Genomic DNA, 72,089 nt, shown 5'->3' on the forward strand with positions numbered 1-72,089 from the left:
TCCGAATAGGTGTTCGAGTGTTCGAACCGTAATGCGCAAGAAATGGTATGTAAACCCCGTATTTACATATCTGCCACTTTGCAGGAGAATCCGTATAGGTGTTCGAGTGTTCGAACCGTAATGCGCAAGAAATGGTACGGAAACCCCGTATTTACATATCTGCCACTGTGCAGGAGAATCCTTATAGGTGTTCGATTGTTCGAACCGTAATGCGCAAGAAATGGTATGTAAACCCCGTATTTACATATCTGCCACTGTGCAGGAGAATCCGTATAGGTGGGCGATTGTTCGAACCGTAATGCGCAAGAAATGGTATGTAAACCCCGTATTTACATATCTGCCACTGTGCAGGAGAATCCGCATAGGTGTTCGAGTGTTCGAACCGTAATGCGCAAGAAATGCTATGTAAACCCCATATTTAAATATCTGCCACTGTGCAGGAGAATCGGTATAGGTGTTCGAGTGTTCGAACCGTAATGCGCAAGAAATGGTACCGAAACCCCGTATTTACATATCTGCCACTGTGCAGGAGATTCCGTATAGGTGTTCGAGTGTTCGAACCGTAATGCGCAAGAAATGGTACCGAAACCCCGTATTTACATATCTGCCACTGTGCAGGAGAATCCGAATAGGTGTTCGAGTGTTCGAACCGTAATGCGCAAGAAATGGTACGGAAACCCCGTATTTACATATCTGCCACTGTGCAGGAGAATCCGTATAGGTGTTCGATTGTTCGAACCGTAATGCGCAAGAAATGGTATGTAAACCCCGTATTTACATATCTAGCACTGTGCAGGAGAATCCGTATAGGTGTTCGATTGTTCGAACCGTAATGCGCAAGAAATGGTAGGTAAACCCCGTATTTACATATCTGCCACTTCGCAGGAGAATCCGAATAGGTGTTCGAGTGTTCGAACCGTAATGCGCAAGAAATGGTATGTAAACCCCGTATTTACATATCTGCCACTGTGCAGGAGAATCCGTATAGGTGTTCGAGTGTTCGATCCGTAATGCGCAAGAAATGGTACGGAAACCCCGTATTTACATATCTGCCACTATGCAGGAGAATCCGTATAGGTGTTCGAGTGCTCGAACCGTAATGCGCAAGAAATGGCACCGAAACCCCGTATTTACATATCTGCCACTGTGTAGGAGAATCCGAACAGGTGTTCGAGTGTTCGAACCGTAATGCGCCAGAAATGGTACCGAAACCCCGTATTTACATATCTGCCACTTTGTAGGAGAATCCGCATAGGTGTTCGAATGTTCGAACCGTAATGTGCAAGAAATGGTATGGAAACCCCGTATTTACATATCTGCCACTGTGCAGGAGAATCCGTATAGGTGTTCGAGTGTTCGAATCGTAAATCGCAAGAAATGGTACCGAAACCCCGTATTTACATATCTGCCACTATGCAGGAGAATCCGAATAGGTGTTCGAGTGTTCGAACCGTAATGCGCAAGAAATGGTATGTAAACCCCGTATTTACATATCTGCCACTGTGCAGGAGAATCCGTATAGGTGTTCGAGTGTTCGAACCGTAATGCGCAAGAAATGGTACGGAAACCCCGTATTTACATATCTGCCACTGTGCAGGAGAATCCGTATAGGTGTTCGATTGTTCGAACCGTAATGCGCAAGAAATGGTATGTAAACCCCGTATTTACATATCTGCCACTGTGCAGGAGAATCCGTATAGGTGTTCGATTGTTCGAACCGTAATGCGCAAGAAAATGGTATGTAAACCCCGTATTTACATATCTGCCACTGTGCAGGAGAATCCGTATAGGTGTTCGAGTGTTCGAACCGTAATGCGCAAGAAATGCTATGTAAACCCCATATTTAAATATCTGCCACTATGCAGGAGAATCCGTATAGGTGTTCGAGTGTTCGAACCGTAATGCGCAAGAAATGGTACGGAAACCCCGTATTTACATATCTGCCACTGTGCAGGAGAATCCGTATAGGTGTTCGATTGTTCGGACCGTAATGCGCAAGAAATGGTATGTAAACCCCGTATTTACATATCTGCCACTGTGCAGGAGAATCCGTATAGGTGTTCGATTGTTCGAACCGTAACGCGCAAGAAATTGTAGGTAAACCCCGTATTTACATATCTGCCACTGTGCAGGAGAATCCGAATAGGTGTTCGAGTGTTCGAACCGTAATGCGCAAGAAATGGTATGTAAACCCCGTATTTACATATCTGCCACTGTGCAGGAGAATCCGTATAGGTGTTCGAGTGTTCGAACCGTAATGCGCAAGAAATGGTACGGAAACCCCGTATTTACATATCTGCCACTGTGCAGGAGAATCCGTATAGGTGTTCGAGTGTTCGAACCGTAATGCGCAAGAAATGGTACCGAAACCCCGTATTTACATATCTGCCACTGTGCAGGAGAATTCGTATAGGTGTTCGATTGTTCGAACCGTAATGCGCAAGAAATGGTATGTAAACCCCGTATTTACATATCTGCCACTGTGCAGGAGAATCCGTATAGGTGTTCGAGTGTTCGAACCGTAATGCGCAAGAAATGGTACGGAAACCCCGTATTTACATATCTGCCACTGTGCAGGAGAATCCGTATAGGTGTTCGATTGTTCGAACCGTAATGCGCAAGAAATGGTATGTAAACCCCGTATTTACATATCTGCCACTGTGCAGGAGAATCCGTATAGGTGTTCGATTGTTCGAACCGTAATGCGCAAGAAATGGTATGTAAACCCCGTATTTACATATCTGCCACTGTGCAGGAGAATCCGTATAGGTGTTCGAGTGTTCGAACCGTAATGCGCAAGAAATGCTATGTAAACCCCATATTTAAATATCTGCCACTGTGCAGGAGAATCCGTATAGGTGTTCGAGTGTTCGAACCGTAATGCGCAAGAAATGGTACCGAAACCCCGTATTTACATATCTGCCACTGTGCAGGAGAATCCGTATAGGTGTTCGAGTGTTCGAACCGTAATGCGCAAGAAATGGTACGGAAACCCCGTATTTACATATCTGCCACTGTGCAGGAGAATCCGAATAGGTGTTCGAGTGTTCGAACCGTAATGCGCAAGAAATGGTACCGAAACCCCGTATTTACATATCTGCCACTTTGTAGGAGAATCCGCATAGGTGTTCGAGTGTTCGAACCGTAATGTGCAAGAAATGGTATGGAAACCCCGTATTTACATATCTGCCACTGTGCAAGAGAATCCGTATAGGTGTTCGAGTGTTCGAATCGTAATGCGCAAGAAATGGTACCGAAACCCCGTATTTACATATCTGCCACTGTGCAGGAGAATCCGAATAGGTGTTCGAGTGTTCGAACCGTAATGCGCAAGAAATGGTATGTAAACCCCGTATTTACATATCTGCCACTTTGCAGGAGAATCCGTATAGGTGTTCGAGTGTTCGAACCGTAATGCGCAAGAAATGGTACGGAAACCCCGTATTTACATATCTGCCACTGTGCAGGAGAATCCTTATAGGTGTTCGATTGTTCGAACCGTAATGCGCAAGAAATGGTATGTAAACCCCGTATTTACATATCTGCCACTGTGCAGGAGAATCCGTATAGGTGGGCGATTGTTCGAACCGTAATGCGCAAGAAATGGTATGTAAACCCCGTATTTACATATCTGCCACTGTGCAGGAGAATCCGCATAGGTGTTCGAGTGTTCGAACCGTAATGCGCAAGAAATGCTATGTAAACCCCATATTTAAATATCTGCCACTGTGCAGGAGAATCGGTATAGGTGTTCGAGTGTTCGAACCGTAATGCGCAAGAAATGGTACCGAAACCCCGTATTTACATATCTGCCACTGTGCAGGAGATTCCGTATAGGTGTTCGAGTGTTCGAACCGTAATGCGCAAGAAATGGTACCGAAACCCCGTATTTACATATCTGCCACTGTGCAGGAGAATCCGAATAGGTGTTCGAGTGTTCGAACCGTAATGCGCAAGAAATGGTACGGAAACCCCGTATTTACATATCTGCCACTGTGCAGGAGAATCCGTATAGGTGTTCGATTGTTCGAACCGTAATGCGCAAGAAATGGTATGTAAACCCCGTATTTACATATCTAGCACTGTGCAGGAGAATCCGTATAGGTGTTCGATTGTTCGAACCGTAATGCGCAAGAAATGGTAGGTAAACCCCGTATTTACATATCTGCCACTTCGCAGGAGAATCCGAATAGGTGTTCGAGTGTTCGAACCGTAATGCGCAAGAAATGGTATGTAAACCCCGTATTTACATATCTGCCACTGTGCAGGAGAATCCGTATAGGTGTTCGAGTGTTCGATCCGTAATGCGCAAGAAATGGTACGGAAACCCCGTATTTACATATCTGCCACTATGCAGGAGAATCCGTATAGGTGTTCGAGTGCTCGAACCGTAATGCGCAAGAAATGGCACCGAAACCCCGTATTTACATATCTGCCACTGTGTAGGAGAATCCGAACAGGTGTTCGAGTGTTCGAACCGTAATGCGCCAGAAATGGTACCGAAACCCCGTATTTACATATCTGCCACTTTGTAGGAGAATCCGCATAGGTGTTCGAATGTTCGAACCGTAATGTGCAAGAAATGGTATGGAAACCCCGTATTTACATATCTGCCACTGTGCAGGAGAATCCGTATAGGTGTTCGAGTGTTCGAATCGTAAATCGCAAGAAATGGTACCGAAACCCCGTATTTACATATCGGCCACTATGCAGGAGAATCCGAATAGGTGTTCGAGTGTTCGAACCGTAATGCGCAAGAAATGGTATGTAAACCCCGTATTTACATATCTGCCACTGTGCAGGAGAATCCGTATAGGTGTTCGAGTGTTCGAACCGTAATGCGCAAGAAATGGTACGGAAACCCCGTATTTACATATCTGCCACTGTGCAGGAGAATCCGTATAGGTGTTCGATTGTTCGAACCGTAATGCGCAAGAAATGGTATGTAAACCCCGTATTTACATATCTGCCACTGTGCAGGAGAATCCGTATAGGTGTTCGATTGTTCGAACCGTAATGCGCAAGAAAATGGTATGTAAACCCCGTATTTACATATCTGCCACTGTGCAGGAGAATCCGTATAGGTGTTCGAGTGTTCGAACCGTAATGCGCAAGAAATGCTATGTAAACCCCATATTTAAATATCTGCCACTGTACAGGAGAATCCGTATAGGTGTTCGAGTGTTCGAACCGTAATGCGCAAGAAATGGTACGGAAACCCCGTATTTACATATCTGCCACTGTGCAGGAGAATCCGTATAGGTGTTCGATTGTTCGAACCGTAATGCGCAAGAAATGGTATGTAAACCCCGTATTTACATATCTGCCACTGTGCAGGAGAATCCGTATAGGTGTTCGATTGTTCGAACCGTAATGCGCAAGAAATGGTAGGTAAACCCTGTATTTACATATCTGCCACTGTGCAGGAGAATCCGAATAGGTGTTCGAGTGTTCGAACCGTAATGCGCAAGAAATGGTATGTAAACCCCGTATTTACATATCTGCCACTGTGCAGGAGAATCCGTATAGGTGTTCGAGTGTTCGAACCGTAATGCGCAAGAAATGGTACGGAAACCCCGTATTTACATATCTGCCACTGTGCAGGAGAATCCGTATAGGTGTTCGAGTGTTCGAACCGTAATGCGCAAGAAATGGTACCGAAACCCCGTATTTACATATCTGCCACTGTGCAGGAGAATCCGTATAGGTGTTCGATTGTTCGAACCGTAATGCGCAAGAAATGGTATGTAAACCCCGTATTTACATATCTGCCACTGTGCAGGAGAATCCGTATAGGTGTTCGAGTGTTCGAACCGTAATGCGCAAGAAATGGTACGGAAACCCCGTATTTACATATCTGCCACTGTGCAGGAGAATCCGTATAGGTGTTCGATTGTTAGAACCGTAATGCGCAAGAAATGGTATGTAAACCCCGTATTTACATATCTGCCACTGTGCAGGAGAATCCGTATAGGTGTTCGATTGTTCGAACCGTAATGCGCAAGAAATGGTATGTAAACCCCGTATTTACATATCTGCCACTGTGCAGGAGAATTCGTATAGGTGTTCGAGTGTTCGAACCGTAATGCGCAAGAAATGATATGTAAACCCCATATTTAAATATCTGCCACTGTGCAGGAGAATCCGTATAGGTGTTCGAGTGTTCGAACCGTAATGCGCAAGAAATGGTACCGAAACCCCGTATTTACATATCTGCCACTGTGCAGGAGAATCCGTATAGGTGTTCGAGTGTTCGAACCGTAATGCGCAAGAAATGGTACGGAAACCCCGTATTTACATATCTGCCACTGTGCAGGAGAATCCGAATAGGTGTTCGAGTGTTCGAACCGTAATGCGCAAGTAATGGTACCGAGACCCCGTATTTACATATCTGCCACTTTGTAGGAGAATCCGCATAGGTGTTCGAGTGTTCGAACCGTAATGTGCAAGAAATGGTATGGAAACCCCGTATTTACATATCTGCCACTGTGCAAGAGAATCCGTATAGGTGTTCGAGTGTTCGAATCGTAATGCGCAAGAAATGGTACCGAAACCCCGTATTTACATATCTGCCACTGTGCAGGAGAATCCGAATAGGTGTTCGAGTGTTCGAACCGTAATGCGCAAGAAATGGTATGTAAACCCCGTATTTACATATCTGCCACTGTGCAGGAGAATCCGTATAGGTGTTCGAGTGTTCGAACCGTAATGCGCAAGAAATGGTACGGAAACCCCGTATTTACATATCTGCCACTGTGCAGGAGAATCCGTATAGGTGTTCGATTGTTCGAACCGTAATGCGCAAGAAATGGTATGTAAACCCCGTATTTACATATCTGCCACTGTGCAGGAGAATCCGTATAGGTGTTCGATTGTTCGAACCGTAATGCGCAAGAAAATGGTATGTAAACCCCGTATTTACATATCTGCCACTGTGCAGGAGAATCCGTATAGGTGTTCGAGTGTTCGAACCGTAATGCGCAAGAAATGCTATGTAAACCCCATATTTAAATATCTGCCACTGTGCAGGAGAATTCGTATAGGTGTTCGAGTGTTCGAACCGTAATGCGCAAGAAATGGTACGGAAACGCCGTATTTACATATCTGCCACTGTGCAGGAGAATCCGTATAGGTGTTCGATTGTTCGAACCGTAATGCGCAAGAAATGGTATGTAAACCCCGTATTTACATATCTGCCACTGTGCAGGAGAATCCGTATAGGTGTTCGATTGTTCGAACCGTAATGCGCAAGAAATGGTAGGTAAACCCCGTATTTACATATCTGCCACTGTGCAGGAGAATCCGAATAGGTGTTCGAGTGTTCGAACCGTAATGCGCAAGAAATGGTATGTAAACCCCGTATTTACATATCTGCCACTGTGCAGGAGAATCCGTATAGGTGTTCGAGTGTTCGAACCGTAATGCGCAAGAAATGGTACGGAAACGCCGTATTTACATATCTGCCACTGTGCAGGAGAATCCGTATAGGTGTTCGAGTGTTCGAACCGTAATGCGCAAGAAATGGTACCGAAACCCCGTATTTACATATCTGCCACTGTGCAGGAGAATCCGTATAGGTGTTCGATTGTTCGAACCGTAATGCGCAAGAAAAGGTATGTAAACCCCGTATTTACATATCTGCCACTGTGCAGGAGAATCCGTATAGGTGTTCGAGTGTTCGAACCGTAATGCGCAAGAAATGGTACGGAAACCCCGTATTTACATATCTGCCACTGTGTAGGAGAATCCGTATAGGTGTTCGATTGTTCGAACCGTAATGCGCAAGAAATGGTATGTAAACCCCGTATTTAAATATCTGCCACTGTGCAGGAGAATCCGTATAGGTGTTCGATTGTTCGAACCATAATGCGCAAGAAATGGTATGTAAACCCCGTATTTACATATCTGCCACTGTGCAGGAGAATCCGTATAGGTGTTCGAGTGTTCGAACCGTAATGCGCAAGAAATGATATGTAAACCCCATATTTAAATATCCGCCACTGTGCAGGAGAATCCGTATAGGTGTTCGAGTGTTCGAACCGTAATGCGCAAGAAATGATACCGAAACCCCGTATTTACATATCTGCCACTGTGCAGGAGAATCCGTATAGGTGTTCGAGTGTTCGAACCGTAATGCGCAAGAAATGGTACGGAAACCCCGTATTTACATATCTGCCACTGGGCAGGAGAATCCGAATAGGTGTTCGAGTGTTCGAACCGTAATGCGCAAGAAATGGTACCGAAACCCCGTATTTACATATCTGCCACTTTGTAGGAGAATCCGCATAGGTGTTCGAGTGTTCGAACCGTAATGTGGAAGAAATGGTATGGAAACCCCGTATTTACATATCTGCCACTGTGCAAGAGAATCCGTATAGGTGTTCGAGTGTTCGAATCGTAATGCGCAAGAAATGGTACCGAAACCCCGTATTTACATATCTGCCACTGTGCAGGAGAATCCGAATAGGTGTTCGAGTGTTCGAACCGTAATGCGCAAGAAATGGTATGTAAACCCCGTATTTACATATCTACCACTTTGCAGGAGAATCCGTATAGGTGTTCGAGTGTTCGAACCGTAATGCGCAAGAAATGGTACGGAAACCCCGTATTTACATATCTGCCACTGTGCAGGAGAATCCTTATAGGTGTTCGATTGTTCGAACCGTAATGCGCAAGAAATGGTATGTAAACCCCGTGTTTACATATCTGCCACTGTGCAGGAGAATCCGTATAGGTGGTCGATTGTTCGAACCGTAATGCGCAAGAAATGGTATGTAAACCCCGTATTTACATATCTGCCACTCTGTAGGAGAATCCGTATAGGTGTTCGAGTGTTCGAACCGTAATGCGCAAGAAATGCTATGTAAACCCCATATTTAAATATCTGCCACTGTGCAGGAGAATCCGTATAGGTGTTCGAGTGTTCGAACCGTAATGCGCAAGAAATGGTACCGAAACCCCGTATTTACATATCTGCCACTGTGCAGGAGAATCCGTATAGGTGTTCGAGTGTTCGAACCGTAATGCGCAAGAAATGGTACCGAAACCCCGTATTTACATATCTGCCACTGTGCAGGAGAATCCGAATAGGTGTTCGAGTGTTCGAACCGTAATGCGCAAGAAATGGTACGGAAACCCCGTATTTACATATCTGCCACTGTGCAGGAGAAGCCGTATAGGTGTTCGATTGTTCGAACCGTAATGCGCAAGAAATGGTATGTAAACCCCGTATTTACATATCTAGCACTGTGCAGGAGAATCCGTATAGGTGTTCGATTGTTCGAACCGTAATGCGCAAGAAATGGTAGGTAAACCCCGTATTTACATATCTGCCACTTCGCAGGAGAATCCGAATAGGTGTTCGAGTGTTCGAACCGTAATGCGCAAGAAATGGTATGTAAACCCCGTATTTACAAATCTGCCACTGTGCAGGAGAATCCGTATAGGTGTTCGAGTGTTCGATCCGTAATGCGCAAGAAATGGTACGGAAACCCCGTATTTACATATCTGCCACTATGCAGGAGAATCCGTATAGGTGTTCGAGTGTTCGAACCGTAATGCGCAAGAAATGGCACCGAAACCCCGTATTTACATATCTGCCACTGTGCAGGAGAATCCGAATAGGTGTTCGAGTGTTCAAACCGTAATGCGCCAGAAATGGTACCGAAACCCCGTATTTACATATCTGCCACTTTGTAGGAGAATCCGCATAGGTGTTCAAATGTTCGAACCGTAATGTGCAAGAAATGGTATGGAAACCCCGTATTTACATATCTGCCACTGTGCAGGAGAATCCGTATAGGTGTTCGAGTGTTCGAATCGTAAATCGCAAGAAATGGTACCGAAACCCCGTATTTACATATCTGCCACTATGCAGGAGAATCCGAATAGGTGTTCGAGTGTTCGAACCGTAATGCGCAAGAAATGGTATGTAAACCCCGTATTTACATATCTGCCACTGTGCAGGAGAATCCGTATAGGTGTTCGAGTCTTCGAACCGTAATGCGCAAGAAATGGTACGGAAACCCCGTATTTACATATCTGCCACTGTGCAGGAGAATCCGTATAGGTGTTCGATTGTTCGAACCGTAATGCGCAAGAAATGGTATGTAAACCCCGTATTTACATAGCTGCCACTGTGCAGGAGAATCCGTATAGGTGTTCGATTGTTCGAACCGTAATGCGCAAGAAAATGGTATGTAAACCCCGTATTTACATATCTGCCACTGTGCAGGAGAATCCGTATAGGTGTTCGAGTGTTCGAACCGTAATGCGCAAGAAATGCTATGTAAACCCCATATTTAAATATCTGCCACTGTGCAGGAGAATCCGTATAGGTGTTCGAGTGTTCGAACCGTAATGCGCAAGAAATGGTACGGAAACCCCGTATTTACATATCTGCCACTGTGCAGGAGAATCCGTATAGGTGTTCGATTGTTCGAACCGTAATGCGCAAGAAATGGTATGTAAACCCCGTATTTACATATCTGCCACTGTGCAGGAGAATCCGTATAGGTGTTCGATTGTTCGAACCGTAATGCGCAAAAAATGGTAGGTAAACCCCGTATTTACATATCTGCCACTGTGCAGGAGAATCCGAATAGGTGTTCGAGTGTTCGAACCGTAATGCGCAAGAAATGGTATGTAAACCCCGTATTTACATATCTGCCACTGTGCAGGAGAATCCGTATAGGTGTTCGAGTGTTCGAACCGTAATGCGCAAGAAATGGTACGGAAACCCCGTATTTACATATCTGCCACTGTGCAGGAGAATCCGTATAGGTGTTCGAGTGTTCGAACCGTAATGCGCAAGAAATGGTACCGAAACCCCATATTTACATATCTGCCACTGTGCAGGAGAATCCGAATAGGTGTTCGAGTGTTCGAACCGTAATGCGCAAGAAATGGTACCGAAACCCCATATTTACATATCTGCCACTTTGTAGGAGAATCCGCATAGGTGTTCGAATGTTCGAACCGTAATGTGCAAGAAATGGTATGGAAACCGCATATTTACATATCTGCCACTGTGCAGGAAAATCCGTATAGGTGTTCGAGTGTTCGAATCGAAATGCGCAAGAAATGGTAACGAAACCCCGTATTTACATATCTGCCACTGTGCAGGAGAATCCGTATAGGTGTTCGAGTGTTCGAACCGTAATGCGCAAGAAATGATATGTAAATCCCATATTTAAATATCCGCCACTGTGCAGGAGAATCCGTATAGGTGTTCGAGTGTTCGAACCGTAATGCGCAAGAAATGGTACCGAAACCCCGTATTTACATATCTGCCACTGTGCAGGAGAATCCGTATAGGTGTTCGAGTGTTCGAACCGTAATGCGCAAGAAATGGTACGGAAACCCCGTATTTACATATCTGCCACTGTGCAGGAGAATCCGAATAGGTGTTCGAGTGTTCGAACCGTAATGCGCAAGAAATGGTACCGAAACCCCGTATTTACATATCTGCCACTTTGTAGGAGAATCCGCATAGGTGTTCGAGTGTTCGAACCGTAATGTGCAAGAAATGGTATGGAAACCCCGTATTTACATATCTGCCACTGTGCAAGAGAATCCGTATAGGTGTTCGAGTGTTCGAATCGTAATGCGCAAGAAATGGTACCGAAACCCCGTATTTACATATCTGCCACTGTGCAGGAGAATCCGAATAGGTGTTCGAGTGTTCGAACCGTAATGCGCAAGAAATGGTATGTAAACCCCGTATTTACATATCTGCCACTTTGCAGGAGAATCCGTATAGGTGTTCGAGTGTTCGAACCGTAATGCGCAAGAAATGGTACGGAAACCCCGTATTTACATATCTGCCACTGTGCAGGAGAATCCTTATAGGTGTTCGATTGTTCGAACCGTAATGCGCAAGAAATGGTATGTAAACCCCGTATTTACATATCTGCCACTGTGCAGGAGAATCCGTATAGGTGGTCGATTGTTCGAACCGTAATGCGCAAGAAATGGTATGTAAACCCCGTATTTACATATCTGCCACTCTGCAGGAGAATCCGTATAGGTGTTCGAGTGTTCGAACCGTAATGCGCAAGAAATGCTATGTAAACCCCATATTTAAATATCTGCCACTGTGCAGGAGAATCCGTATAGGTGTTCGAGTGTTCGAACCGTAATGCGCAAGAAATGGTACCGAAACCCCGTATTTACATATCTGCCACTGTGCAGGAGAATCCGTATAGGTGTTCGAGTGTTCGAACCGTAATGCGCAAGAAATGTTACCGAAACCCCGTATTTACATATCTGCCACTGTGCAGGAGAATCCGAATAGGTGTTCGAGTGTTCGAACCGTAATGCGCAAGAAATGGTACGGAAACCCCGTATTTACATATCTGCCACTGTGCAGGAGAATCCGTATAGGTGTTCGATTGTTCGAACCGTAATGCGCAAGAAATGATATGTAAACCCCGTATTTACATATCTAGCACTGTCCAGGAGAATCCGTATAGGTGTTCGATTGTTCGAACCGTAATGCGCAAGAAATGGTAGGTAAACCCCGTATTTACATATCTGCCACTTCGCAGGAGAATCCGAATAGGTGTTCGAGTGTTCGAACCGTAATGCGCAAGAAATGGTATGTAAACCCCGTATTTACAAATCTGCCACTGTGCAGGAGAATCCGTATAGGTGTTCGAGTGTTCGATCCGTAATGCGCAAGAAATGGTACGGAAACCCCGTATTTACATATCTGCCACTATGCAGGAGAATCCGTATAGGTGTTCGAGTGTTCGAACCGTAATGCGCAAGAAATGGCACCGAAACCCCGTATTTACATATCTGCCACTGTGCAGGAGAATCCGAATAGCTGTTCGAGTGTTCAAACCGTAATGCGCCAGAAATGGTACCGAAACGCCGTATTTACATATCTGCCACTTTGTAGGAGAATCCGCATAGGTGTTCAAATGTTCGAACCGTAATGTGCAAGAAATGGTATGGAAACCCCGTATTTACATATCTGCCACTGTGCCGGAGAATCCGTATAGGTGTTCGAGTGTTCGAATCGTAAATCGCAAGAAATGGTACCGAAACCCCGTATTTACATATCTGCCACTATGCAGGAGAATCCGAATAGGTGTTCAAGTGTTCGAACCGTAATGCGCAAGAAATGGTATGTAAACCCCGTATTTACATATCTGCCACTTTGCAGGAGAATCCGTATAGGTGTTCGAGTGTTCGAACCGTAATGCGCAAGAAATGGTACGGAAACCCCGTATTTACATATCTGCCACTGTGCAGGAGAATCCGTATAGGTGTTCGATTGTTCGAACCGTAATGCGCAAGAAATGGTATGTAAACCCCGTATTTACATAGCTGCCACTGTGTAGGACAATCCGTATAGGTGTTCGATTGTTCGAACCGTAATGCGCAAGAAAATGGTATGTAAACCCCGTATTTACATATCTGCCACTGTGCAGGAGAATCCGTATAGGTGTTCGAGTGTTCGAACCGTAATGCGCAAGAAATGCTATGTAAACCCCATATTTAAATATCTGCCACTGTGCAGGAGAATCCGTATAGGTGTTCGAGTGTTCGAACCGTAATGCGCAAGAAATGGTACGGAAACCCCGTATTTACATATCTGCCACTGTGCAGGAGAATCCGTATAGGTGTTCGATTGTTCGAACCGTAATGCGCAAGAAATGGTATGTAAACCCCGTATTTACATATCTGCCACTGTGCAGGAGAATCCGTATAGGTGTTCGATTGTTCGAACCGTAATGCGCAAGAAATGGTAGGTAAACCCCGTATTTACATATCTGCCACTGTGCAGGAGAATCCGAATAGGTGTTCGAGTGTTCGAACCGTAATGCGCAAGAAATGGTATGTAAACCCCGTATTTACATATCTGCCACTGTGCAGGAGAATCCGTATAGGTGTTCGAGTGTTCGAACCGTAATGCGCAAGAAATGGTACGGAAACCCCGTATTTACATATCTGCCACTGTGCAGGAGAATCCGTATAGGTGTTCGAGTGTTCGAACCGTAATGCGCAAGAAATGGTACCGAAACCCCGTATTTACATATCTGCCACTGTGCAGGAGAATCCGAATAGGTGTTCGAGTGTTCGAACCGTAATGCGCAAGAAATGGTACCGAAACCCCGTATTTACATATCTGCCACTTTGTAGGAGAATCCGCATAGGTGTTCGAGTGTTCGAACCGTAATGTGCAAGAAATGGTATGGAAACCCCGTATTTACATATCTGCCACTGTGCAAGAGAATCCGTATAGGTGTTCGAGTGTTCGAATCGTAATGCGCAAGAAATGGTACCGAAACCCCGTATTTACATATCTGCCACTGTGCAGGAGAATCCGAATAGGTGTTCGAGTGTTCGAACCGTAATGCGCAAGAAATGGTATGTAAACCCCGTATTTACATATCTGCCACCGTGCAGGAGAATCCGTATTGGTGTTCGAGTGTTCGAACCGTAATGCGCAAGAAATGGTACCGAAACACCGTATTTACATATCTACCTCTGTGCAGGAGAATCTGTATAGGTGTTCGAGTGTTCGAACCGTAATGCGCAAGAAATGGTATGGAAACCCCGTATTTACATATCTGCCACTGTGCAGGAGAATCCGTATAGGTGTTCGAGTGTTCGAACCGTAATGCGCAAGAAATGGTACCGAAACCCCGTATTTACATATCTGCCACTGTGCAGGAGAATCCGAATAGGTGTTCGAGTGTTCGAACCGTAATGCGCAAGAAATGGTACCGAAACCCCGTATTTACATATCTGCCACTTTGTAGGAGAATCCGCATAGGTGTTCGAGTGTTCGAACCGTAATGTGCAAGAAATGGTATGGAAACCCCGTATTTACATATCTGCCACTGTGCAAGAGAATCCGTATAGGTGTTGGAGTGTTCGAATCGTAATGCGCAAGAAATGGTACCGAAACCCCGTATTTACATATCTGCCACTGTGCAGGGGAATCCGAATAGGTGTTCGAGTGTTCGAACTGTAATGCGCAAGAAATGGTATGTAAACCCCGTATTTACATATCTGCCACTGTGCAGGAGAATCCGTATTGGTGTTCGAGTGTTCGAACCGTAATGCGCAAGAAATGGTACCGAAACACCGTATTTACATATCTACCTCTGTGCAGGAGAATCTGTATAGGTGTTCGAGTGTTCGAACCGTAATGCGCAAGAAATGGTATGGAAACCCCGTATTTACATATCTGCCACTGTGCAGGAGAATCCGTATAGGTGTTCGAGTGTTCGAACCGTAATGCGCAGGAAATGGTACCGAAACCCCGTATTTACATATCTGCCACTGTGCAGGAGAATTCGTATAGGTGTTCGTGTGTTCGAACCGTAATGCGCAAGAAATGGTATGTAAACCCCATATTTAAATATCTGCCACTGTGCAGGAGAATCCGTATAGGTGTTCGAGTGTTCGAACCGTAATGCGCAAGAAATGGTACCGAAACCCCGTATTTACATATCTGCCACTGTGCAGGAGAATCCGAATAGGTGTTCGAGTGTTCGAACCGTAATGCGCAAGAAATGGTATGTAAACCCCATATTTACATATCTGCCACTGTGCAGGGGAATCCGTATTAGTGTTCGAGTGTTCGAACCGTAATGCGCAAGAAATGGTACGGAAACCCCGTATTTACATATCTGCCACTGTGCAGGAGAATCCGTATAGGTGTTCGATTGTTCGATCCGTAATGCGCAATAAATGGTATGTAAACCCCGTATTTACATATCTGCCACTGTGCAGGAGAATCCGTATAGGTGTTCGAGTGTTCGAACCGTAATGCGCAAGAAATGGTATGGAAACCCCGTATTTACATATCTGCCACTGTGCAGGAGAATACGTATAGGTGTTCGAGTGTTCGAACCGTAATGCGCGAGAAATGGTATGTAAACCCCGTATTTACATATCTGCCACTGTGCAGGAGAATCCGTATAGGTGTTCGAGTGTTCGAACCGTAATGCGCAAGAAATTGTACGGAAACCCCGTATTTACATATCTGCCACTGTGCAGGAGAATCTGTATTGGTGTTCGATTGTTCGAACCGTAATGCGCAAGAAATGGTATGTAAACCCCGTATTTACATATCTACCTCTGTGCAGGAGAATCCGTATAGGTGTTCGAGTGTTCGAACCGTAATGCGCAAGAAATGGTATGGAAACCCCGTATTTACATATCAGCCACTGTGCAGGAGAATCCGCATAGGTGTTCGAGTGTTTGAACCGTAATGCGCAAGAAATGGTACCGAAACCCCGTATTTATATATCTGCCACTGTGCAGGAGAATCTCTATAGGTGTTCGAGTGTTCGAACCGTAATGCGCAAGAAATGGTACGGAAACCCCGTATTTACATATCTGCCACTTTGTAGGAGAATCCGCATAGGTGTTCGAGTGTTCGAACCGTAATGTGCAAGAAATGGTATGGAAACCCCGTATTTACATATCTGCCACTGTGCAGGAGAATCCGTATAGGTGTTCGAGTGTTCCAATCGTAATGCGCAAGAAATGGTACCGAAACCCCGTATTTACATATCTGCCACTGTGCAGGAGAATCCGAATAGGTGTTCGAGTGTTCGAACCGTAATGCGCAAGAAATGGTACAGAAACCCCGTATTTACATATTTGCCACTGTGGAGGAGAATCCGTATAGGTGTTCGAGTGTTCGAACCGTAATGCGCAAGAAATGGTACGGAAACCCCGTATTTACATATCTGCCACTGTGCAGGAGAATCCGTATAGGTGTTCGATTGTTCGAACCGTAATGCGCAAGAAATGGTATGTAAACCCCGTATTTACATATCTGCCACTGTGCAGGAGAATCCGTATAGGTGTTCGATTGTTCGAACCGTAATGCGCAAGAAATGGTATGTATACCCCGTATTTACATATCTGCCACTGTGCAGGAGAATCCGTATAGGTGTTCGAGTGTTCGAACCGTAATGCGCAAGAAATGCTATGTAAACCCCATATTTAAATATCTGCCACTGTGCAGGAGAATCCGTATAGGTGTTCGAGTGTTCGAACCGTAATGCGCAAGAAATGGTACCGAAACCCCGTATTTACATATCTGCCACTGTGCAGGAGAATCCGAATAGGTGTTCGAGTGTTCGAACCGTAATGCGCAAGAAATGGTACCGAAACCCCGTATGTACATATCTGCCACTTTGTAGGAGAATCCGAATAGGTGTTTGAGTGTTCGAACCGTAATGTGCAAGAAATGGTATGGAAACCCCGTATTTACATATCTGCCACTATGCAAGAGAATCCGTATAGGTGTTCGAGTGTTCGAATCGTAATGCGCAAGAAATGGTACCGAAACCCCGTATTTACATATCTGCCACTGTGCAGGAGAATCCGAATAGGTGTTCGAGTGTTCGAACCGTAATGCGCAAGAAATGGTATGTAAACCCCGTATTTACATATCTGCCACTGTGCAGGAGAATCAATTGCATGCTTTGTTTGGCCTTCTAGCCACTGAAATCTAGTGGATTTTTAGTGGCTGGAACACTGTTTTGAGAGCCAAGATTAGAGGGGGGTGACCCCCTCTCTCCTTCTCTTGTTTGGTGGCCTTTTTGGCCTTCCAAAGAGATCCTACCTTGCATGCTTTGTAGTCACTTTCCAGGGTCAATTTGGTGAGGTTTAGGACTACCATATTTGATTTTCATAGTTGTTTATGCCATGCTAAATGTCTACCTTGCATGTGCTTAATAACTCCTTGCATGGCCCTCCAAAGTAACTCATTATTTTTGCATACCATGGTTACATATCAGTGGTTATTTGGACCTATTTTCACATGATTTATTCACTGATTTTTTCTAGTTTGGTGAGATTACATTTGCTTCATATACTTGCCTTGTAAACCATGATTGCTAGTCAAGATTGCATGCTATTTTGTCCACCATGCTAGCATCTTTTGGCCATGCTTTGAACTGGAAGTGTTCATGTTTTGGGACTGCCTTGGCCCTGTCTTTGTACTTCATGATCAAATAATGCATGCTTTGTATAGCTATAAGTCATTCCATGTGCCTAGTTTCGAGTTTCGGGGTTCATCTCATGCATCGGGTGACATTTTTCCATGTTTCGGGGTTGTTTAGCATCGTATTTCAGTGCTGGAATTTGTGAGTTTGCATGCTATCTTGCACCCCTTGCCATGTCTTGTTAGAGTTACATGTTATGCTTTAGGTTCAGTCTCGGTTTGCGTGCATGCATGCACGTATTTCGAGAGTCTCATTTTCACCTAATGGCTACTGATGTGAGTGTGGCTGAGGTCCATTCATGTTAGTGTAAGTCCATCCTACATTGTGTATGCCATGTTTCAATGCGTTGTGCATGTTATGTTGTTAGCATTGTGTGTGCTATATAGTTGCATTGCATGTTTGTATGTTTGCTTGCATGCTTAGGTCACACGTTCATCGTTGTGCATTGCCTCGCCTCTTGGTCAACCATGATTAAGGTTGGGTCCCTTGTATGTTTTGTGTATATTGCATTTGACATTGAAATGCATACTTGACTCTTCGGCCATCATGCATTGAAATGCGCAATTGGTGGCCCGAGGGTCAAAGGCCATGCTCCCTTGAGTCCATTGCATGACAGAGGGTGTGGCCATGCATACAGTTGTTTGAAAATTCCATGCCATACACTGCTTACCCTCTGCTGCTGTCAACTGCAGGTTTCCGCAGGAAGAATTGGCCGGCCAGCAGTTTTGTGTGCCGACCGGCAAAACATGTTTGGTCAAGAGCATAATATTTGGCTGATAATCCCATTTCCACGGCCGGTGGCATTTTGTTCTAGCCGGTGACACTCCAGAGCACTCAGGGAGTGATTCAAAGCAGTTCTGAAAATTTATGTGATCCTCAGAGGGGAAAGGCAGTGTAAACAGAGGCAACAGTGGCATGGTATGGATTTTCGGGCAAGACAAGTCAAGCATGCATCATTCACGCATCCCGAGACGGGGCTGTGGCCACCTTCTTCCTGCATTTAATTTGTTAATTAATTGGAAATTCTGTAATAATTAACTTAGTATTATTTATTCGGACTGTAATATTTATTTGGACCCTCCGAGCGAGGGCAATTGTGTAATAAGTGTGCGTGAGTGTGTGTATGTCTTCTAACCCCACGTCTTTCCTCCCTTTTATTTACCCGCTTATGATGGTAGACTAGGGCATATTTAGGGCATATTTAAATTAGCATACCTTATGCTATGCATGCGTGCATTCATACATTTGTCTTGCATGCACCAGGCTCGGCACATCATGCTAACTGCATTGTGTTTCAATTCCAAATTGAATACGTGTTAGTTTTAGCATTTCACATGCCATGTTTAGAATAGCCGAGCCCATTTCTAGTTGCATTTCGCATGTGTTGCATTAGCCATCTTAAACTAGGATCATGCATATGATTACTAACGAGTTTCTGTTTTAGCTTGGAGTACTCGGTAAGCATTTATGCTTTAGCATTCCGCATGCGTGTGAGTGTTGCCATAACAGTATGATTACCATGAGGCTAGCGGCTTATGTGATATAACTGCTTGAATGCCTGTGGGTGGAGGTCGAATTACCTAAATTGGAATAATGCATTAAAACTGTAAGTTTTAAGCCCACTAGATAGTGGCAAAACCATCTTTTCTAAAGCCCACTTGAGGGTGGCAAAATCTGCATTTCAGCCTACTTGCGAGTAGCAAACCATTTTCAAAACAAGCATGAAATGTTTTGTTCCAATTTAGGCGATTTGGTCTATACTTGTTTGTTGTGCGCATAATATAGTAATTCTAGGCTAATAACCAGAATAAGAACACATAACGTTTTCAAAAATGGATATCACGGTTAGTAGAGGCTGATCTTCAGATCGGGCGAGAGGGGGTGCTCATAGCTGACCTTTCCCAATCGTACCCAAGCTCCCGAGCCGAGGCAACTTTGGTGATAACGGACATGTGGCCTTTGGCACCGAGTCAGGGTTTCCTAAATTCCCCCATAAAAAATATTTAAGTGGCGACTCTGTATCTGGCAAAGCAGTCCATGTTTGGCACTTCTTTTCTAAAAATCTGTTTTCTCAAAACGATTTGCCAGATTTGGACTCTTTGGTTCAGATTAAGAACTGTGACTATCTGAGAGTCCTGAACTGTAGTAGACCCGCAAAAAAAAAAAAAAAAAACGAACAGAACGGGACTCATCCTCCTAGGGCATTCGGGGACGTCTATAGCTGGGGCAAGGGCAGATTTATTAATCTGATCGGCCAAATATCTAAGCTCGAAGCCGATCGATCTATGCCGCAGCCACTCCATGAACTATTGATATTCTGCTTTCGGAGTTCATACATTGGCTGGGGCTAGGGCAGATTTATTAATCTGATAGGCCAAATATCTAAGCCTGATGTCGATCAATCTGTATTGCAGCCACTCCATGAACTAATGATATTCGGCTTTCGGAGTTCATACATTGGCTGGGGCAAGGGCAGATTTATTAATCTGATCGGCTATTTGACGAGGATAAATTACTAAATTGCCTAGTTATCTAATCGGCAAGTGTACACAAATGTTTTATCCAAAGTAGCAAAAAGCAATACCATTCATCAATAGCAAAATTAAGCACAAATAATAGCAAAGTACAAAGAAAATTTTCATTAGTAAATTGGGCACAGACTGTAGCCATTTTACATATGAAAACTACTAAACAAAAAGCTACAAGTTTGCATGGAAATGCCTAGCAAAAACTTAAAAAATGTAGTCATTGTACACATAAAAACTACTAAACGAAAAACTACAACAATACATTGAAAATCCTTAAAAAAAATAACTAAAGAGTCGCCCTAATCAATCCTCGGAGTCAGACTTCAGGGGCTCAACGTCCACTTGCTTGTATGGAATCGGCATAGCCAATGTCACATTAGCAGCAGCAAGGGTTTTGAGCCAGCCGTGTTTGAATCCCCGATTTTCAAATTTGGAGACTTCTTCCACATAATCCGTGAGGGCTGCGCTTTACCCAGCCTCGTACGCCTTGGAAGCCTTACAGTCGGCTACTTCTTTTGCCTTCTTCGATTTTTCCAAGTCAGCCTCCAGTTTGCCAATTGCCTCTCGGGCTAACTTGAGCGCATCTTCACTTGCGTTTTCCCTCTCCTCGACTGACAATCTAAGCTGGTCTGAATTTATTGCCCTTTCCATCTCGGCCTCAGCCCTTGCACCTTCCATCTTCGCCCTCGCTGCTTCGAACTCGTCCCTGCTCCTCTGACCCTCAACTTCCGATTGTAAATGGCCAATTCATTTAATGGCGTCATGCTGGCGACGGCCTATCTCGGCTATCCTTCCGACCATTTGCAAAATAGGAAATTAAAACCAAAACAATATATGCATAAAAGGGAAAAACAAGATCAAGGTATATACCAGAAGAGCTGATTGAGTGGCTAATGGTATTGCCAACAAATCTGGCTCCGCCAGGAAAGCTGCTTTGTTAGCCGGCAAAGAGACTGACGAAGCCATGCTCAATGCCACGGCTGGATCTTTCATAGCCGACGTGTCAGAGAAGATCAGCAAGTTTTTTATCTTTGGTTGAATGACAAAAGGCATAACCACATCCGACTCCTCTAAGTGCAGCTGTTTGTCAGTCGGGTTTTCTTCAGAGCCAGCCTCGACGTCGGCAAGACGTTTCTCCGCCCTTCACTCAGCCTCCTGATCCGCCTGCACAACCGTCTCCGATTTGGCATTTCGGGTTTGAGCCATCTCCTCCTCGATAATAGGCAGGGAGGGCTCAGCTTCGGCGACAGGTGGCACTTCAGATCGAATGGCCTCTGCTCTCCACCTCGCGGCCATTCTTTTCACGTTTTCCTATTTGGCGAGTTGTGTGAGTGACAACCCGGCCATGTCTTCGGGGTACGTGCCAGGTAGGTCTTCTAAACTAGTAAAAATGTCCTCGAAGGGAAGGTTCCCTCGGCCCGAAGTGGACGAAGGGTTGGCTGAATTGAGGCCGGCTTCCTCAAAGGCCAACTTCAAAGCCTCGTCTACTTTGGCTTCGGACTGGTCTGAATCCTCAGCTACTTCCGCCCGCTCCAAATCGGATCCATTGAAACCAAATCGCCACAAGTTTTTGACGTTGGTTAAAACAAGAGCCGTAAGAAACTCTTCACTCCTCGAAATTGGGATGTTTTCTGCCGCCGAAAACGTCGTATACGTCGGCTCGTATCGAAGGAGAATGTGGGCCGCCCTCCCCTGTTTCTGAAGGCTTGGACGGCCGAAGTATTTAAGCACAACTTTAATTTTTGTAAGAACGACGTCGTTGGTTGAAATCAAAACTTTCTTCAAATCATTTCATGTGTAGGAAAAACCATGAGAAAACAAAAATAAAGCCTTGTAAATATAAGAAAAATAAATGCAAGGAGCTATATGGCCACCTGGTTCGCCCCTTCATGTAGGAACAGGATCTAGGCGGTCCTCGCCTTCGCCGAATTCCTAGTTACCTCGGACAAAGACCATGACATCATCGACTCGCTTGCCAAAGATGGAAAGCATAGTCACTAATTGATGGTTGGTGTCCTAGGCCCTAAGGAAATTGCGCCTATGCCCGCCAGAAGACTTGGCCAAGGCATAACAATGCTGAATAGCAGGTATGCCCAGGTTAATCCTAAGGCGATGGTTTACCTCTATAATCCCCATTACAATTCTAAAAAAGTTGACATTGGGTTGGGAAGGGATTAAACCCCAATGCCGAAGGGCAACCCTAAGAAATGGATGAAGGGAAAAATGGACTCCGCCCTCTGCAATTGATAAGAGAGGGAAGACAATTGTACTTTCATCAGCCCTCTCCATATCAAGGGTGCCGTTTGTCACATGTGATAGATGGACGTCATCAGGAATAGAAAAATGACGTCGAAAGCCAGAGACTCGATCCGCGAAGAGGAGGTCTTTCAAATGCTTTTCCATTTTCGTCAGCCTATAGGAGTATCCTAAACTAAAAACAAACCAGGAAAAGGGATTCAAAGCAGAGAGGAAGAGAACTTACAAGAGACGGAGTGGACAATGAATGATAAAAGGAAGTTGTAGAGGTGAGTCGGAAGGTAGTCCAAAAACTTCAAGCATCCAAAAATGTGTATGTATTCGAAAAGACGACAAAATTTTAAATCACAATAAATGGAAGCGTACGAAGGGGCGGGAAGTTGAAATAATGATTGAAAGACGTGTGCTCTGACATTCGCGTTGGAATGAGGTTAGCCGCCAAATTTCGGCTCTGACTTTTCAAGTTCGAAACCAAACACACCAGCTAACTGTCGTTAGTGGAGTGTTTGGGGGGCAATTGTGGGGGCCAAATATTGGGAGACATGAAGTGGCCGAATAATTAGACATGGAGAGTCGAAATATATACATCGCATTCGGCCCCGTTTTATACATACAAATCCTACCCTATTCGGCCAAATAACCAGTTGAATAAGGGGCCGAGTGAAGAGCAATTTGCAACCAAAGAAGCCGAGTAAATAGTTATACGGAAAATTGAAAGTGGAGCCAGCCCCGAGGCCCAAGGGAGAGAAGATATAAATAGAAGAACATCAGCCAGAGAGAGATATGTGAGAACTAGTACGCTTAACTTAAAATACAAGCAATCGAGCGAGTATATACTGACTTATCAGTCGAAGTGCTAATTCTGGCACTCCCGACCGGAGTGTTCATTCTTTTTTCGTTTACCAGCTGAGGATCTCGAGTGACCATTGGATCCAAAGAGTATTTCCAGAACCGTATCCCCACAAGAACTATACCTGGATGTTGGAGGGAGATCTGTAGACGCCGGTGTTGTCACCGATGGGGAGTCCCTGCCATTGATAGAGAGAGTGAGAGGGTGGGAAGATTTGTTGACGCCGGTCTATGAGAAAGATTGTGAGGGTCAGCGAGAGCGAAAGGAGAGAGGAGATGACAAGAGAGAATGAGGATTACCTAGACGCCGGAGGGGTATTGCCTATGCCAGTGTTGTCGCCGGATTGGTACTGCACACGCCAGTGTTGTCACCGCTGAGAGAGAGAGACAGAGAGAGACAGAGAGACTAGGGCTGGGTTGGGCATGGGAATGAATTTAGGTCCCGTTTGTTTTGGGGTGTAATGGATGGGAGGGGATTAGGATGAAGGTTGGATTATTTAGTGTTGTGTTGGTTTGTAGAGTTGGGGAAGGGATTAGGATGGAGGAGGGGATTAAGATGAAGGTTAGAAGGGGGATTGGGATGGAGGAGGTGGAAGTGGAGGTGGAGGTGGTACTAGAAAAATAGTGAGGGGATTAGAAATTTTTTTATTTTTTACGTATTTGGATTTTTTTTAAAACATTAATGTTTAATTTTTTATATTTTTTTATTTGTTTTATTATTTTATATAAAAATAATTTAACAATTCTTAAACTAACAACTATCATCAATACATGCACAATTTTACTTAATCCCTTCACTATCAATCCCCTCCCTAACAATCCTCTCACTATTAATTCCCTCACTGTAAATCCCCTTCATCTACATTTGAAAACAAACGGGGCCTTAGGGATTTAAGCTTTTAGGACTCCTTGAAAGTTTTGGTGTTGGATTTATTTTTATTTTGGCATTTTTTTTTTCCAATCGTATCTTTCACGAGAATAATTACGTGTCATGAAAAATGTAATATTTTACATGGTTGACCTTTTGCGTGTCGTGAAAAGTGAAATTTTTAAAGGCTGGCTTTTTGTGCGCTGTGAAATGTTCAATATTTTTAATAGCTGGTATACGCGTGTCGTGTATAGTTGATGTATTAACAGCATGTCATATGCATGCCATACAAAGTTTTATTATTTACGGCTAACATTCAAGCCGTAAAAAAATATCGTTATTAGCATTCATGACCTACACAATAGACACGTCGTGGCTGAGAAATTATTTACGACATGCTGAAAAAGCAAGTCGTAAAAGTGAGAAACCGTAAAAACTACATTTACTGCATGTCGTTGAAGTGAAGCCGTAAAAACTCAGTTTTGTTGTAGTTAATCTCGCGAGGGTTTGTAGAGAATTTACCCACAAAATTCAAAAAAAATTATTTTTTATTTTTTTAAACACATTTTTTTAAATTGTTAATTTTAATATATTAGCAAAAGAATTTTTCAGAGTTCAAAATACTACCAATTAAAAAAAATAATTTATCTATCTCTTTATTCGGTGTGTGTGTGTGTGTAAATTGTATCCGGCAAAAATATTATTTAATCTCAAAATAGAATAAGACTCTAGCCTTATCAGAAGCATGCTTTGATTCAAATCTCTCCAATTTACTCTCAACAAATAAAACACTTTGAAATGTCTCAGCTCATCAGTATATGTATGCGAGAAAAGACATATTTTTAATAAAACAAAATTTCTCACATTTAGGAATGAAAAACGCTGTATAGAAAAAATAATATATAGTCTCATGATAGGAAAGCCAAAAATAATGAAATTATACCACTTTGTCATCCAAAAAATCATACTAATCTCGAGATCAAATAGGACTTTATTTTCAATTGTAATGTTGGGTCAAAGGGAATTATTTACAGAATTAGGTATAAGGTAGAAAACAGGTGTTAAAGAAATGAATTAAACTAAATCAGCATATATGAAACATTACTTTACTAACCCGCCCTTTTAACTCCTTTTTTTACATGTGATTCAGAACCATCTAAATACTTTCCATGTTATTAATTTTTTTTCTTCTTCTTCTTTATAAACTCCTTGTTTCACTCACAAAATAGCTTCCTCCCAAAATAATAGATAAAATCCATTCTTCAGACACCGGAGGAAATGGCTAAATGAATAAAAAGTTTTTCTATAGAGACTCAATGGGCTAACAAGTGATAATTAAAAAAAAAAGTATATATATATTTTTAAATAAGGCTCAAACAAATAAAGATGGCTTTAAATCATTTCTCAAAATATAGCAGGATCCATAAGGATAAAATGGCATAAAAATGATCATTTCAATGTTTTTGACCAATTTGAAAGAATAATGAGACTTAACAATGACATAATAAGTTGTCAAAGAAAAATTAAGAGTAAATGTAAAATAACCCTCCAAAAAGAATGATATGTTCAAAAATTAATCAAAGAATAATTAAGCAGTTATATGCATGCACAGATCATCCGAATATGAGACAAAAAATTATTTTTAATCAAAAGATAGTATAATAAACTATGATATAATTAAATTGCTAAGGCAACAAAATTAACAATTAATCGCAGAACTTTTATTTTTTTTAAAACACAACACACAACAAAAACATTTAAAAAAAAACAAAAATAAAAACAAAAGCACACACACCGGCACACACAAAGAATATATTTTATTTTATTTTATTTTATTTTTAAGCACAACCGCGCGCGCGTGCACACATACACACAGACACACACACACATATATATATATATATATATTGGAGCTTCTTTTTTTTTTTTTTCAAAAACAACTGAAAATAAAAATAAAATTAAAAAACACAATAAACCCTTTCTCCTCAACTTAAATGACATTGTCCCCAATGGCACATACCACAAAAGACTGACAAGAACAACAAACGGGAAGGAAAGCACAACAAATAAAAATTGGTCTTTTATCGTCAGATTTCAAGATGGTTTAGGGATGAAAATTTTATCCTCCTTTAAGTAACCCATCTCAGACCAAATTTCTTTGGTCTTACTTAGCGGTTCCCTTCAAATGTGTACTCATCTATTTTTCCCTTAACACATAATATTGAAAACACACAAAATAAAATAAAACAAAATAAACTAATCTATTTTACTGCAATTCTACTTTTTCTGCTTCTTATGATTTGTGAGTTTGGGGAAGTGGTTTGGAAATACTTTTCGGATCCTGGGAGACGCTAGTGATCCTCAGCTAGTCACCTGAAAAGAAATAAACACTCCGGTCGGGGGTGCCGGAATTGGCACTCTGACGGACAAGTTAGTTCAGACGCACAGGATAGCCTATTTACCAGTTTTGTGCAGTGATTCTTACATACCTTTCTATAACCGTTGTTCCTGTATTTATATCTGTTCTTCTTGATCCTCGGTGCAAGGGCCTACTTTTTAATCATTGTCCTTTCCTTTATTCGGCCCTAAGTACTTATACTTTATTCGGCACATATAATCTATTCGGCTCCCCGCTCTCATAGGATATAGCCGATTAATTTCAGTCTTCCAAAGATACACACCATCTGATCTTTCCATTATTCGGCCCCCACAATTACCCCCCGAACTCCCCATTGACGGAAGTTAATCGGCGTGTTCGGTCTTGAATTGGAAAGGTTAAAATAGGTCAGGCGGCTTCGCGTACCCCAAAATAGGTCAACCTTGCGTCTTGCATTTATTATGATTTCAAATTTCAGTCCTTTCGAATGCACAGCTCGTCGAGTATTCGAGACTCTTGGACCGCCAGCAGATATCCCTTCTTTGACTCACATTCTCTGCAACTCTTCTCCGTCTACCCTCGTCTCCCTTGTTCCTTGTAAGTCTTCTCCTCTTTTCTTTGCAATCTTACTTTTTGTTTATCGCTTTCATTTTGGTGAACCCTTTTTTCCCCGTGAAAATGGCCAAACACTTGAAAGACCTCCTTTCTGAGGGTCGTGTCTCCGGATTCCGGCGACACTTTTCCATCCCCGACGATGTTCATCTATCTCTAGTGACGGACAACAGTCTGGATATGGAAAGAGAGGATCAAAGTTCAATCATCTTTCCTCTCCTATCCATTGCAGAGGGCGGGGTTCGCTTTTCCCTACATCCGTTCCTTAGGGTCGTCCGCCGCTATTGGGGTTTGATTCTTTCTCAGCCCAACGTGAATTTTTTCGGATCGTAATGGGGATCGTAGAGTTGAACCGGCGCCTCAGGATCAACCTTGGGGTTCCGGCCATTCGGCACTGCTATGCTTTAGCCAAATCCTCCGGTCGGCTTGGGCGGTACTTTCTTAGGGCCAAGGATACTGACCATCATTTGGTAACCATGCTCGCTAGTTCTGGCAAGCGTGGGGATGACGTAATGGTCAATATCCGAGGGAACTAGGAATTTGGCGAAGGCGAGGATTGCCTAGACCCTATTCCCAGACGGAGGGGTGAACCAGGTTGCCGTGTGCCTCCTTGTGTTTTACTGAACTTTTCTTTTACTCGGCTTTCCCCCTGTGTCTAACCCCTTGCCTTTGCAGGCAGCAATTTGAAGAAGATTCTGGTTTCTGCCGATGACGCGGTCCTTTCGCAGGTTGTGATTGCACTCGGATACTTCGGCCATCCGAACTTACAGAAGCAAGGGAGATCGGCCCACATACTTCTTCGATATGAGCCTACTTACACTACTTTTTCGGCCGCTGACAATATTCCAATTCCATCCGGCGATCGGCAGCTTGCGGCTCTAATTTTTCCTAGCTTCAAGAGTCTCAGACAAGTTGGCCTCGAGGCCTCTAACTTGGGGCATGACATCGAGCCGGTGGTAGAGGTAGTCGCCGAACCAAACAGAGAGTTCGCTGAGGAGGCCGAAGAGGTTGGGGAGGCCCTAAACTCGGCGTTTGAGGCAGCCACACGTAGTCAGCCTACCTCGCCGTCCACTTCGGGTCGGGCCAAGTTTTCTTTTGGAGATATTTTTAGAGGTTTGGGAGATTTACCTGGCGATTTTTTTGAAGGTATGGCTGGGGAAAGGCTCACGCAAATGGCTCAAAAGAAAAATGTCGAGTGTATGGCCGCCCAGAAAAAGGCCGAGGCAGCCCGTTCTGGGCCTGCCTTGGTTGAGTCTTCCGAACCCGTTATTTAAGAGCCGGCTAAGATTGTTGAGGCTGAAAAGGCGAAAGAGGTCGAACAACCGGTCATTGATGAACGGTTGATTCTGGAGGAGCAGGGCAAGAAGCGTAGCGCCAAGGGAGAGGCCGGTTCAGAAGATAGTCTTGCTGACAAAAGGCCTCGCTTAGAAGAATCGGACGTGGTTGTTCCTTTTATTGTTCAGCCAAAGATTAGAGACACGCTGATTCCTTCTGATGCATCCATCATTACCGACCCGGCGGTAGCCTTGAGCTTGGCAGCGTCAGTCTCCTTACCAGCTGATAAGGCATCCTTTCATGCCGTGTCGGATTTGGTGGCCATAGCCCTATCTGCGCAGTCGGCCCTTTTGGTAGGTGAACTTTGACTTGTTTTGATTTTGGTTGCCTATGGCATCTAACGATCGCAACTCGTTTTGCAGTCGGTTAGCAGGATCGCTGACTTGGGCTGCCGCCTACACGACGCCCTTGAGAGGATTGACCGTTTGCAGTCGGAAGTGGTTGATCAAAAGAGCAGGGCCGAGTTTGAGATGATGAGGGCCGCTATGGAGGCTGTGCGAGCTAAAACCGAAGCGGAAAGGGCTTGGGCTGCTGATTAGTACCATTCTAAAGCTGAAGATAAGGCGAACGTGAGCAAAGAATTGCTTAGGCTAGCCAAGGAGGCGCTTACCAGGTGTAGACGTCCCCGAATGCCCCGGGAGGACGAGCCCCCGTTCTGTTCATTTGTGGGTCTACTACAGTTCAGACTCTCAAATTGTCACGGTCCTTAATCTGAACCAAAGAGTCCAAATCCAGCAAATCATTTTGAGAAACAGATTTTTGAAAAGAAGTGCCAAACGTGGACTACTTTTCCAGATACAGAGTCGCCACCTAAATATTTTTTATGGGGGAATTTAGGAAACCCTGACTCGGTGCCAAAGGCCACGTGTCCGTCATCACCAAAGTTGCCTCGGCTCGGGAGCTTGGGTACGATTGGGGAAGGTCAGCTATGAGCACCCCCTCTCGCCCGATCCGAAGATCGGCTTCTACTAACCGTGATATCTAGTTTTGAAAATGTTGTGTGTTCTTATCCCATTTATTATCCTAGAATTACTATGTTATGCACGCAGCAAACAAGTATAGACCAAATCGCCTGAATTGGAACAAAACATTGCATGTTCATTTTTGAAGATGGTTTGTTACTCACAAGTAATCTAAAACGCAGGTTTTGCCACCTTTGAGTGGGCTTTTAGAAAAGACGGTTGTGCCACTATGTAGTGGGCTTAAAACTCACAGTTTTAATGCATTATTCCAATTTAGGTAATTCAACCTCCATCCACAGGCATTCGAGCAGTTATATCACATAAGCAGCTAGCCTCATGGTAATCATGCTGTTATGGCAATACTCACACGCATGCGGTATGCTAAAGCATAAATGCTTACCAAGTGGTCCAAGCCAAAATAAGAACATGTTAGCAATCATACATGATCCAAGTCCATGTTTAAATGCCTAGTGCAACGCATACGGAATGTCACTAGAGTAGGCTCGGCTAGTCTATAAATGACATGTTAAAATGCACAGGCAGCATATATTCAAGTTAGATTTGAAATACTTATGCAGTTAGTATGATGCGCCGAGCCTGGTGCATGCAATACTTGATGAATGATGCACGCATGCATAGCTTGAGGTATGCTAAAGTAAACATGTCCTAATACTAACCATCGAAAGCAAGTAAGTAAAAGGGAGAAAGAAGTGGGGGTTGGAAGACATACACACACGCACCCACGCTTATTACAGATTCGCCCTCGCTCGGAGGGACCAAAAGAATAATACAAGTTAATTAACCTACAAGCTAATTAAATATTACAGACCGATTAATTAATTAACAAATTAACTAATCTAAATGAAAGCAGTAAACGGCCTCGGGAGGAGGGCCCAATGCAATGCGCGCTCGGCTCCGCTCGGAAAGTCACTGCCATGCACAAGTTGCCTCTGCTTTGACTGTTCTGCTTCTCTGGAAATTGTATGACTCCCAAGGTTGCTTCTATGAGTGTTGTGGGACACTACCGGCTGAGTGAGAACTCCACTGGCCATAGAGAATGGTCACCGGCCACAAAATTATGCTCTCGGCCAAACCTGTTTTGCCGGTCGGCACCCAACACTGCCGGCCGGCCAATTCTTCCTGCTGAAACCTGTTTGACAGCAGCAGAGGGCAGGCAAAGCATGGCAATGTATTTCAAGCAAATGTATGCACTAACCACACTCCTTATCATGTTTATGACTCAAAGGAGGATGGGCCTCAATTCTCGGGCCACCAATCACGCATTCCCATGCATGATGGCCCAAGGGACCAAGTATGCATTTTGATTTCAAATGCAATGCACACACACAAACCAAGGCCCAATCCCTATCACTAGATCAAGGGACGAGGTATGCATGCTAGATGGAATGCAACCTAGGCATGCAAACTAGTATGCTATATGGTATGGAGGGGAGCATGCAAACATGCAATGTACACTAGGTACACAACCTAAGCAAACAAGGCAAACAGGCATATCACAACTATGCAAGCTAATGAAGCATGCGAGATATGATATAATCATGCAAGTGTGCAAGACATGCAAACATGCTAGCAACTTGACTAAGGGAATGCATGCCAAATGCAAGTGATTTCAAGCATGCAACACATGCAAACGTGGATTAATGCAACAACATTTGAATAGGATGCAAAAGGTGGATTTAAACTGAATTGGGCAGCTCTCAACTAGGCCCAAAACAATGCCTAACATGCTCAAGAATGGAAGCCAAAACACATACAAATAGGCATGCATGTAAGGTCCAACACTTAGGCACATAGAGACAAATTTTAAGCATAGTTAAAAGAGGAACAACATGGGCTAATGGCATGCATCATAAGCTTTGAAAATCATGTTAAGAATGGTGCTAAACCAAGTAAACAAGGTAAGCATGGCATGCAACAATGGTCCAAGATTCAAGGCAAGCCCAAGGGGGATTGAACTACACTTAATGCAACCACACATGGCATGAATTGAATGACCAAAACCAGAGTTTTAGCATGCTAAAACAAAGCCAAAAGACCACTTAGATGGCATCTAAATGACTTACACATGGAAGCATACACAATGACCAAACATGGAGCATAGGACACAACCTCTTGGAGCATCAAAGGGGCCATGAAATGCAAGCATGCAACCATACTAAGAGGACTGAAATGATGCTATAAGTGGTGCCAAACCACTGAAATAAATCAAACAATGCATGCTCAACACTTCACATACTTAAAGCCTACAAGCTAACAATGCAAAGGAGCTATGCAATACATGTTATGGTTGACCAAAACAACCAAAAATAGACCTTAAACATGGTAAAACAAGTACGAAAGCTTCATAAAGCTAGGCCAAAAGCATGCTTGAACAAGGGTTAAAACCTAGATGCATGTTAAGGCTACAATATGGCATTACAAGGCATGTATGCTAAGCAAGCATGGTGTACCGAAACCAACATACAACAATGCTATATTATGACATAATAAGCATAAATATCAGTCAAGGCATGGCCAACATGAACCTAAACATGATGCTCACTAAAGAGGCAAAAATGGCCCTTTTCAAGGACAACAAGGAGAGGGGATGGCCCTCTCCTTCCTAGGACCTCAAGGCACCATCCTCCTCACTGAAATCCCTCAAGATTCCAGTGGTGAGGAGGCCCAAACACAATGGTCCTGGAGCCCAACCGAAATGGCACAAAACAAAGGCCAAACAAGCCTTAAGAGGGGTCAAACAACCCCAAAGCTTAAAACACCCTTAACAAACTATTTAGAGCACTCATAAACAAGACTTTTCTATGTTATATGCTAAGCCCAAAAATAGATGCAAGATAGGCTAAAAAGCTTTGCAAAAAAGGGGTAAAAAGGGACAAAAGTCTTACCCTTGTACCACAGCAGCAAATCAGCAACTTTTGGACCAAAAAAGGGCTTCAAATCACCCCAAGAATCACCTTTAAGGATCTCAACTCAATAAGAGGAGTAGAGAACTAGGTGTTTGTATGAAAAAGTGCAAAGAAAATGCACTTTTGAGCACAAACAAGCCCTAAACCTTAGAGAGAGAGGCAGAAAACGTAGAGAGAGAGAGAGATTTTTTTCTCCAAGTTCTATATTTCTCCCTTCCTCTTTCTTGTGTTTTCCTTTGAGAGAGCTTGATTGATATAGATATGTATCAATCTGCAGCTCCTCAGAACACCCACGTCTAGGCATGGGCTGGGATATGGCCTATAATGACAGCTGCCAGCTGTCTACAGAAATATCTGTTGAAAACCACATTTGGTCGGCCGGCCATCAAATTGGTCGACCGGCAGTCAAATTGGTCGACCGGCAGTCAAATTGGCCGGTCGGCCATCACATTTGGCCGATTGAAAAACAAGGCGGCCGGTGGGCAGGAGACTTGGTCGACAGGCTCCCCCCTTTCCCTCAGGAACACATCCACGAGCTCTTGGTATAACCAAGCACAAAACAGAGCAGTTAAGAGATTCTAAGGCAAGACGCGCAGCCAAGACTTTTCGAAACTCAAAACAAACACAAGCATGGATAATCATCGCGTGTTCAAACGATGATGTCCAAGCCTTGAGGACGGTCAAAAATGGGGTGTCTACAGTTGCCCCTCTTTGACAGAACTCGAAAGTCAAGAAATGACGTGAGTGAATGTCAAAGCCCAGAGACGACCCATTTTTGACAAGGCCGAAGACTTGGACAAACAAACAAAATACCGATAAATAAATGGTTGTGCCCTCAGGCTGCCTACGTATCCCTTTGCAAGGAATCAAACCAACGTAGTTCAGGGGCAGAATGCAAATGATATAAAAGAAGACTTTGATAATTGGACTTATACGCCACACGAAGCCGGTTTGAAAGTTAGACTTATACGCTACGCGAAGTCAGTTTGAAAGTTGGACTTATGCAAAAAAAAGGAATTGCACCTTTAGAGGATTTAAAGTCTCCTAGACCCGAGAGGGCACAGGACAGTGCGAGTGATACAAAAATACAATGTGCATAAGAAAGTGCGATGCAGAGTGGATGCACAAAACAGTGCTAAGAAGATGCACAAAATAGTGCTATACAGGTGCACAAGATAGTGCGATGCAATGCACTAACAAATGCTACAAGCATTTTCTATGCAAGATAAGAGAGAGCATGTAATGAAATGCACAAAATAGTGCGATGCGCAAGAGAGCGCGAGTGTAAACTGCACAAAATAGTGCGATGCACAAAATAGCGCGAATGAAACAATGTGATGCACAAAACAGTGCGATGCGCAAGAAAACGCGAAAGTAAATTGCACGAAACAGTGCGATACGCTAAACAGCACGAGTGTAAATTGCACAAAACAGTGCGATGCGCAAGAAAGCGCGAGTGAAACAATGTGATGCACAAAACAATGCGATGCGCAAGAAAGCGTGAAAGTAAATTGCACGAAACAGTGCGATACGCTAAACAGCGCGAGTGTAAAATGCACAAAACAGTGCGATGCGCAAGAAAGCGCGAGTCATTTGAAATGCACAAGACAGTGCGATACGCCAAACAGCGCAAGTGACTTGAAATGCACAAGGCAGTGTGATACGCTAAACAGCGCGAGTGATTTGAAATGTACAAGATAGTACGATACGCTAAACAGCGCGATTGATATGCAATGCACAAAATAGTGCGAGTGAGATACAACCACAAGATGCACAAGACAGTGCTAGTGAGATACAAAGTGTAAGTGCACAAGACAGTGTGAGTGAATGCATGTTCTATGCAAATGAGGTGCATTTTCTATGCAAGTATGGAAGAGTGCATTTTCTATGCAAAAGATACGAGCATTTTCCATGCAAGGAACAGGAGCATATTCTATGCAATATTGAAAGCATATTCTATGCAGAATCGAAAGCAAGCATATTCTATGCATGAATCATAACGATGCGCGGCACGCATGTAACAGAAGTGTATATGAAAGTGCACATTCTATGCAATGGAAGGGCATTAAACATGTACTCTGGTGCCTCCGATTCACTTTTCGGAGGACTTGGCAATACGCTCAGCTCAAAAGGGGACACCCTGTTTATATTGGTGAGAGATAACATCTGCATGTGAAACCCTCGGGTGCTGCTTGGACTGCCATTCTGACTCGAAGCAGGCTTACATTTAGGGTCGAGATACACTCATACTCCAGAGAAATGGCGAGGTCTGAGAAGGTGCACCTGGAGTGCAGTCTCAGAATTTGCCGAAGTTGAAACAGACTAAGATGCTTCAAATTTTCCCTCTTTTCTTTTGCTTTGCAGTCCGGAACCTATATAGCTTCAGATAGGTCCTTGTTTTACTGTTCTCATATGACCTGGGTTGAACCTTGCGGTTTATGAAAGAAAGAATCTTGTTTTGCATAAATGTGCGGAATGGCACATCACTCTGAGCACAAAACGATTTTTTGAAAATGAGGAAAGGGTTCTCAACCGGTTATTGAGCCTACAACTGAACACAACATACTATGACTCAACAAAAGGTACATGACCTAAACACATCAAGTAACACTTGAAAAAGACTAAAAACAAAAGTTGAGGTAAACAAAACAAAAGACACGACATACAGACGCGTTAACGAAGACGGGGGACCTCAGATCACGAGGAGCCAGTTTCTCTGGGTATTGTTTCCCACCCTTTCTTATTTGTGATTCTCACATCACTCCGGCACTCAATCTCTGTTTTTCTGAAAGAAGCCATTTTCTCACTTTTTCTCTCAGCGCACATCTCTCTATTCTTTAATCTCTCATTTTTTATCCCTCCCCTGGGTGGTTGGTGGATAAACAGAAAGTTGCGGGGTCTTGCGCCTAGCATTCCACTAGATTCTTCTTCTTGTTCACAACAGTGAGTTTCTTCCACAGAGGGGCTGCGCTACAATTGGGTGTGTAGCAAATCTGCAGCTGACACCGGTTGACGATGCTCTGCTGGGGAGTTTGGACGTGATCAGATCTGCCCAGATGAGGGAATGGGATATCTTGTCCCATTTTGGTTCGTGTTTCGCACTTAGTTTGGTACCTCGTTGCTCGGAGGATGAGAGAGCTTTCAGCCCTTTTACTGTTAACTTCAGTTGTGCCCTTTTCTGGTAGGTAGAGTGCCTTCTTGGCAAGTATGGTGCCCTTTCTGGCAAATGCATTGACAACGGGGAAAAGACAGGAAGCCTGACTCAACTGTGTCCCCCAGTTCATCATTTTGGCCATTTTTTGTTTTGGTTTTCTACTAAAACAATTTTGACCAGAATGAGAGTCAGATTAACATACTTGTTCAATTTTCTGATTTAAAATCATGCAAGTCCGGCTATGAGCACTGAAAATTTTCCTTTTTTAGATCCAAGAAATGGTCCAGTTTTAAAAAAAATGGAATACTTTTCGAGAAAATCAGTCAACCTCTGTAAAAATTCTCAAAAACTATTTTTGCAAACGGCCAATGCTCAACAAGCACGGAACCTACTCTTAAGATGCACAACCTCAGATTCGAAGGAAAATTGCCCCTTGCTTGAAAAGAGCGGCACGGCAACGGAAAGTTGCCCCTTGTTTGAATGGCACCACGGCACAGTGTATGGCAACGAAAAGTTGCCCCTTGTTTGGATAGCATTGCAGCGCATTGCAATCAGTCCTTAGAGTGACGATGACAACCGAACTCTTGGATACAGAGAAGGCAAAGATGATCAAAACCATTACATGAACACAGTTGATTTTGAAGTGTTTTACGGCTGGACTTCGGAATGAAGTTGCCTACGTATCCCAAAGATGGGAATCAAGCCTTACGTAGTTCGGGGTTAAGGTATACTCGGGTATTTAACCTCTCCGTTTGTGCTCTAACTTTTGCCAAGGCCGCCCTTTGCGGGTTTTCAACCTTACGAGCTATGTTCTTCAATTCTTTTTCATTTCTTTTCTTCTTTTTTTTTTAATCTTTTTCTCTCTCTCTCTTTTTTTTTTTTTTTTTTTTTTTTTTTTTTTTTGCTCTAACTTTTGCCTGGTCGCCCTTTCCGGTTTTCGGCCCAGCGAGCCTCTCAAGGGTAAAAGTGTAGCTTGGTCCATGTCAAATGGTTTTGAGATCTCGAATCCGTCTGAATCCAGGAGAGTGACTGCTGTTCACTGACAATGCAGGAGTCCATCCCATGGGGGCTAGATTTGCCCCTACTGTTGTGGATAGGAACTCATTGTTCTTCAGCAATACTTTCTTCTTTCTTCTCTACTGGGGTTTGGCATTCTTGCCGGTCTTCATTGATTTGCAGGACGATCCATCTTCGGCTCTTCGAGTACATCTGGCATTTTTGCCCCTAGTTCCAGGGATACTTCTAATATAGCTTTGCAAGCTTCTTTTGGTGACATCTGATCTCCTTGATCTAACTTTTCTTGCCCCTAGTTCGAGGGCTGCTTTAAATATAGCCACACAAGCCTCCTTTGATGGTTGACCATTGACCATTCTGAATTTAAGTCCAAGGTTTGAAAATGAGGGGTCAAGTCCCGAGGCTGAGAGCGATCCTAGGCTGCACAATCTCAAGAGCGATTCCACACAGGTCTTCGCAGGATCGCACAAAACATTTTTTTTTGAAATCTTTTAAGAAAGCGACTAGTCGCTCGCGTTGAAGACAGTGTGAGACCAATCTAGATCAAGCCAGGATCCTTCTCAGTACTCACATTAACAAGCATGATCTCGATCATTAAAGGCTTAGCATGCCTCTCTTTCTCTCAAATGATCAAATTTTTGCAAAACCTGAGGAATTCCTTCCTCTTCGTTTTCATCACAGTGTTTAAAAAGTTTTGAAAACCTTAGGTCAATGCAATGATTTTGGGGTGCAGAAGAGTAGGCGAAAAGTACTGCTGTTTCATTCAAACTTTCTGGCACAACTGGCATAATGCAGAAACAAGCACAAAAGAATGAAAAACCACTACTGTTTCATTCATAACTGTTGGTGTAACTGGCTCCATGGCAGAAACAGACTCAAAAGAAAGCGAAAAGACAGACACAAAACAAAATAGTGATGCTCGAGGTAACACCCCCGGAATCACCTGTTCTAACAAAACAGGAATGACTCGATACAACAAGACATACCCGAAACAAAAAGACTGACTCAAAACAAAGAGACAGACTCAAAACAACACAACAAAAACTGACCTAAATACCCAAGTCAGAAACTAGCATTCGCAAATGCTCAACACAGTGCGTGCCATACACCACATCTGGAGTAAATCGAGCGCCACCCGCAGCTGGTTCATCCCCCGATCACATATTCACATTATCCCCCAAGTTCACTGATCCAATGACGATAAACTTTGCTGAGTTGGTGCGAAGATGACCTTATTGTCAATCAGATCTTGTATTTCGTGGCGAAGACGGAAACAACTATCAGTGACATGGCCGACTTGCTGATGAAAGGCACAGTACTTGGCCGGATCATGGGAGGGATGAAGTCTATCTGGCAGTGGTCGAGGCTTCAGGGGTTTCAGATCCCCCTCTTTAATTAGAACCCTCAAAGCCGCTGATAGAGACATGTACAGTGGTGCGAACACCCTCTGGCTCCGAGGTGGGTGTTTTGAAGTTTGTGGAGTTTTGCTGGATGCACTAGCAAAGGGATTGATAGGCGCTAACTGGGCTTGCTGATCTCTTCCGAGCACGGGATTAGGGCTGAAAGGAACATTCCTGGTACAACGGCCCTTCTCCCGGCTTGCCCCTTGATTCAGACTGCTCTCATTCTGAGTGGCCAAAGTGTCATCCACAGTTTTTGCAACAATTGCGAGTACTTGCTATTTGTTCAGCCCTTCGGCTTTCGAAGCCTCAATATCCCATTGAAGATGTTCATGGGGACTAACGCTTGCCCCTGCCTTGTTCTTATCGCTGGCCTCCACTTTGCTAAAAGATTGGCCTTCTCCCAATGCAGCCCGTCCTGAGGAGCCTTTTGACATGAATTCCCTGGTATGTGATTAGGTTGATGACGGAGCCAAAGCTCCAAAGGCCAGATCTACCACAGTTCTCTGAAGATCTTCGATCATCCTCATCAGCTCAGAAGTAGTGGGTTCATGGGTTTGAGATAATTGGGGTTCAGATGCACCCATCATGCATAAGTCCATGCTTTCCGGGATAAACACCTCAGGCTTGGGTAGATGGGCCGGGGTGATGTATATACGCTGGGGTCGTAAGGGACGGCCAGTGTGTGGATCAGATTGAGATGTGGATGAGGTACTTGGTCATTGGGGGCTGAAGGTGGAGCTATCGTCCGGTTGTCGATGAGATTTTGGACCTCATGACGAAGGCGGTAGCAACGGTCGGTGCCATGACCGCGCTGCTGATGGTACATACAGTACTTGGAGGGGTTATGTCTGGCTGGAAGTGGGTCAGACAGAGGTTGAGGATCGAGGGGTTTGAGATACCCTCTTTCTATTAAGACTTTTAGTGCGCCAGTCAGGCTCATATAGAGGGGAGTGAAAGTTCTGCCCTGAGCTCGGGCTGGGCCGGCTGTTTGTAGGCTTGGTTTGGCAAAAGGGTTGGCTGTGGCGACTACATTGATCTCGGTGGGTTTGGGAATGCCGCTACTACCAGCATTGGTACACCCTGCAAAAACCTTCCTCGTCAGTTCACTTGTTCTGGGAGTGATCCCACTGTTGAACACATTCTCGATCTGAACCCCCAGATCATGCAAACCTTTGAAAGTGAATAGCGGAGCGACTATCAACTTTTGCAACATATCATGCTCGAGGTTTCGCACCATCATCTATATTTGATCCCTCTTAGAAGGGCGGCGATCTATCATCTGTGCTGCCTTTGCTCTCCACCTCGCAAAAAATTCCACAAAAGGCTCTGTTGGTGTAGACGCGCCCGCGGAGGGGGACCTCGCTGCTACAGTTCGGACTCGCGATTTTTGTTGTCGCGGTTCTTAATCTGAACCAAAGAGTCCAAATCTGGCAAATCGTTTTGAGAAACAGATTTTTGAAAAAGTAGTGCCAAACATGGACTGCTTTGCCAGATACAGAGTCGCCACCTAAATATTTTTTTTTAAAATGGGGAAATTTAGGAAACCCTGACTCGGTGCCGATGGCCACATGTCCGTCATCACCGGAGTTGTCTCGGCTCGGGAGCTTGGGTACGATCGGGGAAGGTTAGCTATGAGCACCCCCTTTCGCCCGGTCTGAAGACCGGCCTCTACTAACCATGATATCCGATTTTGAAAACTTTACGTGTTCTTATTCCAATTGTTAGCCTAGAATTACTATGTTATGCGCGCAGCAAACAAGTATAGACTAGATTGTCTAATTTGGAAATAAGCATTGCATATCCGTTTGTTTTAAAAAGGGCTTTGGAATTTGCTACTTGCAAGCAGGCTAAAATACGGATTTCAACGAGTTTTTCCAACTCAAACAATCCAACCTCCACCCACAGGCATTCAAAACAGTTTATCTCATATAAGCACTTAGCCGCATGGCAGGCATACTGTCATGGCAACACTCACATACATGCGGGATGCTAAAGCATAAATACTTACATCGTACTCCGTGCCAAAACAGTAAATTAGTTAGCAAACATGCATGTCCTAGTTCATGTTAAAAATGGCTAATGCATCACATGCAAAAATGCAATCTAGGTAGGCTCGGCTAACCCTAAACATGGCACATGAAATGCGATCAACTATCACATATTCAATTTTGAAATTAAAGTACGAATGCAGTTAGCATGATGTGCCGAGCCTGATGCATGTCAACAAATGCATGAATGCACGCATGCATAGCATAAGGTATGCTAAAATAAATGTGCCCTAATCTACCATCATAAGCAGATAAATAAAAGGGAAGAAAGCAGTGGGGTTGGAAGACATACACACCACCCACACACACTTATTACAGATTTGCCCTCACTCGGAGGGACCAAATAAATATTACAAATTAATTAACTACGCAGGCTAATTAATAATTACAAATTAATTAATTTAATTAACAAATTAAATTAAGCTAAGAAAACAGATAAACTGCCTCGGGAAACGCGCCGCCATGCATAGGCTGCCTCTGTTTTCCTTCCTTCACTCCTCTGGAGGCTGTCAAAACCTCAGGACTGCATCCCTGGACACTGGGGAGTGCCACCGGCTGAGTGGAATTACCACCGGCAGTGGTGTGTGGCCATCGGCACAAAATGAAGCTGTCGGCAGAGTAATTGTTGCCGGTTGGCACCTTACACTGCCGGTCAGCAGAGTATTCCTGCAGAATCTGCAAATGACAGCAACAGAGGGCAAGGCAAAGCATGGCAGCACAATTCAAGGCATATATGCACCAACCATGTCCCTTATCATGATAATGACTCAAAGGGGCATGTGCCTCGATTCTCGGACCGCCAATCACGCATTTCCATGCATGATGGCCCGAAGAACCAAGTATGCAACTTTGATTTCAAGTGCATGCAAACCAAATCAAACCAAAGTCCTAATCCCTATCACCAAATCAAGGGGCAAGGAATGCATGCAAAATGCAATGCAACCTAAGCATACAAGCTAAGGATACAACATGGCATGGGGACAAGCTTATGCAAGCATACAAGCATACATATGGCAATGCAAATAGATGGGAAGATGGACTTAAACATGAATTAGGCAGCTCTAAATAGGCCTAAAACAGTAGCCATAGTGCTAAAATGAGGGGCCAAATACACATGCACACATACACATGTTGAAAGGCCAACACTTGGGCACAAGTTGAACAACCCTCAAACACATTTGAAAGGGGGATCATGGACTAATTAGCATGCAACATGAGCTCTAAAAATGCATGTTAGGATGGTGCCAAACCAAGCAACAAAATCAAGCCAAACATGCAACAAATAGTCCAAGTGTTCAAAGCAAACCAATGGGGCATTGAACTACACTTAGCAAGACCAAACATGGCATGGACTAAATGACTAAAAACAGAATTTTAGCACATAACATAAGGCCCAAAAGACCATTTAGATGGCATCTAAATGACTCAAAAACAAAGGCATGCACAAATGGTCAAAACATGGAGCATGCAACACATGCTTCCAAAGCATCAAAGAGGCATGCAAGGCAATCAAGCAAGCATGAAAATGGGACTGAAATAGCTTATAGGGTGGTCCCAAATCACCAAAACAATGCAAAGATGCCATGCTATACATTCATATGCTCAAGGCCAACAAGCCTAAATACAAAGGAGCTATATGATGCATGCCAAATTCGACCCAAACAACCTAGGACAGACCTAGAACATGGCAAAACATGCACAAAATCTTCACAAGACTAAGCCTAAAACATGCTCCAACAAAGGCTAACAACCTAAGACATGTTAAGGCATAACAAGGCATTACAAGGCAACTATGCTAAGCATGCATGGAGTACCAAAACCAATTTAAAATCATGTTATATTATGGATATATAAGCATGAAAAATAGCCTAAACATGCTCAACACACACTCAAGCATAATGCTCTCTCAAGAGGCCAAAACATGCCCTTTTCAAGGACAACAAGGAGAGGGGGTGGCCCTCTCCTTCTTGGGACTTCAAGGCATCATCTTTACCACTGAAATCCCTCAAGATTTCAGTGGTGAAGAGACCCCAACACCAAAATCCCGGAGCTAGCACAAAATGGCTCAGAATGAGGCCTTTCAAGGCCTAAGGGGGGTCAACCGCCCTCAAACAACAAAACACTCTTAATAAACAATAAAGAGGGCCTAAAAACAGAACTTTTTTGTATTATACAATAAGTACAAAAACAGCTCTAAGATAGGTAGAAAATCAATGCAAAAATGGGGAAAAAAGAGACTAGGTTCTCACCCTTGAAGACCCCTTCACAAATGGTGCTCCAATGGCCTCCTTTAGCTTGAATCCAACACCAAAACTTCAAAATCAGTCCCTTAGAACCTCAGTTCCAAGAGGAAGGTGAAACACTAGGTGTTTGTGTGCAATAGTAAGACACAAAACACCTAGTGCACAAAAGAGAGGGAAAGAGATATAGGATGTGTATCTAACTCAAACCCTAAAACCAGAGCTTAACCATGGCTGTTTTTGCTCTCAAAATATCTTAAGTCTCTAACCCTTCTAAGCCAAGAGACCTCACCTCTCTATATGGCACTTCTTGTCATGTAAAGCTTACAAGACAAGCTTCATAAGAGGGAGATCCCTTCATACACGTGTATGGAGGGGAGAAAAAGGCAAGACAGCTGTCTTAAAATATCTGCAAAAGAAGATGCACAGTAATCGGCCGGCCAAAAATGCCATGTTGGCCAAAAAGAGTGCCGGCCGGCACTAAAAAGTGCTGACCAGCAACAAATAGTGCCGGCCGGCAATATACATTGCCGGTGGCAACAAAAACCAGCCGGTGGCCTCTAGCCACTGCCGGTGATGGGTGGGGATGGTCCACAAGCCCTACCCTGCCCTTCCAAGGCAAAACACAAGTGTTTGGTGCAAAACCAGACACTAAACGGTCGAGTTCGGAGATCCTGAGGCAAGGCACGCGAGCCGAGGCCTCCGGGAACTCCAAACGAACACAAACATGGATAATCACCGAGTGTTCAAACGGTGACGTCCAAGTCTTGAGGACGGTCAAAAATGGGGTGTCTACAGTTGCCCCTCTTTGATAGAACTCGAAAGTCATAACAATGACGGGAGTGAATGTCAAAGCCCAGAGACGACCCATTTTTGACAAGGCCGAAGACTTAGACAAACATGCAAGACAAACAAGATATGCGTCCGAAGGCAGGGGCAAAATGCAAGACAATGCACGAAGCCGAGCATAACTTATGATCATGCAAAGAAAGCTGTAACGAAGCATACATGCGACAGTTTTAAGCTAGCATACACCAAACTACACTACAATGCAGAAAGGATGTAAGAGAATTATGTAATTCTCAATACGTCTCACTCAGAGGATACAATACCTGTCCGGTTCGTCTGGTTGCACCAGCCTCGAATGATCCGTACATACAATATCGTGCCTGAAAAGAAAACAAACTTAACAGGTACAATATTGTTAGCAACATGCATGACAATGCAAAATGGATGCAAAATGTTATGCAATATATACAAAACAATGTATAAACAATGCAAATGAAGATGTAATGTAATTGAAATAATACAAACTACATGCAAAGCATTTGAATCATGATCCAATCATGAGCGGTTCGAAACCACACCTATGTCAAATAGATTGATGGAGATAACAAGTCTGTCTACCATAGAACGGTCAACTGAACTATGAGCATTGTAGACAGACGCAAGAACAAGTATTGGGTGGAATTGACACAAGTGGGGAAACGACCCGCTGGAGAAAGAACTATGATCCTAATGCCGGATGCAAAAATTACACTACAATGTAATCTATATGGATATGCTAGGAAGATGGCAATGGATATGGCGCGCGGGCCAAACCAATTCTTGCCTAGGAAAGGCATGCACGCATACAAGCCATGCTTAACATAGAACGGTCTACTGAACTATGCTTCGACACGAGAAGTATGGGCACATACCAGACCAAGCTCAACATGGAAAGGCGCAAGCCATAGATGGAGGTGATGCAATGAATGCATGCAAGCTACAATGCAATGGATATGGCACGCGGGCCAAACCGAATCTTGCCTAGGAAAGGCATGTACGCATACGAGCCATGTGTAACACAGAAAAGGTGCCGCAACCCTCAAACCAACATACCAGCGCGGAATCGGCGCGATACACATGCAGAACTGTGTTTTAACATGAAAAGTAAGGGCACATACCAGACCAAGCTCAACCCGAAAAGGCGCAAGCCATAGGCGGAAGGTGATGCAATGAATGCATGCAAACTACAATGCAATATCTACAAATATGCAATGGAATTGACATTTACAAAAGATGCATGACAATGCAGTATGATGCAACCTACTGGGGAAAATGCAATGGATGCATGCAAGCTACAATGGAAATGCATGACAATGCATGTTGATGCAATGACTATGATTGTAGTTTTCCCTATCTTACAAATAGGGCGATATACTAGGTTGGTTCAGTATCCGGAACTGAGGCGCAGACATGCTGCCTCAATCTATGGGGCTTCCATACAGATTTCAAGCCGAGGATACACCCCTGTGTATTTAAACCAGACTTTAGTCTCGGAACTCCCGAACCGTTGCGTTCTAGGCATAAGCCGTTCGAACTCTAGTTTCCACCGTCCTAGTTGGTCTTCCTGGAACTCACCGCAAACATAGACAGGTTGCTTTACCAGACCACCGAAAGTCGTTCGGGCACGACAAACACCAAATGAATTGCACCTTTAGAGGATTTAAGGTCTCCTAGACCGGGATGCAAAATGTATGCATGACAATGCATGTTTTGTTTGTTTTTTTTTTTGAAATGCAAATGATGTATAAAATGCATGCTGCATGAAATGCGCGACAACACGCGGCTTAAGATACACGTACAATGCAATAATGTGCACACCAATGCATTAAAGGTCTTGCACCTCCCAAGGATTTAAGGTCTCCTGGACCGTGCGTGTTTAAGGTCTCGCCAGACTGGGGTATTGCACGACGGTATGATGCGCAAAATAGCGCAATGCGTTAGGCAACGCGAGTGCACAGGACAGTGCGATGGAATGCATGCAAAATGCAATGAGATGCGCAAAATAGCGCGAAATTTGAAATGCACAAAACAGTGTGATGCGCAGAACAGCGCGAGGTTTGAAATGCACAAAACAGTGCAATGCGCAGAACAACGCGAGGTTTGAAATGCACAAAACAGTGCGATGGTTTGAAATGCATAAAACAGTGCGATGGTTTGGAATGCACAAAACAGTGCGATGGTTTGGAATGCACAAAACAGTGCGATGGTTTGAAATGCACAAAACAGTGCGATGGTTTGAAATGCGATATACGTGGGGCAACTTTTAGACCTTGTAAAAGTCAAAAGGATACGAAAAGGATACACCTTGCATGGGTTGAAGTGCTACGCACGACAGATGCAGTCCGAAGTCAGAACAGAGGCCGGTTGACCATCGGAGGAGGAGACCGGAGGCGGTTCTAGCTCGGGCTCTGACGACGATGCTGATGATGCTCTTGGACCCTCGTCCAGGAAGAGGACCATGACAGACTGACGGCCCTTGGAGTGCTCGACACAGATGCGGATTTTTGTCATTTTTCTTCTTTCTTGTACTTTTGCCTTTTTTGTCGGTAAATAGATTACCTTGTACTGCCGCAGGCAGATTTTTATTTCCTCAGAACTTTGTACTTGAAAAAGATTATGAAATGAACAGATTTTTGCTTAAAAAGTGTTACATTTGCATATCTCATGTATTGCATCGCATCTCATCATGTTACACCTCAATGTAAATGAAATTGATTAGTTATCTGAAAATTGAACACTCGCACTGTAATAACCAGATAACTTAAACAGCCAACAGCAAAATAACCCAAGCAGCCCACTGCCTGATTCTGGACACACAGCCCTTACTCTGTTGGTGATTAACCTGCATACAGCCCATAACACAGCATTCGATTCATTCTGCACACAGCAAATTCTGAACAAATAGCCCAATCTAACAGGACGGACCTCAAAGATGGAACTGGTTGGAGTCGAAACACGTTCAAATGTAGAGAATGGCGCAACATTCCGAGTGTAAATGATTTTTGAAATCGAATGAGGGTTTTTCAAACCGGGATATCGAGCCTACAACTGAACACAGCGGGGAGGGCTCAAACAAAGAGGTACACGACCTAAACACAACGAGACACACTCGGGAAAGACTACAAACAAGAGGCGAGACCGTCAAGTGAAAGAGACACGACACATAGACGCGTTGACGAAGACGGGGACCTCAGACCACGAGGAGCCAGTTTCTCTAGGCATTGTTTCCCACCCTGTCTGATTTGTGATTCTCACATCACTCGACTCTCAAGCTCGGATTTTCTCTCAAAAACCTTTTCCTTAGTTTTCTCTTAACTTACACCTCTCTATTCTTCATTCTCTCATTTTTCATCCCTCCCCGGGGTGCTTAATGGATAAATAGAAAGTTGTGGGTTCATGCTCAACACCGTTAGCTCATAGCTATTTCTTCTGGCGGGTAGAGTGCTCTTCTGGCAAGTACGTCGATGACGGGGGAAAGATAGAACGCCTGGCTCAACTGTGCCCCTGGTTCATCATTTTAACCATTCTTTTCGTTTCGGTTTTCTACTAAAACAAGTTTGATCAAAATGAGAGTCGGATTAACGTACTTGTTCGATTTTTGATTTGAAAACCGTGCAAGTCAGGCTGTAAGCACTGAAAATTTTCCTTTTTGGGTCCAAGACAATGGTCCAGTTTTGGAAAATGAAATAGTTTTCAAGAAAATAGTCGGCCTCAGTAAAAATTTTCAAAAACTATTTTTGCAAACAGTCAATGCTCAACGAGCATGGAACTTACTCTTTGAGATGCGCAACCTCGGATCGGAGGCAATGGAAAATTGCCCCTGGTTTGAAGAGGGTGGGAGGCAACGGAAAGTTGCCCCTAGCTTGAATGGCGGCTCATGGTGGCTCGTGGCAACGGAAAGTTGGCCCTTGTTTGGGTGGTGTCGCAGCAGTTCGCAGACAGTGTTGATTGGCGGTGGTCGAACTCTCGGACACAGAGATGACGAAGACGGTCACAACAAATATATGGACACAATCACCTTGGAGGGTATTGGTGACTGGACTTTGGGATGAAATCGAAACCATTGCATGGACTGAGACTCTATGAAAGCGTTGGGGGCTGGACTTCATGATGAAGTTGCCTATGTATCCCAAACATGGGAATCAAGCCTCACGTAGTTCCGGTTAAGGTACACTCGGGTATTTTAACCTTCACTTTGTTTGGCTCTCACTTTTGCCAAGGCGCCCAATGCGGGTTTTCGACCTTGCGAGCTTCTTTTCATTTTCTATTTCCTTTTTTCTTTTCTTTTTCTTCTTTTTTGTATTTTTGCTTCTTCTTTTTTTTTTCTCTTTTTTTTTTCTTTTTTTTTGCTTCTTCTATTTTTTTCTTTTCTTTTCTTGTATTTTTCTCTTGCTCTAACTTTTGCCTGGGCCGCCCTTCCGGGTTTTCAGCCCAGCGAGCCTCTCAAAGGGTAAAAGTGTAGCAAGTCCATGCCAAATGGTTCCTGAACTGGAAACCCCTCCTGTGTCTAGGAGAACGGCTCCTGCAATGATTTGCAGAAGAATCCATCACGGTTGCTCTACGAGCTTCTTCTGGTGAGATCTACTCCTTCTGATTCGGCTTTGGTGCCTCTTGCTCGAGGGCTGTTTCAAAACTGGCCATACAGACCTTTCACGGCGTTTGTCCGTTGAACTTTTTGAACATTCTGAACGGGTTCAAAGTCGGAAAACAAACAGGTTGAATCTTGAGCCTAAGAGCGATCCTAGGTTGCGTGACCTCAAGAGGGATTCCACACAAGTCTTCACAGGGCCGCGTAAAACATTTGTTTTTGAAAGTTTTTAAGAAAGCGACAAATCACTCGCGCCGAAGATAGTGCGGAACCAATCTGGATCAAGCCAGGATCCTTCTCAGTACTCACGCTGACAAGCATTGTTTCATTCATTAAAAGGCTTAGCATGCCTCTCTTTCTCTCAAAATGATCAAAATTTTGCAAAACCCGAGGAATTCCTTCCTCTTCGTTTTTATCGCCGCAGTGTTCAAAAGGTTTGTTTTTTGGAAAACTTAGGTTAATGTAATGACTTCAAGGTACAGAAGAGCAGGCGAGATGTACTGTCAGCCCAAGCAAATTCTCTGGCACTTATGCTGAAAGCAAGCATGAAGTTGAGATAGCATCAGCTGTTTCGCTCGGGTTTGTTGGTGCAACTGGCCCCTCGGCAGAAACAGACTCAAAACAAAACAGATAATTACAAAACAAAACGGTGTTCGAGGCAACAACCCCAGAATCACCTGGTATTATATACAAAGGGGACTGACTCGATACAACAAGACAGGCCCTTAAGCAAAAAGAAGACTGACTCAAGACAAAGAGACAGACTCAAAACAAAAGACTGACTCGATATCCAGGCCAGGATTTACAAAACTCGGTTTCACCGATGCTCAAAAATGCGTGCCAAACGCTTCATCCAAAATATACCAAATGTCGCCCGCAGGCGGTTCACTTTACATACTCGCAGTGTCTGAGCCCTCGAAATCCAACAACTGGGTGGTAACGGACTTGGCTGAGGTGGGTGGGAGGATAACCTTGTTATCGATCAAATCCTGCACTTCATGACGAAGGCGGGAACATCCATCGGTACTGTGACCGGACTGTTGGTGGTACGCGCAGTACATGGTAGCATCATGCGTGGGAGGGAGATTCTTCGGGAGTGGCCGAGGCTCCAAAGGCTTAAGATGCCCATTCTTCGCTAATATTAGCAATGCCCTAGACAAAGGCATGTGGAGGTCATGAAAGACCCTGCGCCCTCGGGGCAGGTACTTTGAAGTTTGAGGATTCTTGCCAGATGCGCTAGCGAAAGGGTCGGCTGGCGCTGCCTTGGCTTTTTTACCCTTTCCCGGTGCAGGGTTGGGAACTACAGGAATTGTCTGGGCATGACGGGGCCCATCCCGATTTTCTGCCTGGCTTGAACTGCCTTTGATTGGAGTGGGGAAAGCATCATCCACAACTTTGGTCACGATCGCAGATGTTTGTTGCTTGTTCATCCCTCTGACTTTCAGAGCCTCGACTGCCCACAGCAGTTGTTCGATAGGATCGGCGTCTACCTTTGCCTTGTCTTTTCCTCTGGCCTCAGCCTGATCAAGGGTCTGGGTCGGTGCTGGCATGTCACGGCTGTAGCTGGAAGCCACCTCTGGCTGGCTGAGCTCTATCACAATCCGCCCCAGTAGCGGGGGCTCCTGTGGTATGAAATTCCCGGCATATGGCGCCGCTGGCGGTGAAGCCGACATTCCATAGGCTAGATCGGCCACGGTCCTCTGGAGGTCACCTATCATTCCCATCAATTCGAAGGTGGTGGGCTCACGAGCCTGATATAACTGGGGAGCCCAGACCGGGTGCACAACAGGCGACCTGGGTGGGTGTGACATACTGATGCTGGCCTCATTCTGCGGAGCGGTCCCCTGCTCCAATGCAGCCGTCATAACCACAACTTCTTCTGAATTTTGTGCCGCCATAAATCCTGCCTCGGCAAAGGGGAGACACTGACTATTCTGTATCAACTCTGCGACTCTCTGAACTGAAAGGAGAAACAAACAGCATTTCAGCCCCAATCGGATCAAATACGGGTGTAGCCAGACAACTGTACCCTACTGCTGATCACTGTTCCCAGAAATCACCGTTCCCAAAAACTGAACCCTGATACCCGCGGATAACTGATTCTGATTCTGATACTGGTGTCCTCGGGTGTGATACTCAAACTTGCAAACTGACATGTACTTTCCCTGTAGAAATACATTCTAGAAGCACATAGCAAGTAAAGAGAACAAAAACACCCCTATGTTGGGGTAGGGTTTCCCTGTCCTATTTTGTCAGGAGCTAGGGTTTCACTATGCACACAGTGGTTCTCAAACAACCTAACATCGGGTAAGCAACCTGTCCTAACTTGGAATGGTCAGTATGGAGCCGAATATGCACTAGGTTGAATGGTCGCAAAAGGGTGCCTCGGTAAAACTGGGGTTTGTGTTCCCATGCTGTCAGAGCCCATATTCGGTTAACCTTATGGACATGCCTTGACAAGACAAGCCTCCGGCAAACCGTTCAGGAATGGCAGATGGAAAACACTGTGTTCCTAGGCGCACCAATGCACATGCAATGCAAAGAAACACATAAGCGAAATCAAAACAGGATATCACGAGTTCGAGTCAAGCTCTCTAAAATCCCCAGCAGAGTCGCCAGAAACTGTAGACGCGCCCGCGGAGGGGGACCTCGCTGCTACAGTTCGGACTCGCGATTTTTGTTGTCGCGGTTCTTAATCTGAACCAAAGAGTCCAAATCTGGCAAATCGTTTTGAGAAACAGATTTTTGAAAAAGTAGTGCCAAACATGGACTGCTTTGCCAGATACAGAGTCGCCACCTAAATATTTTTTTTTTTAAATGGGGAAATTTAGGAAACCCTGACTCGGTGCCGAAGGCCACATGTCCGTCATCACCGGAGTTGTCTCGGCTCGGGAGCTTGGGTACGATCGGGGAAGGTCAGCTATGAGCACCCCCTTTCGCCCGGTCCGAAGACCGGCCTCTACTAACCATGATATCTGATTTTGAAAACTTTACGTGTTCTTATTCCAATTGTTAGCCTAGAATTACTATGTTATGCGCGCAGCAAACAAGTATAGACTAGATTGTCTAATTTGGAAATAAGCATTGCATATCCGTTTGTTTTAAAAAGGGCTTTGGAATTTGCTACTTGCAAGTAGGCTAAAATATGGATTTCAACGAGTTTTTCCAACTCAAACAATCCAACCTCCACCCACAGGCATTCAAAACAGTTTATCTCATATAAGCACTTAGCCGCATGGCAGGCATACTGTCATGGCAACACTCACATACATGCGGGATGCTAAAGCATAAATACTTACTCGTACTCCGTGCCAAAACAGTAAACTAGTTAACAAACATGCATGTCCTAGTTCATGCTAAAAATGGCTAACGCATCACATGCAAAAATGCAATCTAGGTAGGCTCGGCTAACCCTAAACATGGCATATGAAATGCGATCAACAATCACATATTCAATTTTGAAATTAAAGTACGAATGCAGTTAGCATGATGTGCCGAGCCTGATGCATGTCAACAAATGCATGAATGCACGCATGCATAGCATAAGGTATGCTAAAATAAATGTGCCCTAATCTACCATCATAAGCAGATAAATAAAAGGGAAGAAAGAAGTGGGGTTGGAAGACATACACACCACCCACACACACTTATTACAGATTTGCCCTCACTCGGAGGGACCAAATAAATATTACAAATTAATTAACTACGCAGGCTAATTAATAATTACAAATTAATTAATTTAATTAACAAATTAAATTAAGCTAAGAAAACAGATAAACTGCCTCAGGAAACGCGCCGCCATGCATAGGCTGCCTCTGTTTTCCTTCCTTCACTCCTCTGGAGGCTGTCAAAACCTCAGGACTGCATCCCTGGACACTGGGGAGTGCCACCGGCTGAGTGGAATTACCACCGACAGTGGTGTGTGGCCATCGGCACAAAATGAAGCTGTCGGCAGAGTAATTGTTGCCGGTCGGCACCTTACACTGCCGGTCAGCAGAGTATTCCTGCAGAATCTGCAAATGACAGCAACAGAGGGCAAGGCAAAGCATGGCAGCACAATTCAAGGCATATATGCACCAACCATGTCCCTTATCATGATAATGACTCAAAGGGGCATGTGCCTCGATTCTCGGACCGCCAATCACGCATTTCCATGCATGATGGCCCGAAGAACCAAGTATGCAACTTTGATTTCAAGTGCATGCAAACCAAATCAAACCAAAGTCCTAATCCCTATCACCAAATCAAGGGGCAAGGAATGCATGCAAAATGCAATGCAACCTAAGCATACAAGCTAAGGATACAACATGGCATGGGGACAAGCTTATGCAAGCATACAAGCATACATATGGCAATGCAAATAGATGGGAAGATGGACTTAAACATGAATTAGGCAGCTCTAAATAGGCCTGAAACAGTAGCCATAATGCTAAAATGAGGGGCCAAATACACATGCACACATACACATGTTGAAAGGCCAACACTTGGGCACAAGTTGAACAACCCTCAAACACATTTGAAAGGGGGATCATGGACTAATTAGCATGCAACATGAGCTCTAAAAATGCATGTTAGGATGGTGCCAAACCAAGCAACAAAATCAAGCCAAACATGCAACAAATAGTCCAAGTGTTCAAAGCAAACCAATGGGGCATTGAACTACACTTAGCAAGACCAAACATGGCATGGACTAAATGACTAAAAACAGAATTTTAGCACAGAACATAAGGCCCAAAAGACCACTTAGATGGCATCTAAATGACTCAAAAACAAAGGCATGCACAAATGGTCAAAACATGGAGCATGCAACACATGCTTCCAAAGCATCAAAGAGGCATGCAAGGCAATCAAGCAAGCATGAAAATGGGACTGAAATAGCTTATAGGGTGGTCCCAAATCACCAAAACAATGCAAAGATGCCATGCTATACATTCATATGCTCAAGGCCAACAAGCCTAAATACAAAGGAGCTGTATGATGCATGCCAAATTCGACCCAAACAACCTAGGACAGACCTAGAATATGGCAAAACATGCACAAAATCTTCACAAGACTAAGCCTAAAACATGCTCCAACAAAGGCTAACAACCTAAGACATGTTAAGGCATAACAAGGCATTACAAGGCAACTATGCTAAGGATGCATGGAGTACCAAAACCAATTTAAAATCATGTTATATTATGGATATATAAGCATGAAAAACCACCTAAACATGCTCAACACACACTCAAGCATAATGCTCTCTCAAGAGGCCAAAACATGCCCTTTTCAAGGACAACAAGGAGAGGGGGTGGCCCTCTCCTTCTTGGGACTTCAAGGCATCATCTTTACCACTGAAATCCCTCAAGATTTCAGTGGTGAAGAGACCCCAACACCAAAATCCCAGAGCTAGCACAAAATGGCTCAGAATGAGGCCTTTCAAGGCCTAAGGGGGGTCAACCGCCTTCAAACAACAAAACACTCTTAATAAACAATAAAGAGGGCCTAAAAATAGAACTTTTTTGTACTATACAATAAGTACAAAAACAGCTCTAAGATAGGTAGAAAATCAATGCAAAAATGGGGAAAAAGGAGACTAGGTTCTCACCCTTGAAGACCCCTTCACAAATGGTGCTCCAATGGTCTCCTTTAGCTTGAATCCAACACCAAAACTTCAAAATCAGTCCCTTAGAACCTCAGTTCCAAGAGGAAGGTGAAACACTAGGTGTTTGTGTGCAATAGTAAGACACAAAACACCTAGTGCACAAAAGAGAGGGAAAGAGATATAGGATGTGTATCTAACTCAAACCCTAAAACCAGAGCATAACCATGGCTGTTTTTGCTCTCAAAATATCTTAAGTCTCTAACCCTTCTAAGCCAAGAGACCTCTTCTCTCTATATGGCACTTCTTGTCTTGTAAAGCTTACAAGACAAGCTTCATAAGAGGGAGATCCCTCCATACACGTGTATGGAGGGGAGAAAAAGGCAAGACAGCTGTCTTAAAATATCTGCAAAAGCAGATGCACAGTAATCGGCCGGCCAAAAATGCCATCTTGGCCAAAAAGAGTGCCGGCCGGCACTAAAAAGTGCTGACCGACAACAAATAGTGCCGGCCGGCAATATACATTGCCGGTGGCAACAAAAACCAGCCGGTGGCCTCTAGCCACTGCCGGTGATGGGTGGGGATGGTCCACAAGCCCTACTCTGCCCTTCCAAGGCAAAACACAAGTGTTTGGTGCAAAACCAGACACTAAACGGTCGAGTTCGGAGATCCTGAGGCAAGGCACGCTAGCCGAGGCCTCCGGGAACTCCAAACGAACACAAACATGGATAATCACCGAGTGTTCAAACGGTGACGTCCAAGTCTTGAAGACGGTCAAAAATGGGGTGTCTACAGTTGGGTTCTGGCGGGTTGCTTAAAGCTATTGGATGGTCATTTCAACTTGGGTATTGTAAGTATACTGATCAACAAAGGCCTCAGCCAATTCTTCCCAGTTTTGCTTCACTTTATCTTCCAACTTAGCGTACCAAGTGGCTGCTACACCCGACAGGGTTCTTCCATACAGGGAGAGTTTCTGTGGCTTGGTCAGACCCATCGGCTTCAGGACATCCAAGAAGAGTCGGATATGTACCATTGGATCTCTAGACCCGTCGAAACGGTCAATATATGGCATTTTGAATATGTCTGGGAGCCGTACGGCAGCCTCAGTGTGCCCATCCTCAATGTCGGGAATGGAGTTAAGGCCCTGTGCCTTTTTGAATTGCCTCTCAAGGTTCGCAATTTTCACTGCAGTCGGATTGAGCTCATTAACATCAAGGGAATAAAGCCTCTCATTAGGCTGCACCAGGGGTCTGAGCACCTGAGCTTGAGTTAACCTTTCTGGAGGATTTGGACACTGCAAATCTTCAACTGGCAGAAGTGGGTCAAAGTTTGGCTGGGGTCCCAAAGCTGGATGTGAGGCAGATGCCCCAGATGGACGTTGCATTTCAATACTAGTCTCAGCTTGCATGGCAGTTCCCTGATTTAATGCTCCTATCACGGCCACAAATTCTTCCGAACCCCGTGCCATCATGGTCTGCCGAGTCTGAACAAAGGTGATGTGATTGGCGACTGACGGATCAGATGAACCGGTGAGCCCTGACTGGCCTTTCTTTGTCTTGCCTCAACGAAAGAACACTGGTTGCCCTTGAATTGAATTTCTGACCTAACAAAGTCTATCAGCACTAGTCCAATGTACCTGGGGGATATCGGAGCCTTCTAAAGCTATGGTTCCCAGACTACCTAGCAAAAGAGAAAATAGACAGCATCTCAGCCTGATTTCGCCAAAACAGATTTGACTCTTTACTGAATTCTGCCCCAAATTCTGCCCTTGTAAACCGATACCCTCAGGTAAAACTGATTGTCCCAAAATACTGATGCCCACAGGCCTGATACTCCGACCTGCAAACTAATACACACAACCTGTAGAGACACACTCTGACAGCACATAGCAAGCAAATAGGAGCCAAAACACCCCTATGTTGGGGTAGGGTTTCCCTGTCCTATTTTGTCAGGAGCTAGGGTTTCACTACGCACGCAGCAATTTCAAACAACCTATAATCGGGTAAGCAACCTGTCCTAGCTAGGAATGGTCACTATGGATTTCGATATGCACTAGGTCGAATGGTCGAAAAGGGTGCCCCGGTGAAACCAGGGTTTGTTTTCCCATACTGTCAGAGCCCACAACCGGTCAGCCTTATGGCATGCTTTGACAAAGTCAAGCCTCCGGTAAACTGTTCAGGAATGGCAGATGGCAAACACGATGTCCTAGGCGCACCAATGAACATGCAATGCAAAGAGACACATAAATGAAATCAAAATAGGATATCACGAGTTTGAGTCAAGCTCTCTAAATCCCCAGCGGAGTCGCCAGAAACTGTAGACGTCCCCGAACGCCCCGGGAGGACGAGCCCTCGTTCCATCCGTTCTGTTCGTTTTGCGGGTCTACTACAGTTCGGACTCTCAAATTGTCACGGTTCTAAATCTGAACCAAAGAGTCCAAATCCGGCAAATTGTTTTGAGAAAAACAGATTTTTAGAAAGAAGTGCCAAACATGGAATACTTTGCCAGATACAGAGTCGCCACCTAAATATTTTATTTTGGGGAATTTAGGAAACCCTGACTCGATGCCAAAGGCCACGTGTCTGTCATCACCAAAGTTGCCTCAGCTCGGGAGCTTGGGTACGATTGGGGAAGGTCAGCTATGAGCACCCCCTCTCACCCGATCCGAAGATCGGCCTCTATTAAGCATGATATCCAGTTTTGAAAACGTTATGTGCTCTTATTCCATTTATTAGCCTAGAATTACTATGTTATGCGCGCAGCAAACAAGTATAGACCAAATCGCCTAAATTGGAACAAAACATTGCATATCCGTTTGTTTGGAAAACGCTTTGGAATTTGCTACTCACAAGTAGGCTAAAATACGGATTTCAATGAGTTATCCCAACTCAAACAATCCAACCTTCATCCACAGGCATTCAAGCAGTTATATCACATAAGCAGCTAGCCTCATGGTAATCATGCTATTATGGCAACACTCACACGCATGCGGTATGCTAAATCGTAAAAAATACTTACAATGTACTCCGAGCCAAAACAAAAGCTAGTTTGTAATCAATGCATGATCCTAACTTATGTTAAGTGGCTAATGCAACGCATACGGAATGTCACTAGAGTAGGATCGGCTAGTCTATAAATGACATGTTAAAATGCACAAGTAGCACGTGTTCAAGTTAGATTTGAAATACTTATGCAGTTAGTATGATGCGCCGAGCCTGGTGCATGTAAGACTAATGAATGATGCACGCATGCATAGCATAAGGTATGCTAAAGTAAACATGTCCTAGTACTAACCATCAAAGCAGGTAAGTAAAAGGAAGAAAGAAGTGGGGGTTGGAAGACAAGCACGCACGCACCCACACTTATTGCAAATTCACCCTCGCTTGAAGGGACCAAAAGAATAATACAAATTAATTAACCTACAAGCCAATTAATTATTACAGACCACCTAATTAATTAAGTAAATAAATAACTAAGCTAAGAAAGCAGTAAAGGCCTCGGGAAGAGGATCCAATGCGCGCGTGCTTGGGTTTGCTCAGAATTCCAACGCCGTGCACAAGTTTGCCTCTGCTTTGACTGTTTTACTTCTCTGAAAATTGCACAACTCCAAAGGTTGCTTCTTTGAGTGTTGTAGAACACCACCGGCTGTGTGGGATCATCACCGGCCATTTTGAAGTAGTCATCGACCATCGATTGAACTCTCGGCCTAACATTATTTGCTGGTCGGCACTAAACACTGCCGGCCGTCCGAATCTTCCTGCCGAATCTGTTTTGACAGCAGCAGAGGACAAAACTTGGCATGGCAATGTATTTCAAGCAATGTATGCACCAATCACACCCCTTATCATGTGTCTGACTCAAAGGTACATGGTCTTCGATTCTCGGACCACCAATCGTGCATTTCCATGCATGATGACCCAAAGAATCAAGTGTGCATCTTGATATGGAATGCAATGCACATAATCAAACAAATTGAACTCAACCTCTATCATACTCACTTCAAGAGGTCAAGCATGCATACTCATGTAATGCAATCCTAAGCATGTGAACTAGCATACAACATGGCAATGCAATGCGAATATGCAAGTATGCAAGCAAACATGCAGGGTGAGCACACGATCAAGAAAAGGGGATGGACTTACACTAATTTAAGATGGCTCGCAAGCATGCCAAAATCAGTGGCCGAAGTGCTCAAACATGAGGACCAACATACACACACACATGCACATGTTAATGGGCCAACATTTAAACATCAGAAGGCAACTCTCAAGCACGCTTGGAAGAGACTAAACATGGACTAAGGGCATGCAATGTAAGCTCCGAAAACCATGCTAATGATGGTACCAAACCAACTTAACCAAGACAAACATAGCATACAATTGGTCCAAGTACTTGAGGCTAGTTAAGGAAACTTAAACCATGGCTAAGCCAACCAAGCCTCACAAGGCCAAGAGGGCCTAAAACAGGTTCAAGGTTGGCCTACACCATGCAAAGGGAACACCTAGATGGCATCTAAGTGGCTTAAACATAGAAGCATGCAAAAAAGGCTAAACATGGAGCATACAACACAAGCTTTTAAGGCATCAAAGAGGCATCAAAGACATGCATGCAAGCATGTTATGAGAACTAAAATAGCATGGTAAGTGGTTCCAAACCACTGAAAATGATGCAAGTAACGCACACTACACACTCACACACTTGGGGCTAACAATCCAAGATGCAAAGGGACTATGCAATGCATGTCTTGGTCGACCAAAACAGCCAAGGATAGACCTTAAGCATGGCAAGACAAACATAAAAGCTTCATAAAGCTAGGCCTAAACATGCTTGAATAAGGGCTCAAAGCATAGGACATGTTAAAGCTAAAATAAGGCATTACAATGCATGTATGCTAAGCAAGCATGGTGTACCAAAAACCAACATACAACAATGCTACATTATGACATAATAAGCATGAAAATCAGTCAAGGCATGGTCAATACACACTCAAACTATATGCTCCCTCAAGAGGCTAAAAATGGCCCTTTTCAAGGACAACAAGGAGAGGGGATGGCCCTCTCCTTCCTAGGACCTCAAGGCACCATCCTCATCACTGAGATCCCTCAAGATTTCAGTGGTGAGGAGGCCCAAACACAATGGTCCCAGAGCCCAACCAAAATGGCACAAAACAAAGGCCAAACAAGCCTTAAGAGGGGTCAAACAACCCCAAAGCTTAAAACACCCTTAACAAACTATTTAGAGCACTCAAAAAAAAGACTTTTCTATGTTATATGCTAAGCCCAAAAATAGATGCAAGATAGGCTAAAAAGCTTTGCCAAAAGGGGGTAAAAAGGGACAAAAGTCTTACCCTTGTACCACAACAGCAAATCAGCAACTTTTGGACAAAAAAAAGGGCTTCAAATCACCCCAAGAATCACCTTCAAGGATCTCAACTCAATAAGAGGAGTAGAGAACTAGGTGTTTGCATGCAAAAGTGCAAAGAAAATGCACTTTTGAGCACAAACAAGCCCTAAACCTTAGAGAGAGAGGCAGAAAGTGTAGAGAGAGAGAGAGATTTTTTGCTCCAAGTTCTATATCTCTCCCTTCCTCTTTCTTGTGTTTTCCTTTGAGAGAGCTTGATTGATATAGATATGTATCAATCTGCAGCTCCTCTGAACACCCACGTCTAGACATGGGCTGGGGTATGGCCTAGAATGACAGCTGCCAGCTGTCTATAGAAATATTTGTTGAAAACCACATTTGGCCGACCGGCCATCAAAGTGGTCGACCGGCAGTCAAATTGGCCGGCCGGCCATCACATTTGGCCAATTGAAAAACAAGGCGGCCGGTGGGCAGGAGACTTGGTCGACAGGCTCCCCCCCTTCCCTCAGGAACACATCCACGAGCTCTTGGTGCAACCAAGCACAAAACAGAGAAGTTAAGAGATTCTAAGGCAAGGCGCGCAGCCAAGACTTTTCGAAACTAAAAACAAACACAAGCATGGATAATCATCGCGTGTTCAAACGACGACGTCCAAGCCTTGAGGACAGTCAAAAATGGGGTGTCTACACCAGGATGGAGATTGAGTTAGCAGAGTTGAAGGCGGCCAAGGAAAAGGCAAAATCTGAGGCTTCTGCCGCATTCGAGGTAGGAAAAGGCGTTGCCTTCAAAGAATATGTAGATGAAGTCCCCGGGTTTGAGAATCGGGGGTTCAAACGTGGGTGGTTCAAGGCCCTTGGTGCCGCTGGGGTTACATTGGCCTTGCCAATTCCTTATGAGCAGGTGGACGTTGAGCCACTTGAGTCTGACCCCGAGTATTGATCTGGGAGTCAGTCGAATTTTATGAAATACTTTCCCTTTTAATGTATGTTTTTGTTTTTAGGACTTTTGTTGGTTCTGAGTAGTTTTCATGTATAAATTGGCTATTGTCTGCGCTCAGTTTATTAATGAAAATTATCTTCTTGTGTCACTACTAATGCGCAGTTCGTGATGTTATGTTGGTGTAGAATGTTTGCCTTTCACTACTTTAGTTAGAATGACTACTCTGTTGACCTTTCTATGATTGAATATCATGATTACTCTGCCCTTGCCCCAGGCGGTGCATGATCATTCATGCCCCTGAGGAGGCAAACTTAGTTTTGTTGTCGATTCGTAAGCCGGCTGGGGCACATGAGCCGAATATATTGATTAATCTATCACGCCCTTGCCCCAGGCGGGGCATGATCATTCTGAAGTCGATTCGTGAGCCGGCTGGGGCACATAAACTGAATAGATTGATTAATCTATCCCGCCTTTACCCCAGGCTGGGCATGATCGTTCTGAAATCGATTCGTGAGCCGGCTGGGGTACATAAGCCGAATAGATTGATTAATCTATCGCGCCCTTGCCCCAGGCGGGCATGATCGTTCTGAAATCGATTCGTGAGCCGGCTGGGGCACCTAAACCGAATGGATTGATTAATCTATCCCGCCCTTGCCCCAGGTTGGACATGATCATTCTGAAGTCGATTCGTGAGCAAACTGGGGCACCTAAGCCGAATAGATCGATTAATCTATCCCGCCCTTGCCCCAGGCTGGGCATGATCGTTCTGAAGTCGATTCGTGAGCCGCCTGGGGCACTTAAGCCGAATGGATTCATTAATCTATCCCGCCCTTGCCCCAGGCGGGGCATGATCGTTCTGAAATCGATTCGTGAGGCGACTGGGGCACATAAGCCGAATAGATTGATTAATCTATCCCGCCCTTGCCCCAGGCAGGGCATGATCATTCTGAACTCGATTCGTGAGCCGGTTGGGGCACCTAAGCCGAATGGATTCAATAATCTATCTCGTCCTTGCCCCAGGCGGGGCATGATCGTTCTGAAGTCGATTCGTGAGCCAGTTGGGGCACATAAGCCGAATGGATTCATTAATCTATCCCGTCCTTGCCCCAAGTTGGGCATGATCGTTCTGAAATCGATTCGTGAGCCGGCTGGGGCACATAAGCCGAATGGATTCATTAAGCCGAATAGATTCATTAATCTATCACGCCCTTGCCCCAGGCGGGGCATGATCGTTCTGAAGTCGATTCGTGAGCCGACCAGGACACCTAAGCTGAATGGATTCATTAATCTATCCCGCCCTTGCCCCAGGCTGGGCATGATCGTTCTGAAATCGATTTGTGAGCCGGCTGGGGCACATAAACCGAATGGATTCATTAAGCCGAATAGATTCATTAATCTATCACGCCCTTGCCCTAGGCGGGGCATGATCGTTCTGAAGTCGATTCGTGAGTCGACTGGGGCACCTAAGTCGAATCGATTCAATAATATGTCCCGCCCTTGTCCCCGGCTGGGCATGATCGTTCTGAAATCGATTCGTGAGCCGACTGGGGCACCTAAGCCGAATGGATTCATTAATCTATCCCACCCTTGCCCTAGGCGGGGCATGATCATTCTGAAGTCGATTCGTGAGCTGGCTGGGGCACATATGCCGAATAGATTCATTAATCTATCCCGCCCTGACCCCAAGCGGGCCGGCTGGGGCACCTAAGCCGAATGGATTCATTAATCTATCACGCCCTTGCCCCAAGCTGGGCATGATCGTTCTGAAGTCGATTCGTGAGCCGACTGGGGCACCTAAGCCGAATAGATTGATTAATCTATTACGCCCTTGCCCCAGGCGGGCATGATCATTAAGGCGCCGGCGAGTCTATCCAGTCGGCGCTGGGTGATTGAGGTTTTCACAATTAATGAAATTGCCTCGAGGGTGCTGCCTCTGTGAAGAATTAATGATTATAGGTACAACTTTTATTAATACAGTAAACAACTGACTCCAGCTTTTGAAGGAATCATGTGAATGTCGAACAGACTTTTCTTTAACAGCAGAGGGGAAGCGAAGATGCTAGCTGAGCTGGGTGGAGACATGCATCGAGGTGGTGACCCTTCGCGCACTGGGGGTGGGAGTTCTAGGGATCGAGAAAGGCGTCAGTCTCCCCGACGTCGGAGCAGGTCGCCCTGGCGGGACAAGCAGTCTCAGGGCAGGTCTTTTCAACCTCGAGTTGAGAAGGGATCTGACTCGAATCCGTGCCCGTTAAGCTTTGCGGTGTTTGTGGGGAATAGATCCATGACAAAGGCAGATTCGATCGTGCGGGACCCAATGTAGCGGTCGAGTTTGCTCGACAGATTTTTCCTCCTGAGGTTCAGCAATCGATGGTAGGTCGTCAGGACTACGAAGTATTTCGTGAAGGCATTCACAGGGCAGTGAAGAGGCTTTACACTGCCTATGAAATCGGTATGCGGTTGCGTGCTGCCCACCGAGGGATGGAGAAGAAAGAGGAACGTATTCGAAGTTTGGAGGCTCGCGCGGAGGCGGCTGAGCGCGAGTTAAGGAAGACCAAGGCGGCCCAGGCACAAACTGCAGGGCACGGAAACCCAATCGTGGAAGAAAGGGTTACCAGTTGGCTCATCAGTTCCGCGCTTGCCGATCGTGAGACGGCGAGTATGTTCGCACTAGAGAACGCGAGGGGGAGGGCCAATGAGAAAGGCTTTCATGACGGCCAAAAAGTTGGAATCGAAAAGATAAAGGAAAAACTTACCGTAGAAGTTTGCCAATGTGAAAATCGTGGATTTAGGCACGGTTGGATCATGGCATCTCAAGCCGCAGAAGCTCTTCGAGCGTCGGGCATTGATTCGGCATCGCCATTCTATCATAGTAAACATTTTTCGTTTTCTTCTTTTGAGGTTGAGAAGAGTGAGTATGAGGGTGACGCCGTGTAAGTGTACTTGTTGTAAGGTTGAAACGCAGATCGCGTTGAAAACTATGTAATATATTGCATATTTTATCAAATAAAAAGTGTTCTATGATAAATATTTTGTTGCAGTTCGTATTTGGTATGTATGCGTTTCGTTTCTGTATATGTTTGAATGGATGTATAAACATTGATCGGTAGGGTCGACCATACATGATAGCCGTTTATCCCTGAATGAGGCTATTATAACTTGAGGAAGCCAGAAGCCAGTGGGTAAGGTGGCTGCGGCAAATTCAACTCGACTCGGGGCCTAGATTTTCGGACGGTGCACGTGCATCAAAAATTCGTTTGGATAACTACGCCGTGGCGAATGTCAACCGACGTTTTTCTCGTGGAGTTTAGAGTTAGTGAAATTGCCTCGGGATTGGGGCCTCGAGATCGCTGCCAGTATTGAAAATAAAAGGAGTGGACGCTTCGCGCAGATAAATAATCACTCATGTGTGGTGGAATAAGTAGGGATGTTAGTTAGAGAGACTGGAGTTCAGCCGATCTTGGTGTTGCCGTAGAGTGTGGCAGAGGACACATCCGTATGGGAAGTAGGGCGTCCAAACGTTGGCATGAATCTTCGAGTCGTCGAAGCAGATCACCCCGAAAGGAAAAGCAACGACCGTCGGGTTTTTATCCTTCATTGTCCTGGATCTTTGCCTTGACATTGTCAATGGTATCAGTGGAGGACTTGGGCACAGTTGGCTCAAGGCATTGCAGACCGCGGAGGACTTCCGGATGACAGGAGCTGATTCGGCGCTTCCGTTTTACTAATGCGTCTTCACCCTTTTTTAGCTTTTAAGTTTGGAGATGGGTATTGTAATGCTCAAATGAAAGTTGCGTTTATGTAACAACTGTGTGATTAAATAAAGATTATAACGCTCAAATGCAGGTTGCGTTTATGTAACAACTGCTTGATTGAACAAAAAGCTTTATTTTGAACATTTGCGTCTTATTCTGATTTTTTTTTATATGCTTAGTTAAGCACCTTATTTGCGATGTTGGCGAGTTTTGTTTTGTTCGTGCCAAAGATGGCTCCGAATCTGGAGACTTAGTTTGGCCAATTGTGATATCCACGAAGGGCGCTCTGAATCTGGAGTCTTAGTCGGCCCTAAGGTGTCATGCACCGAAAAAGGGGCGGGGGGCTCCAAATCTGGAGACTTTAATCGGCCCTAAGGTGTTATGCACCAAAGGGGGCTCCGAATCCGGAGACTTTGATCGCCCTAAGGTGTTGTGCACCAAAGGGGGCTCCGAATCCGGAGACTTTCTTTGGCCAATCGTGATATCCACGAAGGGCGCTCCGAATCCGGAGACTAAGTCGGCCCTATGGTGTCATGCACCAAAGGGGGCTCCGAATCCGGAGACTTTGGCCAATCGTGATATCCACGAAGGGCGCTCCGAATCTGGAGACTTTAATCGGCCCTAAGGTGTCATGCACCAAAGGGGGCTCTGAATCTGGAGACTTTGTTCGGCCCTAAGGTGTCATGCACCAACGGGGGCTCCGAATCTGGAGACTTTGTTTGGCCAATCATGATATCCACGAAGGGCGCTCCAAATCCGGAGACTAAGTCGGCCCTAAGGTGTCATGCACCAAAGGGGGCTCCAAATCCAGAGACTTTAATCGGCCCTAAGGTGCCATGCACCAAAGGGGGCTCCGAATCCGGAGACTTTGTTCGGCCCTAAGGTGTCATGCACCAAAGGGGGCTCTGAATCCGGAGACTTTGTTCGGCCCTAAGGTGTCATGCACCAAAGGGGGCTCCAAATCCGGAGACTTTGTTTGGCCAATCTTGATATCCACGAAGGGCGCTCCGAATCCGGAGACAAAATCGGCCCTAAGGTGTCATGCACCAAAAGGGGCTCCGAATCCGGAGACTTTGTTTGGCCAATCGTGATATCTACGGAGGGCGCTCCGAATCCAGAGACTTTAGTCGGCCCTAAGGTGTCATGCACCAAAGGGGGATCCGAATCCGGAGACTTCATTCGGCCATAAGGTGTCATGCACCAAAGGGGGCTCCGAATCTGGAGACTTTGTTTGGCCAATCGTGATATCCACGAAGGGTGCTCCGAATCTGGAGACTAAGTCGGCCCTAAGGTGTCATGCACCAAAGGGGGCTCCGAATCTGGAGACTTTGGCCAATCGTGATATCCACGAAGGGCGTTCCGAATCCGAAGACTTTAATCAGCCCTAAGGTGTCATGCACCAAAGGGGGCTCCGAATCCGGAGACTTTGAGAGATGAATGGAGCCACGAAGAAAAATGGTTTACATTGAAGAAGTGATACATATACAAGTATCAAAGCCCACAGATCGGGTCAGTGATAGGGTTTTCATTAAGTCTCTGCTTGTGCCGATTGGGAGGAGCCACGGATTTCTTCAATGCCATGGGCTGTCGGGAAGCGCACAAGCTGATGATAAGTGTTTGGAACAGCCTTCATCATATGTATCCAGGTTCGCCCCATGATGACATTATACAGGGAAGGGAGCTTTACGACCAGGAATTCTACTTCGACCGTTCTGGAACCCGCTCGAACAGGTAGTATGATCTTCCCTAACGGCTATTCGGGATTCATATTAAACCCGAGCAATGGGTAAGGCGACGGAGACAGATCTGACTTGTTGAGGCCGAGTTTGATGAAAGTTTGGTAGTACATAACCTCTGAAGTACTCCCCGGGTCTATGAGAATGCGTTCGATAGTGAACCGATTTATGCGTAATTTAATGACCAATGGATTGATATGGGAAGTTGTTGTGCCGCTGAGATCGGAGTCATTGTAAGTAATTATTGGAGCTTCTTTGGGCCATTCAGTCGGAATACGTTGCTTTTGGGGGATTGGATGCGATTAAATTGTGTGCATGACTGGGGGTTCAGGCAGGTTGTAGATCATATGGATCACGCCAAGTGGAGGTGAGTCTTGCCTCAAGGCCAGTGCCGTGGTTGGCTTTCCCTTTCTCACGTACTGTTGCAGTCGGCCGTTTTGCACCAGTTCTTCGTGGTGATCTTTTAATGCATAACAACTCTCTGTTTCGTGGCCGTGATCTTTGTGATATTCGCACCACCTATCCCTTCTTCGCATGTCGGGCGGCCCACCATCTTTGACGGCCATTTGAAGAATGAAAGGTGTTGGACTTTGGTCATTATTGCAGCGATCGGTTCTGACAACTCTGTGTACTTCTTGTCGGCACGTCTCGAACGCCTGCTGTCGACTTGCAGTTGTTCATTCGTCCGGTGGAAGCATTGATCGCTTGATCGACGAGTATCCCTCCTTTTGTCTCGTTTAGCGCGTTGCCGAGGCTCTGGGCTAGGAGGTGGCACGGAACTTATTGGTTGAGCAATTTCATGGGAGGCCGTTTTGTTGGACATTTGGCCAACTTTTATTCTCAAGGCATCGTCTTCCACCTTGCAATACTCTTCAACTTTCTTCGTCAATGCCCAAACTGTTTTGGGGGGTCTTCTGGTCAGGGAACTGCGAAGGGGACTGTCAGGATGTAGTCCTATTTTGGAGGCGGTGATGGCCATGGAGTCGTTGCAAGCGTCGTCGACAAGGTTGAAACACTCCCAATAGCGCACTGAATACGCTCTGAGCATTTCTCCTGACTAAATCTGCATAGCCCAGAGAGAGTCGGCCTGTTTCGGCTGCACCTCGTTGGCGATGAACCTGGCCCTGAAGGATTTCTGTAACTGATGGAAGCTTTTGATCGAGGTCGGCTCCAACTTGTAATACCACCTGACAGCTAACGACCCCAGGCTGCTAGGGAATATTCGGCACATGAGGGCTTCGTTGTCTGCATGCAATGTCATGGCCTGCTTGTTGTGACAGATATGATCAGTGGGGTCTAATTTTCCATCGTAAAGAGTGAATGACAGAGATTTGAACTTCTTAGGCAGGGTCGCCCTTGCAATCCGTTGGACAAAAGGATCGTGCTGTTCCTCTTCGTCTGAACTGCTTCTCCTACGCTTGTTCCTTGTATGTGGACTCTTTTCTGAGCAGCTATAAGTTTCAGATCGTCCCTTCTTGTTGAGCTCGGTGGTTAATGAGTTGGAGTCGCTATCGGTATCCTTTGGTCGGCCTCGAGGTCGTTATCCACCGGCCCTCGGAGGTCGTTCGGGATCTTGGCGCATGGCTTCTCTCGATTTTGCGACTTCGAGGGAAAAATCTTGACGGAGACGTTCGTTTTCAGCGATCATGTTCTCCAGCCTTTGTTCATTCTGCTTTGCTTGTTCGATGATTGCTTGCATTCTCTCTTGTGCTGAGGTCGTTGGTGAGTTGAAGTTCAAGGCGCGTCTTGCAGCGATGGTTTCTTTTCCGAGCATATTTGCTGGAGTGAGGTCATCTCCCTGTGCGGTCTCGTCAATGGCTACCGGAGGATCTTCAGTCACGCCTACCATGGATGTATTTGAGTATTCCCACAGACGGCACCAAATGTGGAGAAGTGGTTTGGAAATACTCTTCGGATCCTGGGAGACGCTAGTGATCCTCAGCTAGTCACCTGAAAAGAAATAAACACTCCGGTTGGGGGTGCCGGAATTAGCACTCCGACGGACAAGTTAGTTCAGACGCTCAGGATAGCCTATTTACCAGTTTTGTGAAGTGATTCTTACATACCTTTCTATAACCGTTGTTCCTATATTTATATCTATTCTTTTTGATCCTCGGGCCAGGGCCTACTTTTTAATCATTGTCCTTTCCTTTATTCGGCCCTAAGTACTTATACTTTATTCGGCACATATAATCTATTCGGCTCCCTGCTCTCGTAGGATATAGCCGATTAATATCAGTCTTCCAAAGATACACACCATCTGATCTTTCCATTATTTGGCCCCCACAGTGAGACATGGGTCATCCCAGTAGAAATTACAAAAGTGAGTTACAAAATCATCCTTTAACAGAGCAGAAGTAATATATGCAAATTTAGGGTATGTGTCTTTTAAGAGGAAATCTTGAAAACAGACCATAGGAATAGAAATCAAAACTTCATTGTCAATCATGAAATCCCAGTCCAAATCACTATCAAGTCCACTCAACTCGCTCATTATTTTCTTAGACTAGACAAAGAGGTAAGGGGGTTTCCATGGAGATAGTCTCAACCCTATCCAAAATCTCATCAGTACAATCTGAGGGTAAAGGTTCTAACTCCAAATGGGGTACTTCCACATAAGGTGGAAAAGATGAGGTTGAGAGTGGATCATCCTCAATGGAAGAAAATTGTTATTCTCTAAAAGGGGTAGACAATGGCTCATCTATATCACTGTCATCAAAATCAAAATGAGCTCGAGAATCTCCTAAAAAAATTTCTATCGGAAAATAGGAGACAGACTCATTTTCCCTATCGAGAATTTTAGCTATTTGCCCTAAAAGGGCTTTTATTCTAGCAAATGATTGACTCTGGATATGCAACAATTCATTGGTGAAATTTAAGCTGCTTTGAAGAAATGTTAACACTCTATCCTCGAGATCTGAATTTTGTTGAGGTGGTATTCAGAAGTGTAACAATTGTGTACTGTGAAGAATTTGCAACACTCTCTCTTGAAAATAGGGAGAATATTGAGGTGATGGAGTTTCATATTGATATTGAAAATAATCAAAAAGGGTTTCAGCATAATAGACATGTTGACTCTCATATCCCCAAAAATTATTTCCAAAATGCGCCATAACTCCACTATTGTAATGCCCCAAAAATAATAACCATAATTCATCCCACGATATTAATTAAATAAGAACATGTGCCAAAGTATTATCTTTCATTCATATGATTTTATTGTACAAATGGTAACACATGAAGTTATACATATATAAGTCCTAACCTTGAATCTATAGCATGTGCCACAAGTAAGCAATACGAAATAAAAGTTAAACCAATAAAGTAATGCCCTATTGGCTACAATTTTCCAAGATGATGCTTGGTTACAACATAAGTGAGTTTGAAACTAATACAAATAAAGCCTTAGGCTTGTACAAAACAATTACAACAATAACAAAAAGAAGCTCTTGGCTCCAAGTCCTCCCATGCTACGGCCTTGGCGGAGGCATATCATTAGCACCTGAAAATGGTTTTCCACATACGGCGAGCCAAAACCCAGTAAAGATACTCTAACACAGTGTATGAATCTTAACAAAACTATGAGGTGAATGCATATGCAATGCTCGTGCAAAACATTTTATATCTCTTTCCAAAACCATGCAATGACAGGTTTATATCACAATTCTATGAAAACATTTCCTTTTCAACAGAAAACAGGGTAGTGGATACAATCACTGGGAATCTCTAGGTATGTGTCTACAAATAGGCTATTGTAGACGTCCCCGAAACGTCCCGGGAGGATGAGTCCCGTTCTGTTCGTTTTGGGCTCACTACAGTTCAGGACTCTCAAATTGTCACGGTTCTTAATCTGAACCAGAGAGTCCAAATCCAACAAATCGTTTTCAAAAACAGATTTTTGTAAAGAAGTGCCAAACATGGACTGCTTTGCCAGATACAGAGACGCCACCTAAATATTTTATTTCGGGAGAATTTAGGAAACCCTGACTCGTTGGCCTAAGGCCACATGTCCGTCATCAGCAGAGATGCCTCGGCTCGGGAACTTGGGTACGATTGGGGAAGGTCAGCTAAGAGCACCCCCTTTCGCCCGATCCGAAGATCAACCTCTACTAACCATGATATCTTGTTTTGAAAACATTATGCGTTCTTATTTCGGTTATTATCCTAGATTTACTATGTGATGCGCACAGCATACAAGTATAGACTGAATCGCCTAAGTTAGAACAAAACATTTCATGTTTGTTTTTTAAAGCGGTTTGCTACTCGTAAGTAGGCTAAAGTGCAGGTTTTGGCACCCTCAAGTGGGCTTTAGAAAAGATGGTTTTTGCCACTATCAAGTGGGCTTAAAACTCACGGTTTTAATGCATTATTCCAACTCAGGTAATTCAACCTCCATCCACAGGCATTCAAGCAGTTATATCATATAAGCAAATAACCTCATGGTAATCATGTTGTCATGGCAACACTCACACGCATGCAAGGATGCTAAAGTGTAAAAAGCTTACCGAGTACTCCGAGCCAAAACAAAAGCTATGTTAGAAATCCATGCATGATCCTAACTATACAGAAATGCCTAATGCAACACATGCAGGAATGCGAATACAATAGGCTCGGCTATTCTAAAATGACATGCAAAAGGCTACAACTAACACGCATTCAATTTGGAATTGAAACACAAATGCAGCTAGTATGATGCGCCGAGCTCGATGCATGCAAGACAAATGTACGGATGCACGCATGCATGACATAAGGTATGCTAATTTAAATATGTCCTAATACTAACCATTGAAAGCCGGTAAGTAAAAGAGAGAAAGAAGTGGGGGTTGGAAGACATGCACACACGCACCCACACTTATTACAAATTCGCCCTTGCTCGGAGGGACCAAAAGAATAATACAAATTAATTAACCTACAAGCTAATTAAATATTACAGACCACTTAACTAGTTAAGTAAATTAACTAAGCTAAGAAAGCAGTAAAAGGCCTCGGAAGAGGGTCCAATGCACCCGTGCTCGGGTTTGCTCAAAAATCCGTCGCCATGCACAAATTGCCTCGGTTTACCCGGCTCTGCTTCTCTGAAAATTTCATAACTCCCAAGGTATGCTCCATGGACACTGTAGAGTACCACCGGCTAAGTGGAAACCCCACCAACCATGTCCGGATGGTCATCGACCATTTGTTGAGCTCTCGGCCATTAATAATTGGTCGGTCGGCAGTATAGATGGCCGGCCGGCCAAAGCTTCCTGCAGAACCTGTTTTGACAGCAGCAGAGGGCAAAACAAGGCATGGCAACGTATTTCAAGCACATGTGTGCACCAACATATCCTTTATCATGTTTGTGACTCGAAGGGGTATGTTCCTTGATCCTCGGACCACCAATTGCGCATTCCAATGCGTGATGGCCTTAGAAACCAAGTATGCACTTTGATTTCAAATGAGATGCACATCAAACAAACAAGTGAGGCTCAACCTCTATCATACTCAATTCAAGAGGCAAGGCATGCATGCCAATGCAATGCAACCTAGGCATGTTAACTAAGTATGCAACATGGGCATGCAATGCACAATGCATACTAGGCATACAACCTATGCAAGCAAGCATGCAAGGCATGAGGCAATGCAAACCAACAAGTGTGCAAGATGCAATGTGGATGTTCAAACATGCAACAACATATGGAGCAAACATGTTAAACAACCTAAACATGTAACAACACACAAGTATGCAATCAACACACAAGGTGAGCATGCAACAACATGTCCTGAACCAAGTATCTAAACATACAATCATGCATGCAAACATGGTTCATCACTTAGGCATAAAGAAGTAACTTCTATGCACACTTAAAAGAGGCTAAACATGGGCATATGGCAAGCAATATAAGCTATGAAAATCATGAAAAGAGGTGCCAAACCAACTAATCAAAACAAGCAAAGCATGCATAAAAGCTTGGAATTAGCCTAATGACTTAAACCATGATCATGTGACACATGAAACAAATGATCAAAGTGAATCAAAACAGGCTCAAATCATGCAAAAGTAGGCCCCAAAAACCACTTAGATGCCATCTAAATGATCTAATCCTAGAGGCATACACAATAGCACAAACATGGAGCATGAAACACCAAAACTCTAACACATTAAAAGGGCATCAAATGCAAGCATACAAGCACACCACAAAGACTGAAATGGCATGGCAAGTGGTTCCAAACCACTGAAATGATGCGAGGATGGCATGCTAGAGGGGTCAATGCTTAAGGCATACAAGAGAGGTTACATGGTAGCTATACAAAGCAAAGCATGGACAACCCAAATGACCAAAAACAGACCTTTAGCATGCTAAAACAAGCATAAAGGCTTCACAAAGCTAAGCCAAAAATATGCCAGAAACAAGGCTCAAAGCATAAGGCATGTTAAAGCAATTCATGGCATTACAAGACATGTACGCTAAGCAAGCATGGTGTGTGTAGACGCGCCCGCGTGGGCCCTCGCTACAGTTCGGACTCGATTTGTGTCACGGTTCTTAATTTGAACCAAAGAGTGCAAATCCGGCAAATCGTTTTGAGAAACAGATTTTTTGAAAAGAAGTGTCAAACATGGACTGCTTTGCCAGATACAGAGTCGCCACCTAAATATTTTTAAAATGGGGGAATTTAGGAAACCCTGACTCGGTGCCGAAGGCCACGTGTCCTTCATCACCAAAGTTGCCTTGGCTCGGGAGCTTGGGTACGATTAGGGAAGGTCAGTTA

This window comes from Camellia sinensis, chromosome 15 (genome assembly GCF_055761805.1).
Source record: "Camellia sinensis isolate YWXY chromosome 15, ASM5576180v1, whole genome shotgun sequence".
NCBI classification, from domain to species: domain Eukaryota; kingdom Viridiplantae; phylum Streptophyta; class Magnoliopsida; order Ericales; family Theaceae; genus Camellia; species Camellia sinensis.